Genomic DNA, 72,089 nt, shown 5'->3' with positions numbered 1-72,089 from the left:
CTGTGGTTTCAGGAAAACCAAGGGGCAAGGCTTTGTCTTCGGTGCTGGAAGCCAAGTGAACAGCTTGCATCCGGGCTCTTGGGCGGAGGTGTGGCTAGTGGTGGTGTGGCTCACGGGGGTAGTAACCAGGCACAGGTAATGGCCCAAAGATCACCCATCCACCCCGCCAGGACCCAGGGCATCAAAATTTGTCTTGTTCAAACCCCAAGGAGAAAGGTCAAACTTACCGCAGTATCATACTGCCACTGATAACCAGACACCCCAATCAAAGGATGACAAAAAAAAGCCTCCCAGCGCCAAGAAAACACCCTCACAAAGACATTCCCCCTGATTCAAGTATCACCTAGAATCCTAAGGAGTGCACGGAATGCAGTCCCTGACCAAAAGTCCTTTCTATAGACTCCAACAGTAGGTCTCGTAACTCAATTTTTATACAAACGTCTCCCAAACAACGAAAACTTCCGCACCCCGACTGACCGATCAGGAAGGGCCAAGGCTAGTAATGGAATGATTTAATACAAAACAAATATGGAGAGAAAGGGATTCTGACAATGGAAAACCATTGGAGGGGTACTCCCAGTCCCCTAATCAGTACAATATCAAACAAAGCAAGGGAGTACTCCCAATGGACAGAAAACTGTTTATAGGGTATTGGAACGTGGAGCAAAGGAAGAAATTATCTTTCTTAAGAAGACCCCTCACTCACCAACCTGGTTGGTGACATGCTTCATCATCGGGGTCCCACCTGGATAGCCGAGTGCCATCCAGGTGTGCTGCGACACCTGACTACAGTGGAGCTGGTTTTGAGTGAAGGTGAATAGTGAATTTAGGTTAAAAACTGGCCAAATTAAACCGAATCGAAATATTGCATTCTAGGGCAATTTGGACAATGTTAAAAATGATGAAGATACCATGATAGGTTAAATTGACCTAAGGTATCTTATAGTAAGTTGAAAAGTGAAAAAAAAGGTCTACATGTTTCAACCATCAGTTGCTATTACCGGGTTTTCGTCAGGACCAGTGAACGTGACTCGGGTGGTGTACACTCGCTAAGGTGTACCCTGCCCTTGGTCAGTGTTAAAACCTAACCAGCTACTCACGGTTAGGACTACCTTTCTTCAAGTCGTCGAAAGGCAAAAATCTGTGAAAAATAAAACAAATGAACACAGAACAAACATATAATACATGTAATCGTCATTCTGTTTGCAGAATCAATGCTCATAGTGGTTGCCAATAGAAATAGTGTGCGTAACACGGTCGTACAGCACTCAGTGAACCTCATCGTTAGTGAGGACGTGGACTCACACAATCTTATGCATATCATTAATAGCGATCAGGAGCCACACACATAAAATAGTAGCGATCAGGAGCCACACACATATAATACATACCCACTCCTGTGAAGTTCAAAAAAAGTGGGCGTCAATATACTCTAACAAGAGTACAAGTGTACCAGTGCACCAGTGTAACCTAGAGGTATAACAGGAAATCTCCCGAAATCCCTGGTTAAAATGAACCCACATGCATCCTGAATAGAGTAGTGGGTAATCACACAACCTCATTCAATGTTGTGAGCGTGCCGCTTAGACGAAAAACAAAATCAGAATCGCTAGCGTAATAGAGTTCGCAAATAGTGTATCAGGCCAAAGGTCAAGTGTACGGGAAGAAAGAAAAGGACGCTTACTGAGAGAGCGGTAATTGCGCACCTCTTGGGAGTCGGGATCAAGCGATTTGTTACTTCAAAATCTAAGTTGAGAGAATCAATCACTAGTTAAGTATATATACATGAGCGAAGAAACACGAGCATGGAAGGCCCGTATTCTGCCATCGTACTCACTCAGAGATGCAAATCGGTCAGCGTTTATGCCTAACGTTAAGATCATCCGTATCTCCCGGTGGAATACCGAAGACTGGGCCACAGCGTCTTAGATATGCTTATATTTCCGGGTCACGTGGTTGTAAGATGTGACGAGGAGGTCACGTGATCTACGCAAGCACGCAATAACGCGCTACTCAGAACACGGTCCATTTTAAGGTTAATAAAGGTTCGGCGGCTAAGCAAAAACATAAATAAAGTGGACAGAATAATGAAAAGAATGATCATAGATTGCCAGATGTCAATAGTTGATGGCCATACTGCAGAAAGGATATTATATACTCAGTACCTATAGCTAGTTTTAATGCAGTATCTAGTTATGTGGCTTCAGCATTAAAGTTTCCCAAAATTTAAGCGAAATATAATGGTCAAAATTAAAATTGAAGACAATATTGGTGCATAGCGAGTGTCATTATTAGCGCGCTCGATGTAAGGCAAGTTTGCCGATAAACGGTAATCTTAATAGCACAATCGATATCACCACCAAGATGTCAGGTGAGGTTCTGTCATATGGTATCTCACTCGTGAGAGGTCATTAAGTGCATACAAATAGCAACAAATCCCTCAATTAGAAAAAGAGGGGCATCTCAGCAACAGGCATTCTATTGCTCAAAGAACAATACGTACATGTTTCCATTGAATGTATGGATCAACAATATCTCCCTTTCGTGACATTCTTACCAATAGATTAGAAAGACAAATAAGAAAACTAGATAAACATGAGAAGGGACAGATTAGGTACTAAAGTGAGTGAGTAATTATCTCGACAATACTGAGTTCCAAGGGATATTCTCATTAAGGCCATTGATGTGAGTTGATAGCCTATAAACCCACCTTTGTTCCTTTTCGAAAAGTCTCTGTTGCACATTGAAACCAGATTTTATTTGCTCAATAATAGTCCATCGTATATCATTAGTTGTGTGGTTATTTTCAAGGAAGTGTTCAGTAAGCTTAGTCGTGACCCTTTTACATCTGATGGTACTGCGATGTTCGCATATTCTCTGTTTGATCCTTCTAGTTGTCATTCCCACGTATTTGAGATTGCAAGGGCACTTAATCAAGTAGACCACGTTGGTACTATTTCAATTAGTGTAGGTTCTTTGGGTCCATGTCTTTCCTTGTTCCAATGATAAAGTTTTGGTGTTGCTGGTCAAGTGGCAGACACTGCAGTTGCAACATGGATAGTGGCCTACAATGTCTGGTAATCCCAATGCATTAAGTATAGTGGATGGCTAAACCTTCCCTATTACTTTGGGGCGCGTGTTGACCAAAGAGTCTTTAAGGCTCCTTGCTTTCTTAAAAGAGAACATGGGCTTTTCCCAATGTAGATTGCCAGTATTGATGATTGACCAATGTTTATTGATGGACTTCGTCATTAGATTAGACGCTGTATTATATGTTGTCACACAAGTGAGAGGTATTTCATTTCCCGGGGGATTTTTATCCTCCAGTAGGGCTTCTCTCGGCTGATTCCGTGCTCGTTTTTGACACTTGTAGAGGATTTGTTCAGGGTAGCCTCTCTCAGTAAGTTTATTAGTCAGATCCCTGGCCTGACTACGATAGTCAATGGTTTTACTGCAGTTTCTGCGTAGTCTCAAATATTGACCGTATGGCAAGTTCTCCCTCAGGGCTCTAGGATGAAAACTTTCAAATCTTAAAAGATTATTCTTCGCACTTGGTTTATGATAGGTTTTAGTTTCCAGAAGGCCATTCTCCTTCGTTATAACCACATCTAGGAAGATCATCGTCTGGGGGTTCACATTGTATGTGAACCTGAGGTTATTATCACAGGTGTTGATCCAAAGGATAAATTCACTCAGGATTTCAGCTGGTCCTTGCCAAATGGCAAGGACATCATCTATATATCTCTTCCAAAAAATGATGTGTGAGCGAAAAGGATTTTGATTGGTCAATATGAACTTGGTTTCAAAATCAAAAACATAAAGCCCCGCCACACTAGGAGCAAAGGTGCTTCCCATCGAAGTGCCCCCTGTCTGAAGGAACAGGGTTCCCTCAAACTCAAAAAAGTTTTTCTTCAGGGCCAATCTGGCACATTCTAGTATGAAACTTTTGGGTGTCTTATGTGTCCATGTTGCCATATCCAGAGCTTTTCTCAATACTTTCAGGGTATCATCTTGTGGGATGCTAGTATAAAGACTTTCTATGTCTAAACTAACTAAGATTGTATCTTCATCCACTGTCAGACCCTGAAGCAGTTTCAGTAGGCTCTTAGTATCCTGGAGATATGTGGAAGTCTCCTGTACCAGTTTCTTGAGAAATAAATCACAAAATCGTGACAGGGGTTCTAACAGTGATCCAATCCCTGACACAATAGGTCTCCCGGGTGGTGGATCTTGGGGAGGGTATAGAAGTAAGGAATTCTGCCCTCACTGTCGGTCAGAAAAGTAGCTTCCTGTTTAGAGATGTGGCCCATATTTTCTGCATGTTCTACCAGAATTCTAATTTCTTGTCTCAAATTGTCAGTGGGATCATCTCGAATAGGCTGGTAGTTCCTGTTGTCAGATAGAAGTCTTAGGCACTCTGCTTGATAGGCCTCTTTATTTTGTACTACTATTCCATCCCCTTTGTCTGCCTGTTTTATCACGATGGTGTCACATGATTTCAGGCTTTTCAATGCTTGGTCTTCTTCTTTACTCATATTGGTAAATGGCTGTTTCAAAGTAAGTTGTTCAATGTCTTTGAAAACTGCTTGTTCAAAGGCCGCCAACTCCATGGGAGTGGCATGTGGAGGAGGAGTAAAAGTGGACTTTGTGTGTAATCCAGTTTCATTAGATTCCTCTGTACTGGTTGTCTCATCATGTTTTTCAAAAAAGGCTTTTAATCTCAGCTTCCTAAAGAAGGCGGCCAATTCACAATGAAGATGGAATTTGTCAAAACGTGTTGTTGGAACAAAACCAAGTGGGTATGTATTATATGTGTGTGGCTCCTGATCGCTACTATTTTATGTGTGTGGCTCCTGATCGCTATTAATGATATGCGTATGATCGTGTGAGTCCACGTCCTCACTAACGATGAGGTTCACTGAGTGCTGTACGACCGTGTTACGCACACTACTTCTATCGGCAACCACTATGAGCATTGATTCTGCAAACAGAATGATGATTACATGTATTATATGTTTGTTCTGTGTTCATTTGTTTTATTTTTCACAGATTTTTCCCTTTCAACGACTTGAAGAAAGGTAGTCCTAACCATGAGTAGCTGGTTAGGTTTTAACACTGACCAAGGGCAGGGTACACCTTAGCGAGTGTACACCACCCGGGTCACGTTCACTGGTCCTGACGAAAAACCCGGTAATAGCAACTGATGGTTGAAACATGTACACCTTTTTTTCACTTTTCAACTTACTATAAGATACCTAAAGGTCTATTTAACCTATCATGGTATCTTCATCATTTTTAACATTGTCCAAATTGCACTAGAATAAAATATCTCGATTGGGTTTAACTTGGCCAGTTTTTAACCTAAATTCACTATTCACTTTCACTCAAAAACCAGCTCCACTGTAGTCAGGTGTCACAGCACACCTGGATGGCACTCGGCTATCCAGGTGGGACCCCCGATGATGAAGCATGTCACCAACCAGGTTGGTGAGTGGGGGTCTTCTTAAGAAAGATCATTTCTTCCTTTGCTCCACGTTCCAATGCCCTATAGACAGTTTTCTGTCCATTGGGATATACTCCCTTGCTTTGTTTGATATAGTAATGGAATGAACCACCTTCTAGGGAGCCCTTCAAACACACATCTCCTTGCAAAACAATAACAAAGTTTACACATCGGGAGACGCCGGTCTCAATCCTGCTCTTGGCTGTTTCGCTCCCTAGGAAACAAACATAGACATGCAAGTGATCCACCCGTTGACACCACTCTAGGAAATCACGAGCAGGTTGTCACAGCCCTAATACACTGCCATCAACAATTCACTCTGCAGTCTTCTATCCAGATACCTCCTTTAGAGCCCACAGGACCTAGACCAACTAAGACAAAAGTGTCAGAGTGTCAACAAAACTTTGGGTACTTATCACCGATATTTCTTCAAAATTTGGAATCAAAATATGCAAAGAACCCTGGAGCTCACCCCAAAGCCCTTCAGAATGGCTAACATAACCCGGCTCTCCCCCCACCCAAATTTCTCAAAGCCAAAGTCCTCATAACTGCAGTTTCATTAATGACTCAGGACCAACTTCTACCGGTGAAATAGACCACTCTACGGCAAGGGCATTACACTGGCAATCCAATAAAATGGAGTTGCAAATTAACCTCCTATCCACCATTGCACAACGTTTAGTAGAACTGAGCAACAAGGTGGACTTTATAAAGAACAAGCTTAGTGATAGTCAGAATAACCGGCTCTGCACCTGTTTGTGTGCAGCACTCATCAGTAAATGGGCAACGCTTCCAAAAATTCTAACAGACCTGGTACTCTCATTTAAAGCACAAACAGGAGGCACCACTTGCCCATCGAATAATAGTGGTACTGCAGCTATTACAAACAATGCCGACACTCATGGTAACTCAGCCCTAAACAATTCGGGCAACCCCTTAACAAAGCCCGACACTCAAGGTCTACTTGTATCTACTAAACTCTCCATCAGTCCACCCAGACTCAATTCTAGTTTCCGTACCTTACACTTAGGGAATGACCTTGAGGGTAATACTCCCATTCAGATAAGAAAAGATGAACCTCTTTCGAGGAGGGCCAAGAAAAAACTAAAGGAACAAGAGAAAGAGCCAAAGCATCAAAAAGAGTTTCCCTCTTACTATCAAACCATACTCAAATATCACAAATTAACAATGACAAAACGCGGATCTATCCAATCTTTACCAAAAAGTACATTCCAAGCAACCTAACACCACAGCACCAATTCCCTCGGATGCCAAACAAGTGACTGACAGGTCATTACAGCCAACTACCCGAACTGGGGACTCGCACAGCCCATCAGGCCCGGTAACAAAAATTCAACCACTTCCCTCATCAAACACCACGAAGTTAGAGCACAAAATCAAACTAAGCTCACCCAAGGAACAAGGATCCGATATTGGGGAATATACTATTCAGGGCCTCTTAACCCCGGATCCCTAGAGGCCCCGTGACCCAACCGCTCTGCCACTCCAAAGGCCCATTCTCTGTCCAGAGTCATGTCAACGGGACACTGGTCCAAGCCTCAATTTAAGTAATACACAGACGGGTTTAAGCATCCAGCCTAAAGCAATCCAAGTCAGTAAAACTACCCATGAGGTAATCCTCACCCCCAGATACTTCATTAAAGGTCAACATGACATCCTTAACAGGGGCAACATACTTCCACCATTTAAGCATATCCCGGCTCTCACAGAAACACACTCAGACGACCTAGCCTGGGTTAAGTTCCTGAGCCTCTCCACTGACTTCCACGGGTAATCAACCTCGATAGGGCTGAGTTGTCACACCCATGTGGGGCTATCACCAGAAGAAATAGCTCAAATGGCAGACTGGGGAATTGACATTGCATTCCCCGTACCTGAGAAGTACCCACACGTATCAGCAGCATCACTGTCAATGAAGGAAGTCCACTCTGTTCTAAGAGGGACAGCAAGCAACTAACTAGGGAAAAGTTTAGCCGCAGAGCCAAGACTTTTCAACGCATACAGGATAACAAGCACTCTTGACCACAGGACAGTTCACATCAGGGGGCCAAGGCATACTCCCAGGCATGGTACTTGAACTTGTCCAGAAGGCCAGCTACCACAATGGCATTTCTAACACCATAAAGGCTGCTCGCCATCTGATCAGCACCAGAACTCTGGAAAATAACATACAGCTGTCCATCATATCCTGGACCATCGCTGGGTTAAAAAGAGTGCTTGGGTTGAATTCAGTAAGAAATTACTTTTGAGAAAATTACATCCTGTGCCTACAAGAGACATGGGCCACCGAACCTCTAATTCTCCCAGGTTTTTACGAACTTCACTCTACAGCCATAAAACGTAACATCTTTGGTAGAGCATCTGGCGGGCTTTCAATTTTTATTAATCAAGCTCGCAGAATAGAGACAACCTTATTAAAAACTAACACTTTAGATCTGCAAGCGGTACTCATCAGCGGACTAAAATGTAACAACAATTCAATTTGTCTATTGTTAATTAACTGCTACGTCAAACCCGCCTCTCAGCAAAAAAAACAAGTACTAAAAATACTGACAACAAAAATGGACCACCTCATAAATAAATGTCTCACACTTTCCAATTATTGTCGGGGACTTGAACACCCGGGAGTTAGGGTATTCAAAAATGGACTCCCTACCTCATACTGAAGCTGCCCCTTTGCAGCGGCTCCTCTACATTCAAAAAATGATCTCTGCCCACACCATCAAAAAAGCTGCGGATCCTCTCTTGCTTCCTCTTCACTTTCAGGGATAAATCTACAATAGACTACATCTTTATTTCGGATCACCCGGTACCATGCTTTAATAATTTCGAAGTGGGAAATAGGGATGAGAGCAATCATAGACCATTGAGGGTAACCCTTCAGCTAAACGGGAGAACCGCGAAACAATTGCAAACGCTAGGGGTTTCAACTGGAGAAGAGTACCACGAAGTTCTGAGTAGAATAAAATGGTCTACAAATTTTGGTCCAAAACCCCTGGAGAGGATTACATATAAAAAGTCAAACCCCATAGACACAAGCACTTTCTCTCCCCCTGGAGCTCTGGAACGCATACCTAGCAGAATTAAAAACCATCCTTGGGGAACGAACTGGAATCTCCCAAGCGCAGGATATCTATCCCCAACTTCCACTTTCACGAATCAAACCAAGGGCCCTAACTCATACCAAGCGCAGTCTCTTAAAGGCCTTGAAGGCACGAAGAAAAGGAGCCAAAAATCCCCAAACACAGGCAATAACAGCGCTTCGCATGGAACACAGAAAGAAAGTTTGGAAAGCACGATCAATTAAAATCGAGGCAGAGTGGCTGAAAATATTTATCCTTTTCAAAGATAGGGGACACATCCAACTTTGGAGACATATTAAGCAACATTATCAGACCCGTCAGACTAAAGAAAAAGGAGTGGCAGCCATGGAGTGGGTTAAATATGCAAAGCAGTTGTATCAACACATCAGAACACGATTCACACCTATTACCAACAACCCCCCAGTAACACACAAAGTCATCAAAATACCTATCATCACTGAGGCCGAGATAGCCAACCTGATTAAAAAAATTAGGACAGATGGCACTCCAGGTCCTAACGGAGTCCCCGCATCAGTGTTTAAAGCCTCACACGGATTCTTGGCAGAACAGTTAACACCACTTTACAAGTATGCATTTGCCAATTCTACTGTCCCATAGTCGTGGAAAGGCTCAATACTTTTTCCCATTCATAAAAAAGGGTACAGCACGAAACCTGAAAATTACCGGCTTGTCGCTCTATTAGATATAGAAGCGAAAGCATATGCCAGAATACTGTTGAAACAACTAGAAACCTGGGCAAAAGATCATAACATCCTTCCCTTCTTTCAATCCGGTTTCAGGCCCCAAAGCTCCGGCAAAGATAACATCTTAGTACTGGGACACTTGTCACTCCGTGTGACCCAGCCATCACAATTACCCCTTTTCTGCTGCTTCGTGGACTACAGTGCAGCCTTCGACCGGGTGGATCAAGGGAAGCTGGGGGTAAAACTGGACTCTTGGGGAATTCCACAACAGCTGCTAAAGGCAATAATTGCCCTACATCAGGGGACCTGGGTCCGTATCAAGACCAGACAAATGACTGTAACAGCTAAGGTATCAACTAATAATGGCCTAAAACAAGAGTGTGTCCTAGCCCCTCTACTTTTTAATCTTTACACAGCCGATCTGGGAAAAGCCCTGGAGGGCGCAAATCTACTAACACCAAGGCTGGGGAATGTCAGGCTCCAAATTCTCCAGTACGCTGACAACATAGTTATAATGGATCACCCTAGGACAGGCCTACAGAAAGCTATAGACGCTCTGCATAGGTTTAATCAAAAGAACAACCTCCTGGTGAACCAGGAGAAGACCAGGATGCTTAAGTACCACCAAAAGAAGACAGCACAATGGCGCCAAGGTGACCTGCAAATCACAACATGCATACGTTATAATTATCTGGGTCTCAGGTTATTGGAAGGGGCCAAACCCACAGCCCACCTGAAACATCTAAAAAGCAAGGGGGCCGGCATTGTCTACAGTTTGAGAAGCCTCAATGGGCGACTATATAGTCCGACTGCAGAACCCATTTTGAAAGTTCTAAAAGCAAAACTAGTTCCCTCCCTTAACTACGGCCACCTAGCCTTCCCTGGCACCTTCACCAAGCTCCTCATGAACCATCAAATTTCTGCCTATAAGAAGGTTCTAGCACTCCCACAACAGGCTAGGAGGTCAAGAGTAAGGCTGGAGCTGGAGCTCATCTGTCCGGACATTACTTGCTCAGGGGACATTCTAAAATACTATATCAGCACCCTGCGTGCTCCAGCATCCTCACTAAAAATGCAAATTTAAACACTCTTTGAAGAGGGTGGATCTCCATGGCACGTTCAGTTGGTAGCAGCCACAAGATTATTGGAAATAGAAGTCCAAAACCTGCACAACCCAGACATTCCTGTAATAGCCTGGAAAAGAACAGTGAATATACAGGTCAAGAAAATATCCTATGAAACGGATATGGAAAGCTTAAATCATCAATCCAACCTCTCCTTACTGGATACTTCCTACATCGTGGGAGAACCACAGTGTTATTTTGAGCAAGCCCTGACAGTCCTGGCCCGGAAAAGAATTACTTACATGGGACGTCTTGCATTGCCCACTGCGAAGTTTAACCAATCCTGGGCCCGGCCGGACAATTCAGTCGCATGTCGACTTTGTAGCTACCATTGTGAACCCTGGCTTCATTTGCTGTGCTGCTGCCCAAAGTTAGCTAGCGTGCAGCACCGTCCGGTACTCCCCATCTGTAGGTCTCATGGCCTTGTACGATGCAGAGAAGTTTCAGACCTGTGTTTCTCTACTAATACAGTTCAAACAGTTGCACGGCTAGGTAAATTTATAGATGCAATCCGGGCCGCACCGATACAGAAAATTAAGACACAAAAAGTAACCAGCTGGCCATCAAGCAAGAGAGACTTTGACAAAACGTTTCTCTAAGTTTTACGCACCTGCACTTTATTGCCAGGTTAGACAACAGTTTTTAATGTTTTAATTCTCTTCTAGTTTTAGCAATCTGTGTGAGAATTTATTTTTTATTTTTCTTCTTATAGTACATTGAAATGATAATATATTGTAACGATTTTAAGTAATTGAACAATAAAGCTCAATACACTGGTCAAATGATAGCATACCTTCTATAGGTTATAGGACAGGTAGCTGTGTTCTAAATGATTACTGCATTTTAATGTAGTGGTCTTTAAACAGGTATATTTTCAACTCTTTCCTAAATTAGAGCACATGGTGGCAGTCATGATGGATATGGGATGTTGTTTTATATCTTGGGTATATAGAGGAAAATGTACCACTACTACCTTGTTCTTTCTTTTTTGCACTTCTTAGTCTGCAGTCTGATGGTGTGCAGAGAACCACCAGAGATGATAAACTTGTCTACCAGATAAGGAGGATGCTGGTTGGCATGGCTTTATAAATGATGCAGTTCATTTTGAAAATGGTGCAGGTAGCTAAGTGGATGCAACAGAGTTCCATTAGGATGTGTTGGTTGTGCTCTGATTTCTTTATGCAATAGATGACATATGCTGTAGCGTATGGGAGGCCCTTAAGGGATGCTGGTGTGGAAGCTGGTAGCCCATGTAAAGAGCATTACCACCATCCAGATGCACCTGTATAAGGGCTTGAACAGCAGTTTTTTAAGTCAGTCTCTAAAAGAAATGTTTTCACTATATTTTGAAGCAAGAGCTGGTACCAGGCTATATTTCCATTTTTTGCAATTTTTTCTTTAAGGGCATGGTTGGTGCGCACAGTGAATTCAACTGACTTGGCACACAATGAAGGCTGGGGTTCAAATTTGTCAAGGTTCATGTCATTGATTCAATTTTGTAGTGTGTCTTCCTTGTTGTCCTTGGTAAATAACAGAAATTGTGTCTTGGTTGAGTTGAGCTTCAGGTAGTTACAGGACATCTGGGTCTGGATGCTAAGCAGGCATTGGAGGTCAGAAGTAAACGAGAATTTTACGTCCAGTTGTGTATTATCTGCATATTGATGAATCCTGATACTATCATCACCAAGAGGCTCCATGCAGAGGTTAAAAACATCAGAAATACTATGGCAATCTTGGGGACTCTAGATGATTGGGATCTTTTGGGACCTGAGTTGTCCATGTGAAGAAACAGGTGTTTCCTTGAAAGGTACAAGGAGAACTAGTTAAGGACATGGCAGCTGTATCCCACTTAAGACTTAGGATATGTAAGTGGGTAGGATGGTTGACTATGTCAAAGGCAGCAGAATGGTTCAACAGTATCAGGAGGCAGATGTCATCTTCATCTGTGGTCAAGAGGGCTTATCTATGAAGTGTAAGGTAGAAGGTTACGTGGTTCGGCATGACCTGAAGTCTGACTTGTATTCTTTTAGGAGGTGGTTAGCATTGAAGAAATCTTGGAGTTGAACATAGACTGTTTTCATATATCTTCCCGATGAATGGTAGATGAGTGAGGGGCCGGAAATTCATGAGTTAGAGATTCAGGCATGTCTTGAGAGCTTATGGGAAAATGTCTTGTTTTAGGGAGGCACATTGATACTGGAGAGTACGGGTGAGAAAGCGTCTCTATAGAGAGCTTTGATGAAGGATGAGGTTAGGATACTGTATTTATAAGAAGTGGCTTTGAGGGAGTTGAGTATGTCAGCAAGATCTGCACAAGCTAGGGCTTTGAAGGCAGATCATTGTAGGAATCTGTTGGAAGGGCTGGACATAAGAAATTAGACAGCCTTGGTGTGGTAGATATGCTGTTTTTCACTGAAGAAGGTGTTGATGGAATTGCACTTTCTGTGGAGTGAGGAGTATGAGAGTTTGGCAAGGGGTTTATACAGTGCTTGATTGTCTTTAAAAGGGTTTTGATTCGGATGGCAGCTTAATTGTTGGTATTGGTATACTGCTTTGCTTTGTTTGATGATGAATTGTCTGTGTGTAGTTCAGAGGGGCTACAGTATCATGAGGTAATTGGGAATTTTGTTTTTATTCCAATTTCCATTGTTTATCTGAGGGTGTATTGTTAATTTTCAGAAACTTCTGTTGAGTACCAGCGTACTAAAGACATTGGCTTGAGCTAGCATGTTTTAATTGGGGTATTGATATTCAAATAGTTTTCCAAAAACAAGAGAGGAAATTGTGTTGAAGGGCGTCAGATATTTATTTGGGAGAAGAGATTAAGTATTATGTTGACTGTGGGCAAGTCTTTGAAGGATCTGGAGGTTTGTTTGTCTCTTTAGTGTTGACCTTGGTTTGGATGCAAAGGAGGGAGAAAGGGGTGATAAAGTGGTCAGCCCAATTCAGGAGTATTGGTAAACATTTTTTTTTTTAATTTTCAAAAACCTTTATGGACAAAATTGCATAAATAAATTGCACATTTGCACTGAAACAGAGCACCACATACATGGGCACAATGGAAATTAACGAGGCAGACCAATAACACCGAACATCAGATGGCGATACCATGTCAGATGTTACATAGGCACAACAGGGCAGTGAACTGTGATTGACATGAGGCGCACAGGCTACGGAGATAGGGAGCAGGCCCACCTGAGGAGGAGTAGATACGGGGGGAGGCCATGAACTAACCTACACTGGCAGGCGATGCGGGTGGAGTGCCGGCGGGGAGCGTGGGAGCGTGGGAGAGGTAGCCGGGCTGTGGGAGGTGCGAGCCAGGAGGTAGGTAACTAAGGGCCCCCAAATATCGCGTGGGCGAGATCTAGCTGGCATGAGGTCCCAAAATTCAGACAATAGGGCCTGGCAGCACGATGCATCCTCCAGCCAAATAGCGATTTTAGGTGCAGGTTTGAATCACATGGTGACCCTACGCCGCGCGAGGACAAGTAGCATGGCAATCAGGCGACGAGAAGTGTCAGAGCAAAATTTGACAAAGCCTAAAAGGCAGAGCGGGGGTCTGGCTGAACCGGCGAGGAGGTAATCTCGAGAAAAGGCAGTACAGACCTCACGCCAGTAAGTGGAGACCTTAGTGCATAACCAGGCTAGATGAGAGAAGTCTGCCCAGGAGCTGATCAGCGCAGGCATCTGTCATTGGGGATAAGACCCAGCTTGTACAGCTGTATGGGAGTGCGGTAAAGCCTATGCAGGTATTTAAAATGTATAAGGCGTGAGCGATAATTCGGGGACAGCCGCTTAGTCTGGTTACAGCAATACAGCCAGCAGCTTGGGATATGTCGACGCCGAGATTCTCACCCCACACCACTCAAGCGCGGTCAGTGGAAATAGGGGTGGTCGCCAGCGTGAGAGTGTAAAGTTTAGTTACCAACTTTCAAGGAGAGGGGGACGAATACATAAGGTCTAGAGCAACCATCGAGGGAGGGGCCAGAGGGAACTCAGCGTGTAGCTCCCTGCAAATTGCTTGCAACTGGTAAAAGAGCAGGGTGTCTATGGGACCAGAGTTGTCAGCGAGAGAGTAGAATGTGCTCCCGGGGTAGAGATCTGCGACTGTATTCAACCCTAGATGGGTGGCGTGTTTAGCCATGCCGGAGGGCTGAAGAAGAGGAAAATCCAGGTGCCGAACAATTGGCATCATGTTTGCTGAAAGCATGGGGACACCAGAAAAATGGCAAAGGCCCTCCCAAGCCCAGCGTAGGGTCTTGACCTTGTCAATTTCTGTACGTGGGATTTGGCAGGGACGAACAGGGCAGTGGCAAGCGACCACGGGGCAGCGAGATCTGCCTCAACCACCACGTGTGGTTGGAAAGGAGTGAGGTGAAGCCAAAAATGCAGAAAGCTTGCCTGGGCGCACATTGCATAAAGTTTGAAGTTAGGGGCGACACGACATTGGAAGTGATAGAATGTCATACGCGATCCTAGGCTGCTTGCCTGCCCAGATAAGAGAGATTATCAGCGAGCGGACCCTGCAGACAAAGTGGGCGGTGAGGAGAAGGGGCACGTTCAAGAATAAATATAAAGATTTCAGGTGGACTACCATTTTGGCAATCGCTGTAGGGCAGGCTAGCGACAGTGGCAGTTGGCTCCATAAGGGAATCTTGGACTCGAGCCAGTCCACCGCACGACCGAAGTTAGCCCTCCAGAGTTCGTCCACATCCCTACTCAGCCAGATGCCTAAATAGCGAGTGGGACCCGTCGCCCACACAAAGGGGTAGTCAGGTGTAAAGGGCATGGTGGCATCGGTGAGAAGGAAGAGGACTGATTTATTCCAGTTTACCTGTACGCCCTAATAACCTCTGAACCGTATAATTCACGCACCAGCGGACTAAGACTTTCTTGGAGGTTGCGGACATATAAAGTGATATCATTCGCATACATGGAGACCAAGAGGGCTCGCGCCGCAAACCCAATGCCCTGCTGGGTGTGGTGTTGACGGAGTCTTGCCGCCAGTGGCTCCATCGTGATCGCGAATAGCATGGGTGAGAGTGGGCACCCCTGACAGGTGCCACGTCTGATGGGGATGGGGTCAGATATTAGGCCATTAATTCGAAGATGGGCAGTGGGAAAAGTATACAGGAGGAGAATTTTGCATATAAAGACTGGACTGAAACCGAGACGGGGAAGAAGGTAAAAAAGGAAGGGCATCAAAGGCCTTTGTGGTGTCAAGCAGGGCGGCCACTGTAGGGAGCGCAGGGTTGATTTGGTGGAGGACTGAGAAGATGGTCCAGAGATTATGTGAGGTTGCGTGGCCAGGGATAAAGCCTGGTCCGGACGGGCAATAAGAATCTCGTAGTTCGGGAGGTTTGAGGAGAAGAGTAAGCATGGCCTCACGGAGTGAGAGAGGGAATTGGCCACTCTCGAATAATTCATTATACATGGCAGCTAGATGCGGCACCAGAAGCAGGGCGAAGGCCTTGTAAAACGAGATAGGCAAGCCATCAAGGCCAGGGGCCTTGTCACTCGGCATACCGTTTATGGCAGCAAGTATTTCCTCTTTGCACGTCGAGGAATTCCCGGTGGTAGTTTTCAAGCCACAGAAGCATGAGAGTGTCGAAATACTAGTCGAGAACCTCACACGGGGGGAAGGCCCCGCAGTGTATAATTGCTTGTAAAAATCCATGAAACGCGCCTTGATTTCCTCAGGTAAGGTGGTATGATCTGGGCCGCCATCCTGGAGCGCAGTAATATAAGATGTGGAGGGCAGAGAAGAGTAGCCAATGCCAATCGCCCTCGCCGAAGCGGTGCGCTTTGGCCTCCCTGCCAAGAAACAAGAGCTCTCTGCTGGCCTCCTCGGCAAAATCAGTGTGTTTCTTGCGGAGACATGCAAGCGTATCGGGACCAGGGTCAAGTGAATGAGAAGTGTCCAGAGCTTTAATTTCTGATTCTAGTTTATCAAGAGTGCTGCGGATGGGGCGTAGGACCCCGGATTGTTTAGAGATACATTCACCGTGAATAACGACCTTAAAACCCTCCCAGAGGGTGGAGGGAGAGTCCACAGAACCCTCATTAAGCTCAAAATATTTATTGATTGCAGTCTGAATCTCGTCATGGAAAACAGTATCTTGTAACGCGTTAGAGGGAAGCCGCCAGGAGAAGGCACACCGAGGGGATTGCGGTATCCAGAGCCCAAGCTGAACAGGTGCATGATCTGAGAGAGTGCGCACCATGTGATCAACAAAGGTGAGCCAGGAGAATATATCTGGGGAGGTAATCCAAAGGTCCAGATGAGACCAGCAACCCCGGGTGCTTGTGACGCAAGTACCCTCGTGGGTGACCGGGCGCATGTGTCGCCAAGCGTCATACAGGGAATTGTCAGCGATAATGGAGCTTAGGAGTGCTGCAGCACGTGGGTGGGAGGCCAGAGGAGTGCCGGGGGGCCAAGGGATGAGATACGATGCCACACCTGCACTAAGAAATTCGAGTCATCATTGTTTGGGCGGTAAATAGCAGCGATGGTCAAGGGTTGGGCCTGGAGGAAACCGTGGAGAATAACAAAGCGCCCATCTGGGTCAGTGATTGCTGGGAGGTTTGCCAAGGTAGTCCCCTGCGTATGAGAATAGAAACCCCCCGAGAATAGTTGGAATAGAACGAGGAATGCAGTTCTCCCCAGTGCCATGAGTGGGACCTGGCAGCAGATGCGGCAGCAATTGGTATTCTTGGAGCAGGCAGATGTCCACTTTGTGCCGAAGGAGGTGTGCGTGTACTAGTCAAGCCTTACGGTGGTCATTGAGACCACGGACGTTCCACGTCCAGACTATAGTGTCAGTCATGAAGATGCATAGTGGGGAGTAAGTGCGCGGGTTGTGCTGAGTATAGTCAGGACCCTTGTACGGGTGTGTGTTCTGGTGCGGACCGACTGAGGGGAAGATGAGCAGTGCGTCTATTTGGGAAGTTCAAAACAACAAACAAAAACCCGCCGTGATGGACAACTAGGCTGTGGGTGGGAATCATAGAAGCCGAACCCAGGTAGAAATATGCCAGTAGGTAACATGCCCGGGGGCAGGACTGTGAGAGTGTGCGCAGAGCGAGTTAGCATGGTATGGTGGAACAAACAAGAGACCGCATCTAGAGGCAAGCATTGAAGCAAAGAAAAACTCAATAACAAAATTAAATTTGCCTCAGAAGGAGGCAACAGATCCCCAACGAGCCCCCACCCACACCAACCCCCAAAGCAGGTTGAGAAACCACCCACAACAACCCTAGGGAACCCCAACTTGGATAGGTAGAGAAAGTGTTCGAAGCAGCAGAGCAGGAACGATTGGGCCCCTTCGTGACGGCCGGAACCTCAGCCTCGAGGAGCAGATCTCACCCCAGGAATGGCAGAGGGGGGTCACTGAAGACATCATTGTACGCCCACAGACGAGGTGAGTGCGAAAATGTCGGAGCCGGGCAGCGATGAAGCTATTGTCTGCAGGATTTTGTAGGCTTAAGAGCTTGGCCGGCAGAGCCCACTTAAAGTGCGGCCATCTCACTGCCAGCTAAGCCATGCCTCCGAGTATTGGTAAACATGAATGAGATAAACTATGTAGTCATAGTTAAAGGCTATGAACTTAGTAATTCTTTATTCTGTATTGCTGTACAATGTCTTAGGGAGAAGTGTGGCGCAGCGGTCAGAGCAGCTGACTTCGGAGCGCGGGGCTCACGGTTTGATCCCTGGCGCCGGCGGCTGTTCAGCTCAGCACCATGTGACTCTGGGCAATAGCTCACTTAATCTCCCTTATGGCCCCTAGTGGCTCGAAACCACAAGGGGTGATATGTTTGTGCTTTACAAATATGGACTATATTATGTTATATATTATAAAGTGTGAAATTCTACAACTGTGTTTACAGGCTTTGCATTTACCGTACATAAAAAACCCTATGATTTTTTCAGAATGGTGCTCATGATCCTCCTCAAAAATAAGTGCCACTGACCAAGTTATCTCGAATGAATCTACCATTTCTGAATGCACATTTAGATGCATCTTGTATATGTTGCCCACGTATTTAAAAGTTTTCTGAATTGACTGGTATTTTGTTAATCATGTCTTGATGGTGTATGGCTAGTAAAATTATGTTGTGATCAATTGCATGCTATTAGTTGATTGCTGTTGTGTGATGCTTGTTCTTTGGTATCTCATGTTAGGTTTATATAGAAGATTTTCCCTCTTTAATATGTTTATCCTTTGGACCATTGGCGTCCACATAAATCTTTCCAGGGGGGGGGGCAACATTTTAACTTCATCACGATCCTTCAACATGATTGAGCACATGTATTAAATAAATTTAAAACAAATCTAATAAGTCAAAGAGCTTAAATAAACAAAGAACCCCATAGGGGGGAGAGAATAACCTTGTGAGGCGCCACAGCAGATGACCTGGCAACTACAAAGAAGCAGAGGAAAAAACAAAAAATGGCCGGGAAAAAAATTCTAAATCAGGTTGATATGGTTCTAGAGACTCGATCCACATCAGCAAACCTTTCAATGATGATACAGTGGACGATTGTGTCAAATTCAAGAGCTAGCATGATCAGCCTCGCTAAGATACATCGTCTCGAAAAATATTAATGAAGCAACTCATTAAGTACCAAAGACATGACTGATTCCATCTATCTACTTGGACAGAAACTCACAGAGGAGTGTCTGGAGCATCAGATCCTTCAAGATGGTTGGTAAGTTTTTCAGACATTATTTGCTTTGTCTTTTTTTCCAAAGTGGGTAACAGCACTATGAGCTCAGAATTATAAACATTTGGAACATCCAAACCATCTTTTGAAGGCAAAGGGCTAACAACACTAGACTTCTAAACTTTGGGGACAAGTCCAGTTGTGAACAATGCACTGATAATATTGGCAATTTCCTAGACACTGGAAGTAGAAATGCCTTGAAATATTCTCACACAGAACGAGTCATTGGTAAAGCCAGGTTTCAACATGAACAGAAGAATGCCTACCTTCTCTTTAGAGTCTGTGGAAAAGCAATAGAAGGAGAACTCATTACAGAAGTAAAGGCCAGGTGCAGGGAAACTGAAACAAGGAAAGCAGGGGACTGTTAAATGGGTAGGTTTTAGGTGTAGTCTGCAAGTCATTGAACACGGAAGTGGCAGGGCTACATATCCTCTAATGCACATATATTTAGAACAGAGGCAGAGAAAAAAAGGCAAACAAAAAGGATTGACAGAATAGAGTCCATGGGTTTGATGAGATGGAGTTCTGAGAGACTTTGGAGTTACATCCAGCTAGGGGTAGGGGGGCAAGAAAATGGAGGACAAGCTTGATGCTATATTTTACTTGATTCAGGGACCTTGCCCATTCTAGAGAAGAAACTGTGTTTTGAGGTCACTTAATAAAAAGGTGATGTGGTGAGAGTAAAAAAGTACTGTAAATGGGGGGGGGGGGTATGAGGGAGCCCCAGTTCTTTCTGATGGTGCTAAAACTAGGACACAGATGCCCAGGGCTTACAGATACATTTAGGAGAAAAGTAATCTGCTAAAGTGGCAGGGCCGGAAGCAATAAATCATATCAAGTAAGACTTGCTGGGGATTGATGAGGGATGACTAAAAGGTGGAGATGGACGAATACAGTTGCTTCTTGGTTTAAGAAAGATGGGGTGGGGTAACCAGTCAAGTGAACATTCTACCTCTTAATTTGTCTAGAGGGTCCGGGTCAGACATAATATAACCTGGATTCACTGAGATATGGCAGTGCTGACCTGATACTGGTAAGTTTGAGAAAGGGCTAAAGATCAGTGTGAAGAAGGTGTCTAGTAGGCCTAAGAGGAGACCAATATGCCAATGCAAAGTGGACAGGGCTTAGAGCCCAAAGAACTAGGTAAAGTGGTGAGAAAGATAGTTGAGAGTCAAATACAGGCTAGGCTATTGCATAGTAGATAGTAATGGTATGATGAATTCGTTTTTTGTTGACCATTCTATTAGTTTAAAAACTAAAAGGGGTGGGGAATTATTTTTAGTTTCTTCTTGTCTCAATAATAACATGAACTTTATTCAACTTTACAGTTTGTCTGTTGTGATTTCATTGCTCCTTTTCATCCTTCAACGACAAGCCAATTAGTTTGATCCCAAAGAGATACTTCTCCAGTTGCTAGCCCAAGAGAAGTGGCTTCAAATATATGTTGACACAATTGCATACACACACATACGTAGTGTCCACACGCATTCCTGCCTAAAGAGCTGCACTTCACAACGACAATGCCCCTATGGAGCTTGAGGTTACATTTTGTTCAAAATAATGACACCTCACACAGATCCCATCAGAAGAATAGCACTTTGCAGACACTGCTTCAAAAGAACTGCATCTCTCAAATATACCAAGGAAGAGTTCTTCCTTTCTGAGAGACTGCCTGTTGGTGCTACATATGTAAGGCGACAAGATGCCTGCAAGTTACAGGGAGAATTACTTTTCCAGACCTGGGCTTTGCTTTTAAATTATTACCAATTGGTTGAACTAAATGAACCTAGACTACAGCTCCCAGAATGCACTGGTATGGCAAATCAAAACTGGAAAAGAGATGCCCTGGTGGGACTCATCTGGTCACCCTATACATATGACTGATACTGCCCCAAAAAATGTATATTCACAGACAGTGCCCAACCACCACAATGTCACCAAAGCTCTGCAGTTCACCTAAACAAAGACCCACATACAGGGTGAGCCTCATACCAATACTTATTTCTTCCAAACAACAATTATATCGACCCTGCTAAAAAGGTAAAATAACAATGCCGCGACATGGGGTACCTAATACCAGCGCAGTACTCCCAGGGACATAGCCCACAAAAGTGGCTTTAGCTGCAACTCCTCGAAGAGGCGCTCCTCAGAAATAACACCCAAAGCGCACACAGAAAAGAGCGAAACCCCACAAATATGCCACCACAACGAGCTGTCAATACAGTCATTCTATACTGCCCCCCAAAGGCAAAATGACAATCCTATTTCTGTTCATGAAATGGGGGCTAGCTCACTTTACACTCACCACAGGTACTAAACCAACTTCTAGGTGGAGTTGCATCACAAACACACAATGTGCCTCTTCTCATGTTTCACATAACCAACTGAAACCCTTACCCCTACCCCTAATAATGCACCTTACATAGCATTCCTCTAAGTACCAATATTTCACACAATCCGAGATGTACTTTAACAAAAATCGACATCTTCCCCAAATAAATAAACGATTTATCATGCCGACACTTTGAGGATACCAAAAATAAGCAAAACATGCCATAATCCGACTGCTAACTTAAGCAACATTTTGTATCGAAAAGGTGTCAACCACCTCCAAAAGCAAGAACGTCAATATAGTTTCAGTGATGGTGATGGGTGACTGAAACCTCCCATTACCCCTGTCTCCAGCCGTAAAACAAACTATTGCTCTATTTCTTTAAACTTATCTTTCGGGGGCAGCAGTAGAAACAGTCAAAGAGGGGTCTGGAGGTGGCAGCCATGATGCCTTTGCAGCCCGACGGAGGTCTCCGCAGAGTCTTCCGGGCCCTCTCTCCCCTCTCCACCTTGACCAGCCGCTCACAGGTGCTGCAGCCAATTACTAGGAGAACATTTTTGGTTAGTAAATCAGTTGTTCCCAGTTGGTGAATTTAAAGAGACAGGGCTGCAAGAAAGCATTCCTCGCTGGACGTAGCATCGAAACCCTATGACGAGAGAGGCTACTTTGTGTAGCAAATGTCTGCAGCCAGGGCACGAGTCGGGGGTACACGCAGGTACAAGGTGTCCACCCACTATTTTCACAGGGTGGACGCCGTCCCCACTGCCAGGAAGTTGGGCCCCACAGAAATATGTTGAACTTGCCCACGTGTAAAACACCGGGACAGGTTCAGCAGCGCTGGCACGTTGTCTGCTTAAGCAGCAATGTAAAAAGCTGAAGTGCTGCTGGCATAAGGACTATTGCCCTTCGGCAAAGAAGACACTAAGAGAAGCCCAGAAAATGATTTACTCTGCCATCAGTCAGGCCAAAGGCCTTTATTATACTGAGCTCATAGAGTCAGCTAGCAATAATTCCAGGGAAATCTTTTCTATTGTTCCGAGCTTTCTGGCTCCTAGGGCGGAGGCCACTAAGCTCCGTATGTCAGATGCCTGGTGCAAAAAGCTTTCCAATTTCTTTATTAATAAGATTCGCACCATACAGGCAATGTTTACAGGTCAGAGCTTGACCCCTGTTGGTGCGCTAGCTCCTTCGTTAATTCTTGAGGCTTTTTCTCCCATTGATTTGCCGGAGTCCCTCAAAATTCTTAAGTCCATGAAATCCGGGTCTCCGTCTGACCCTTGCGCGGCCAGGCTTTTGGCCTCCTTTGCAGGGTCTGTCAACCCAGAGGTTAATGCACTTTTCAATCTTTCCTTTTAAGAGGCGCTCGTCCCAGCAGAGTGGAAACAGGCAAAGATCCTGCCGTTGCTAAAAAAAACATCGTTGGATCCATAGGACCCGGGGAGCTACCGTCCTATCTCTCTGCTACCTTGTGTGGCAAAAATCTGTTAGAAGGTGATTAACAAGCAGCTTACTGATTTTGTTGAAGGCTCAAACTTACTCGATCCGGTGCAATCTGGTTTTAGAGCTGCCTACAGCACTGAGTCCACTTTAGTTGAAGTCTCCGAAGCTATTCGGGACTGCTTGGACTCTGGTGGAAGTGCGGCCCTTATAATGCTGGACCTCTTGGCAGCATTTGATACTGTCCCCCATTCGCTGATTCTGGCCCGGCTGGCAGACATAGGTATCTCGGGGGTTGGCTTGGAGGTGGTTGAAATCCTTCTTGGAAGGACGTTCGTAACAGGTCTGGCTCCCGACATTTTCATCTCCGCCTCAATCAGTGACCACAGGAGTGCCGCAGGGGTCCTCTTTGAGTCCTCTGCTCTTTAATATCTCTGTCACTCCTCTGGTCCAGTTAGCGGAAAATCGAGGAGCCAAGATCGTGGAATACGCCGACGATACCCAACTTCTGTTTACTTGGGGTAAATCAGAGTTTTCGACTCTGGAGGCAAAAGAGTGCCTGATAGCTGTTTTTCAGAAGCTCTCTGCTGCTCAGCTCAAATGCAACGAGGATAAGTCAGATATCCCTCTTTATGGGATTTTTCTTTACCGGTTCAGAGAATCTCTTTGGCCATCCAACTATCCCCTGCCATCCTCCTCTGGCCAACCAGCTAAGATCTTGGGTGTTTGGTTCGATGAGCAGTTGTCCTTCTCTACCCAAATAAAAAAACTGTCGGGGGCTGCTTTGGGATACTAAAGTCCTTTAAGAAATTCCTTCTGCTGCTTCCTAGGACAGCGAAGGAAACAGTGACCCGGGCACTGATCCTGTCCTGCATTGACTAAGCCAATGCATTGTACTTTGGCTTCCCAGATTACACTCTCAAAAAACTGCAGGTGGTCCAGAATGCGGCAGGTAGGCTTGTGTTCAACATTCCTATCAGAAACAGTGTCAAGCTACATCTGTGTATGCTGCACTGGCTGCCTATGATTAAACGTGCAAAGTTCAAGGCCTTGGTTATCGCACACCGTGCACTTCATGCGGGGGGGCCTGAATTTCCTAGGAAGCACTTTTCATTTTACACGCCTGCCAGACACGTGAGTTCGGCATCCCAGCTTCTTGCACAGATACCCCGTGCACGCCTACAAAGAATGGGGGGCAGGTCTCTTGCCTTTAGGGCAGCTACAGTCTTGAACTCTCTGCCTTATTCTTTGCGTAGCATTCAGGATCTGGGGCAATTTAAGAAACAGCTCAAAACCTTCCTGTTCTAATTAAGCTTTTATTCTCAGCACCTCAGTGCTCACGCCAGGACACTCCTTGGAGTACCTGTGCGCGTTATAAACTTCGGTAACATAACATTTCCAGCAGCAACATGCAGGCAGCGAAGGGGCTTTTTTTTCACCTCCATCCAGGCCGAAGTTAAGGGGCCATTAGGCCCCTTTGTTTGAATATCCTGACTGGAGGCGTCCTGGAACCTCACACTCAAATTTAAATGCACCGGAGGGTAAACAAAGGCACACAGCTTGCTATCTCTTCACAGGTACTTATGAGAGGCATGCTTTTGCCTTTGTTCTGTCCCTTTATATAAGTGCAGGCACTGTAAGACTGTAAGATGGAGTGGTCTGTCCAAGTATTAACAAAAATAATTTAAATAGCATTATTTCATTTATTTTAAAGCGCTACTTTGTTATGTTATGTTATGTTATCAAAAACTTATAAAAGCGCACGGACATCGAAAGGTTTCATGGCACTAAACTTGGGTCATGTTACGGCACAGGAACTCATGCATAAGTTTGCTCAAATAACCAAGTTTTGAGCGCCTTTCTGAATCCCAACAAATTATCGCACATTCTGATTGCAAGAGGCAAAGCATTCCAAAATTTAGGGGCGAGGTAGGAGAACCTGCACCCTCCTTGACGTTTGAGCTTAAAGGTAGGGATAGTCAATAGATGGAGATAAGCAAAGTGTAAGTTACGCAGTGGGGCATGCTTTACAATCATGCAACTGATGAATTTAGGACTCCTACCATGCAGTGCTTTAAAGATCAAGCAGCCTGTCTTAAAAGCTACACGTTGGGCAATTGGCAGCCAATGAAGTTTAGATAGCCATGGTCTGGCAGATTGCCATTTAGGTTGTTTATGAATTAATCTTGCAGCCTGATTCTGCACTAATTGAGGACGTTTAAGTAAAAACAGGAACAAGCCAAGATAAATGGAGTTAGAGAAGACGAGACGTGAAAGGACCAAGGCGATCACAACTTGCATAAGTGCTGAGTGAGACAGCAGGTGGGCGACCTTACGAATTTTACGCAGTTGAAAGAAACAAGCAGAGACCACTGCCCCGACTTGTCCTTTGAGTGACAGATCAGTATTAATGGTGACCCCCAAGCTTTTCACAGCGGATGAAGAAGTGGGGGGAACACTTAATTCTGTCAGCCAGTAATGATGGCCCCAAAAGATCTCACTCTTCCCAGGCAAAACTAATTCCGTCTTGCCCGGGTTGAGTTTGAGATGATTGAGGTCCATCCAACGCTGGATGTGAAGCATGGTGGCTTGAAATTCAAGAGCAGAGTCAGGGGAATCCAAGGTAAAGACAAGCTGAAGATCGTCAGCATAGTTAAAGGTCGTTATCTTTCTATCCTTTAATGAATGAATCAAGGGCATGAGATGGAGATTGAAAAGGAGTGGGGATAGGGACGAGCCCTGTGGCACCCCGCAAGTGGTGGCGAGCTTAGAGGCAGTAGAAGGACCAAGTAGACCGCTTGTGTCCTGCCTTCAAGAAAGGACTTAATCCAATTATATGCGGAGCCCTGTATGCCGGCATGCGTGACACTGTCCATCAAAATTTTATGATCGACCGTGTCGAATGTGGCCGACAAATCCAGGAGCACCAAGGCCTGGGGGATGCCCTTGTCTGAGTTCGCTCTCAGGGTGTCCAATACTGCAAGGATCACAGACTCCGTAGAATGAGCAGGCCGAAAGCCAGCTTGACATGGCTCTAGGTAGTCTGTTTTTTCGATAAAATTGGAGAGACAGCTTGCCACATAGGCCTCTAGGATCTTAGCCAAGAAAGGAAGGATAGAAATAGGATGATAGTTCGGAAGATGTAGAGGGTCAGCCCCTGGCTTTTTCAATAGAGGGACCACAATAGCGTTCTTAAAGGCTGTGGGAACCATGCCCTGCACAAGAGACTCATTCAAGAAGGGAAGCACATGACAAGAAAGAATGGAATAGGCATCCGGCATAACCTGAGGGGGACAGCAGTCGTTTGGGGACCCGGATTTTACACAGGTCATTAATTCAGATAATATCTGAGAACAAATGACTGGAAAGTGAGCCAGAATGGCAGAGTTATTAGGCATACTGTCCAAAGGTTCCGTGCGAACGCTAGTAGGAATGCTAGCTTTGATGGTGTAAATTTTAACCAAGAAATAGTTATTCAGAGAGTTGCATAGCTCTTGAGTGGGAGTCTGACTAGGGAGTATTCTCTCAGAGTTGCAGAGGTCATTGACTATCAGGAACATTTCTTTTGGCTTATTATGAGCATTCAGAATTCTAGCTGAAAAATAGGCCGCTTTTGTTTCCAGTATTGCTTTCTTATACTCTTTGCGAGCCAATACAAACTGCTGTTTATCTGCTTTGGAGTATCTAGACCTCCATTGTCTCTTTTTTTGACGGAGCTCGAGTTTTTGTTTTTTTAACTCAGCAGTGAACCATTTGAGTGCATCTGAGTGGCGGGCACGGTAAAATTTAGTGAGTGGGGCATGGACATTGGAAGCCAGCAGTAGCCAGACCGATATTTTGTCTTCCATGATATTAACATCAGGGTTAAAGATAGGTGCTGAGCTGGCCAAAGCTTTAACAAATTCTAATTTATCAAGTGTCCTCCACTTTCTTGTCACACCTCCCACTGCCGTAGGAGGTTTGACCGTAGAGTTTATAGTGGCTGTGAATTTTATTAAATAGTGGTCTGACCACATACATGGTGAGATTAAATGACCATGGCGCGTGATGTCATGGCACGCGTCATGATGTCACTTGCAGTGACTTGAGTCCCCCCACTTCTTTTTATAGGACTTATGCCCTGTCTGCAGCAAACAAGATCCTTGTGTAAGTAGCTCTGATAGTTTGCAAGCTTTGTGGGGCACATCATGTGATAAAACGTGCTTATATTTTTTATGCATGATACTTTTGCCTTGGCTTGTCCAAAAGTGAACTCAAAATTATATTGATAGAATAAAATCATTGTAAAGTAACAAATGCACACGTTTAACAACTGATTTCAGTTGCACCGCGGCAAATTAAGCACCGGCACCAGTATGGCCCGCACCTCATGGGCCGGGCGCCATTATTTTTAGGCCTGGGCGGTATATTCCGTTCCGCTCACGGAATTTGCGGAATTTCGGTAATTTCGCGTTCCGCGGAGAACGCGAAATTGCCCAAAATTCTGCTTTCCGCGACTTCGAGAAATTTTTTCTTGTTCGCGTTCTCAAAATGCGTGTTCGCGAGATATTTCTCCCCGAGCACGCAAACAGCAACTGTGAACAGGAAAAAAGCATCGCGAACAAGCAATTCCGCGTGTTCGCGGAATTTCTGCGTGTTCGCGGAGATTTTTTACCGTTTCGCGGAGATTTGTGTAACGCGATTACGCAAATTCCGCCCGCCCCTAATTATTTTTGGTAACATCGCACTCCTGCCGCCCAGTGTGTCATTGGGCTGCTGGAGTGCCAGTGTTACAAAAAACATAATGGCGCCCTGTCACCCGCACCGTGGCTGCCACCAGGCCGTACCTTCCACGTCACCACCAGTACGGCCCACACCAGACGGACCAGCGATTCAGCAGGGGGCAAGCGCCCTTCCTTGCCCCCCCTGCAGACACCCATGGTTTAGACGGCTATCCTTAGCACCCTACCTGGATATGCTCTTGCTCCAAATCATTGTAAAATTTCTTATATTTTTTATGCCTTATACTTTTGCCTTGGCCTGTCCAAAAGTGAACTCAAAATCTTATTGATAGAATAGAATCATTATATAGAAACAAATTCTATATAACAAATGCACACATTTAACAACTGATTTCAGTTGCACCGCGGCAAATTCGGCACCGGCACTAGTATGGCCCGCACCTCATGGGCCGGGCGCCATTATTTTCGGTAACATCGCACTCCTGCCGCCCAGTGTGTCACTGGGCTGCTGGAGTGCCAGCATTACAAAAAACATAATGGCGCCATGCCGCTTGCACCGCGGCTACCACCAGGCCACACCATCCTCGTTACCACCAATACAGCCCACACCAGACAGATCGGCGATCCAGCGGGGGAGGGGGGAAGCGCCCCTCCTTGCCCCCCCTGCAGACGCCCAAGCTGTGAACGGCTATCCTTAGCACCCTACCTGTATATCCTCTTGCTCCAAATCATTGTAAAATTTCTTACTGGGCCTAATTTGATCTTTCAGTGAGTGGTGTTGCAGCTACTATTATGTCTAATCAACTTCCCATAGGGAACATTACATTTAAGAGGGATTGGATGGCTGCTTGTAGCAGGTTGCATTATATTCCCTCCTATATTCTTTCTTAAACGCCAATGTCTGCCCCTCACACCAGACCGTACACAAGTTAGCATAGCTCGAGGTGAAGCAGTGCCTATCACTGCTCCTCTCACCTGTTTATATGGTTGATCAAAAATAAGTATGTTCCCTGTTAAAGAAAACCTAGTAGAAATTACCCAGGCATCTGGCTTTCAGAACATTTTGACTTGCTTCTATTCCTTTCTCATGTTCGATGCTTGTGTGGAGTGAGATCAGATCAAGGTTCCCCATGATATAGTTTGGTTTCCAATTTATGTCATTAATTTTGATGGAAAAATCTACACCAAATGAAACGCCAGGGCAAACATTTAAGACATTTTGAGAAACCATTACTATTGCAAAAATTGCTCAGGAATCACCTTAGATGTGCAATGTGTATTTAAAAAGGAAAAGGTAGTCAATTAATAGACATTAATAAAATTGTCTTAAGAAATGCAGCAAATTGATTTTTCATGAATCTCATTTGCAATTTTTAACTTACAAAAGGAAAGCATTTTTTGCATTTTTGTTATTGTGCAAACACAGCAAACACTTTGAAATATCAATTTCTGTGTATTTGCACTGATGAAAGAAGTGTCCCAAACTAGTTTACTGTCCACAAAACTAGCTGGATTTTTCCGAGTTCCTATAAGATCAAGTCTTTAATTACACACAGATTACCTATTGACTTTGGCTGGTGACCAAGTATCTCAATTGCATAGCAGTTATCTCACTTTTTCATCATTTTCTAAGTATGTGGAAAGGTTTGAAGTATCTGTGGCTTCACTGTACCGACTTGGAAAGAGATGCCAGCAAGCATCTTCTAAAGAAAGTCACAAAGTTAATACACAGGACATGGTCCAATTAACCTCTAGTCTTGCAAGCAGATCATAAATTGAAGTAGGTATGGAACCTATGCTCCCTAAGCCTTCTAGGGTCACATCTGTTAGTAGCTTCTCCCACTAATTCATCATTTATAATTAATAACAATCAATTTTGAAAGAATTGATTCTTTGTGCAATATTTAATTTCTGAAACTTCGGTAGTACTTTGTTTTCAGATCACATATATTGCTTCACTGTTTTACATTTGTATATAAAGCATATTACCCCGCCGTGATCTAAAATTAACAGCAAAAGGTGCAGAATTGCCCTTCACAGTTGCATTTTGGCTTCATTATATGTCACAGGGAGCAGTGTCCTCGTAATTTGGTGGATATACTGGGGAGGATATTGCTCTGGGTGATACTGAATTGCACAGTTTTCCCACACCCAGAATTACTGCATGTGATTTTACCTCACTAGGTGTGTGAACACACGTCCTGGTTTCAATGGGTGCAAACCTACACCCAGTAAAACGGTAGTAGGGGCTGTGGATAGCTGAGCGGTTCTGCCCCCACCTGAGGGCTGGTTTTCATTGCATACGTGAAATTCTCCCCAAAGCCTGGCTACAGCATCCCATTGTGCCGGATGCCCACCCTGCCCGCCGCTGACAGCCCTGCAACTGATACAAGCTAGATCCCTAATTCCATCTACTACCTTTGCAGAGCAGGTAGAAAATGGAATTTAAAAAAGCCCATTATTTAGCTTGAAATGGAGCTCCACATAAGGTTTCTGACCCAGTAAAATGCAATTCCCTTGTAATTTCCCATTCTTAGATGAATAACCTAGAATAGTCATATTTAAGTGTAAGCATGTTGTCCTGAATCATAAATTACAACATCTTTGTATCCCTGTACCTAAAATGTGGACTACTGGTAATAAGGCCATTTATGCACGGACATCATTTAGAGGTCGCCTGGCTGTAACCCCTGTGCAAGAAATTAGGTTGCTGGTTGAGTGGGGTGGAAGCACTGCTCAAGCAACAACCACAATCCCTGTCAGGGTGAACCACTAAAGTCATTAAATAAACCTATGCTTAACCCTCTGGTAGCTTTGCACAAAAGCAGTCAAGATCAACTTAGAGCAATTTGCAAAGTATTTTTGCAGCACTCAAACAGTAATAGAGTGAAAACACAACACAATAACAATCCCACAACAATGATTTATTTGACACAAAAATTACAAAAATTGAATCAGTAGAATTGGAGGTATGATTTTTTGAAGTTTGAGGTAAAGATTAGCACCTACTAGACCAATGTGCCAGCTGCAGAAATCTAGTTGTGTGCGAATGGGTCAAAGTTGTAAATTATAACTGAACGCAATGAAGGGTGCATTGGATGCAAGTGACTTGGACCCGGTCGGTGCTTGCCTTTGGACTTAGAAGAAACTTCATGATAAAGTGTCTGAGAAGGTAGATGTTCAGTGGGGCAAGGCTGCAGGTGTGTCTGAAGAGGAGGCGTTGTCATCAGGGAGCAAAGAAGAACATCTGATGACTAGGCCCAATGCCTGCACATCTATCTATTGTCATTGTCTGAAGTCAATCATTAGTTTACAAGCTTTGTACACTTCATGGTGCTGTCGTGCTTCCCCTCAAGCCACCTTTGGTGCAATTTTGGCCACACTTTGAGAACAAAGTGTGCGCCCCATGTCCAAAACAAAAGGTTGCTCTCTAGCACACACAGTTTCAATCACAGTCTGAAAGTTCCCAGGTCCATGTACCGCCGTATATATGCCATATACGGGGGTACATGGACCAAATTACTACAATTGGGAGAGACCCTAAACCTAATTTGGACATGTCATTATACATATAGCTTGTAAAAAGTCCAAATGGACGAAACACGTGTCGGCTGTGGCATTGTTGACAGCATTGTTTAGAAATCTGCATTTGGAGTAAAGAATCGTGTGGAATATCTTACTTTGTGTGGACTGGAATTCATAACGGACTACAAACAGAAGTCCCATCTTGTGACTGAAACTGTGTGTGATTGAGTGCAACTTTTTGTTTTGGTTGTCAGCAGAGAGCCACTAGATGGAGACGTGGTGAAGATTACCACGTTCAGACTTGGGATTTATATTTCGGCAGATGGGACATCCATCACCATTGTGACGGAGTAACCCGCCTGCTGATCTAAATCGGGCCCTAAGTCTCTTTCTTAGAAGTTGAACATCTCTAGTGGGATGAGGCTCAAGGCTATAGCCAACAAGGGCTCCAAAAGACCAGATAGCCCATATGCAAAGGATCCTGAACAGGATTTTCTTTGGTGGAGAAGAACATAGTTGGGGCTGCCCTGTAGTCATGCCAACTGAGATGCACCTTGGGTGGATCGATGAGCAGGTAGACCCCGGTCTCCTTTTGGTTCTCTAAACAGATTTTAGTCACAAATGCTTGAAGGCCCATGCTTTGACCTTTAGCTATCTGGGGCCTTAAGCACTTCCAATGGCCCAGGACTGGAGAGGCACCACTTGGAGGGTTAGGACTGAGGCTGGGACAGATGCGGGTTCAAGATGGTTGGAGTCTTTTCTGTCCTTGAGACTCTGATCAGGAGCCCAGCCAACTATCCTTTATGGCCACTCTGGTAACCCTGGGTTCAGGAAGTGGATCAGGACTGAAGCAGCAGGGCCAGTAGCAGCTCCTCCATAGGGGCATCGCCCCACTACTTTCTCGCAGTGTGAGAAGCAGAAACATAAAATGGTAACACTACCATATTATGTTTCTGCTTTTTGCACTTTGAGAAAGTGCCTGGTTGTGAACAGGCGGGTGGGCAGTCCTGCTCGAAGGCAGAGGGGGAGTGGCTAGCCCAATGCTTTGGGCCCTGACTGCTTTGGTCGGCCTGGGGCCAGCCAAAGCAGTCATGCGCACCCTCCCTTTTCTCTATGTAGGCTGCATGCAGCCTACATAGAGAAAAGGGCCTCCGGTTAGGCTCCTGGCTGGGGCGCTGTGCGCGTGCACCGCACCAATCACAACGCTGCAATTGCAGCATTGTGGTTGGCGGAGGGGAGGGAGGCTGCTTGTGGGTGACAGCTTTCTGAGGAGTGGAGAGCTGCGGCAGCAGGAAAACGCGGGACCCGGGGGAAGGTACGTTTTCATTTTATTATTATTGTCCCGGGCTGCTCCCCCACCCCTCCCCACAAACCCGCGCTACCCTCCCCCACCTCCCCTTCATGCCAGCCGCGACTGGGTCTCTGTGTATATGATTAACAGTCTCATTGTCTTCTCTTGCAAAGCTTTCCTTCCTTCAAATTGCGTCGCTTGGCAAATGAGCGTTGTTGTGGCTTTTGCTGTGTGTTTTACAATCGCCTCCTCTATCAGCTCTCTCAAATACCTATCGTTTCTTACCCTCAAAATCATTTGTTTTCCAACTTGTTTCGTTTGGCAGTGAGCAGGGTGTGATGAGCAGAGGTACCACTTTGCGCACTCTCGTCCATTAAGTTGACACGTCTGGACATGCTTGGTTGCCAGTATTTTGTCTTGTGAAATGCTGTTTTTGTATAGCACAACTTTAACGGTTGCATTGTCATTTGGTGCTGTTAAATGGCATTGCATGAAGGCGTGTACACGTTTTCTATGGCGCAGGGTATGAAGAGGTTCTACATGAAAGCTCCAGCCACGTGAGTAACATTGGGTGGGTTGCTAGGTGTTGTATTTGAGGATGGTGTGTTGAGCGAGTGAGGATTGCAGATTTGGTTAACTTAACATGCTCTTTGCTGGATTGTTTAGTGCCCGATACCTGCACCCAAAATACTTGCCTACAGTATCTTGTGACCCCACACCTGCCTAAGTGTTACGTTTTCCTTATCCTATGCCAATGTTTTGTGACTCAACAACGAACAAATCGACCTGAAAGTAGACGTGTGCTGCCCTCACTGTTCAGATTTCACCCCATCCTTCGCTTTCCAGGGATTGGAAGGGGTGGGTTAGATGCTCTTGCTGCACCTCTTTTCCGAATGCAGATCGCCTAAGAGTCTTGCAACGCACTGACAGCTGAGAAAGTACAGTGGCTAGCCTTTTATTCAATGTGTAAAAAAAAATGCACACAATGGACACGTTTCAAAGATTACGGCTAGAGTCAAGGCGCTTGCAGGGTATGTATTTTAATTCAAGCAAGAGCTCCGAATGTTCAATTTACATATTTGTTTGTCAAAGCTGCTGTTATTTCCTGTTTCACATAATACCTCTGCTGTCCTTGGGCATTTTGTTTTTCACCTGCATTGCTGTCGCACGCAAGCAATGCCTGGAGAATGGAATGTAAACAAACCAACCCATTCAATCCCAGCTCTCCCACATGCTGTAGATGCCCCCTACAAATGCTGCCTATTCTTGATTACACCTTATGTCTCTCCTTTCTACCACCCAGTCCTTCCTGTTTGTTTAACTCACTCATGGGTTCTTTTGCACCCCTGCTTTATCCCCTTGTCTCTGTTTTCTTACCTTGCTTTACTTCTTTCTCCCTTTTCTGACTTTATCACCCTTGCTCTGGGCTATGCCTGTAGATGAAAAATAAGTTGCAGTCCCCACAAATTATTAAAGCCAGCGCCAACCACCTGCAACCACTGGCACAAATTAAGCACAGCAGGCATTGATCTCATAGTATGGACTCCACATGATACCCCTGGTCTCCAACCAATAAAGCAAGAACATTTGCTTGAAAATGCACCATTTGTCCACTCTTTTTTCAAAGATTTCTAAGGGGGAGAATCCCCCCCAACTCACCGTAGATTGTTCGGGCACGCTCGCTACGCTAGTTTGCCACAGTGCAGTACGCTCACCACTTTCAAATGTCACCAGCTGAAACTGAGCAGGGCAGGCCTCCGAGGGTTCATGCCTGACCTCAGAAGAAGAGCAGTCCTTCCAGATACAGCAAAGCAGTTTTCTCATCAATTTTCACATCAGCAACAGCAGCAGGCAGTCCTCTGAGAGTCCTTCAGAAGGTCATAAAGTGAACTGAAAAGTCAGCCTGAGGGTCTAATTTTTTAACATGCCACTTTCGTTGAAGTAGGGAGAAGATTTTAGAGTTTCTCTTTAAAGGACCTGAGATTTCTAAGTCCACTGGCCTTGTTCCAACCTGGCTGCAGGCACAATGCACTAGTGTGAAGTCCTTTGTGCGAAGGCAGTGACAGCCAATTTATATGCAAGTGGGGCAGTGCTCAACTCTGCCCCCATCCTGCCACTGATGGCTCATCCAGGCACCTAATCCTTGGGAGAAGTTGGCATGGTATATGCTGTCCACTAGTTATAGTGGGCTCCCTGTAATAGTCCAAACAACCCCTTATTGGTTATAGGTTAAAGACAACCTTTATTGAAAGCTATCCTAGTGGTAGCTATGGAGAACAGCCTTCAGGCTAAGTCTTGAAGGAATGTAAACCAGCTTGTTTTACCAGTTTATACTCTCTTGAGTGGCTAAATGAAAGACATCCACACCAGGTATATATATAAAATATATGTATTTATTACCAAACACACCCTCCTAGTCTCTTTATGAGACTAGAGGTCAAAACACATAAGTTACACTTCAAATATCACATTAAAATAGCACAAATACACGTCAGGCCCTAGGGGCGAGCCAAACCATATAATAAAATAGTGGTATAAGAACCAAGACTTAACTAGATACAAGGCCTAGAGCCTGTAGAATCACTGGGACCCCAAGGAACCACCCAAGGTAGTGACACAGGGGACCCACGGGGGCCGTTTGCAGTGTGAGAACACAGCCGCGAGCTCCCGTTAGCTTCTATGGAGAAAGTCACGGTTAGATTTTTAAAGAATAGGGACACTTAGAAATGAGTCAGGACGAAACCCTTTGGGACTTAAGAGGTTCTAGGGCCAACACCCACTGGAGCACCGGAGTACTTGTGTTACCTCACCCAGGGAAGCTGGGTGCATGGGTGTCAAATGGTGTCGGGTCACAGCATCGATTTCAATGGGAGCTGGGAAAGAAGTGCTGCTGCCGGGAAGGTGCGAAGTGTCCAAAGAGATCCAAGCCTGGATCGAAGTCGAGAAGAACCTGAAAGCAGAGGGGACAGAGTCTGGGTCACCAGCCAGTGACCAGGAGGACGATAGGCAGATGCCCACCAATGTCGGGTGATTTCAGGTAAAGAAAGTGAATCTTGACTCTTCAGCCATGAGGACCAGGAGGTGTCGAGGATGACCAGGAGCTGGATTCAAGCTGTCCCATAAAGGATGTCGAGTGCTGCATCGTCGGTGCCCAGATTGGACACAACAAGCCTTGGCAACAGCAACCCACGCAGAAAGAGAAGAAATGCTTCAGTGCAGACCAGCACGGTCTGAGGGACTCACCACTTGGTTGGGAGTCAGGGCACATCTGGAGCAACCAGGGAAGCCCAAGGAAACTCAAAGTTACCCCCTCAGGGACCCAGCAGTCGATGGACCAGGGATCGTGAAGGGACCTCGAGTGGAAACACAAAATGGCAGCCCACAGGTTACTCGGGGTGACTAGGCCAACAATCTTCAGTGGATCTTCTGCTCGAGGTGGGGGCTACAAGTAACCCCAAGCACAACTTCAATAGATGTCGAGAAGTCAATGCACTTGCAAAAGTGCATGGTGACCAGGAGTTCTGGTTCCACACTACTCACGATGGCTGCGTGTCTCAGCTTTGCTGAGGACTCGGGTCGGCCTCTGAGATGTCTGGAAATCCTCTTCCTGGGCTGCAAATAATTTGGAGTCCCGGGGGAGCTGCGGAAATGCAGACCAGCAAATTGCTTCATTGGTGCCTGCCAAGCAGAGGAGTCACTCCTTGACCCCAAGGGAGATTGCTTCCTCTAGTCTTTAGTAGAGCGTCGAAGTTCCAGGATTCAGCTTCAGAGTTTTGCCCAGGGATATCTAAAGTTCTGGTTACAGAGGTTCCTTACTTATACCTAAGGAAGGGGTTGGACTAGCTCTAGGGACCCACCTATGGGAGGGTTTGGAAAGAGGGGTGGCTACACCCATTTCCTTTGTCCAGTTTTGCGCCAGAGCAGGGGCTGGAAGCCCCTGAACCGGTTTGAGCTGGACTATGCACAGGGACACCAAATGAGCCCCCAGTGCAGGACTTCAAAGCACTCTGAGAGTGCTCCCACCCAGCCCCAATACACATAAGCCTGTCTGGGAGGTGGTTACACCTCCCTGTGGTAACAGGAAACCTATTATCCAGGCCTCCCCTGCCGGAGTTTCAGTCAGCAGCAGGAAGCCAGACCCGTGTCTGTGGCTGCAGCATCCATTTTGTGATGCCAGGGCTCTATTAGATTTCTACCGGATATACCAGTACTGCCATGTCTCTCCCTCTAGAAGGGTGGGATCATATCCTCACATCAAGAACTGATGTGGGGGTATGATTCCAAGGTGTTTGACACCAAACACGACATGATTCCGTTCAGCCAGTCCAAAGTTAGCATTAACCGTTTTCGATATAATGCACTTAAGAGTATATGGTCAGGATGCACCACTGACAACCCCGGAGAAGAGATTTCGAAGGCTGCAGAGGGGCTCAGCTCATGCCTGGGCACCCTCTCACATATAACCAAGCACCCTGCCTTCAGGATTGATAAGGCCTGCCATAGGGATGACTGATAGGTTACTATGTGCAGTGATAGGTGAGGTATAGTGAACCTATACATCAATAAGGGGTGCATGCACCACCTTACCCAGGCTGCAGTAGAAGACCTGTGGTGTCATTTTGCATAGCTTTCCAGGGGTGGCACAATACATGCTTCAACCCCTGGTAGGCCTCTGGGGTACCTATGCCCTGGGTACATAATATACCACATACTATGGACTCACAAGGGTACCTCAGAATCCAATCTGGAGTGTACCTAAAGTGCATGCAATCATTTTAGAGAGGAAGCAGCTAGGCTGGGGCCCTGAATAGCAGGGTCCCAGCCAGAGTAAAGTCGACAAACAGTGAAACACCAGCAAAACGTGGGGGTAAATATGTGAAGCAGATCCTACTCTCCTACACAATCCCCCCCCCAAACGCAGGGACATTAAACTAACCTTGACCAGTTGAGTCTTCATGTTCTAAGTGTAAATATCTGGAGAGTCCATCTGCATTGGCATGGTTACTCCCAGGTCTATGTTCTACTGTATAGTCCATCCCCTGTAGGGAAATGGACCACCTGAGAAGTTTGGGGTTTTCACCCTTCATCTGTTTTAGACATAGGAGGGGCTTATGGTCTGTCTGAACAATGAAGTGAGTATCAAACAAGTATGGCCTCAACTTCTTCAGAGCCCAAACCACAGCAAAGGCCTCCCTCTCAATGGCTGACCAATGTTTCTCTCTGGGGGTCAACCTTCTGCTTATGAAAGCTACTGGTTGATCCTTACCTTCATCATTCAATTGTGACAGTAAAACCCCTACCCCCAACTCAGATGCATCTGTTTGGACAACAAACTTTTTGGAGTAGTCAGGGCTTTGCAGAATGAGAGCAGTGCACATGCCCTCCTTCAGGTCATCAAATGCCTTTGACAGCTAACTGTCCACTGAACCTTTGTGGGCATTTTCTTAGAGGTTAAGTCATTCAGGGGTGTCACTATTGATCCATACCCTTTGACAAATCTTCTGTAGTACCTAGTCAGGCCTAAGAAGGCTCTCCCCTGAGTCTGGGTAGTTGGAGCAACCCAGTCCATTATGATCTGGATTTTGCGCTGCAATGGTTGAACCTGGCCTCCACCTACATGGTGGCCCAGGTACACAACCTGATTCTGCCCTATCTGGCATTTAGTAGCCTTGATAGTTAGGCCTGCTTTTTGCAGGGCCTCCAAAACATTCCTTTGGTGGACCAGGTGATCCTCCCAGGTGGAGCTAAAGACAGCAATATCATCTAGATATGCTGCACTATAATCTTCCAGGCCTGTAAGGATTTGATTAGCCAACCTTTGGAAAGTGGCAGGTGCATTCTTCAAACCAAAGGGCATTACCACAAATTGATAGTGCGGGCATTACCACAAATTGCCCACTAGGGGTAGAAAATGCTATCTTTGGCTTTGCATCATCAGCTAGTCTGATCTGCCAGTAGCCAGCTGTCAGATCAAATGTGCTTAAAAACTTGGCTGAGGCCAAAGTATCTATCAGCTCATCTGCCCTGGGGATGGGGTGGGCATCAGTCCTAGTGACTACATTGATACCCCTGTAATCCACAAAAAACCTCATCTCTCTCTTGCCATCTGTGGTGTGAGGTTTAGGTACCAGGACTACTGGACTAGCCCAAGGGCTATCTGAGGTTTCAATGACTCCCAAATCCAGCATCTTTTGGACTTCTGTCCTTATACAGTCCCTGACATGGTCAGGTTCTCTGTAGATCTTATTCTTCACAGGCAGACTGTCCCCAGTGTCCACTTCATGAGTGCACCAGGTGGTCTGACTTGGAGTCAGAGAAAACTTATAACTGTACTGACTGAGAAGCTTTCTGCAGTCAGTTTGCTGCTGGACAGTGAGGATGCCTGCCAAGGCTACACCATCAACTGACCCATCATCAGGGTTCTGAGAAAGCAGGTCAGTGAGTGGGTCACTCTCTTCCTCCTGCCCTTCATCAGTAGCCATGAGCAAGCCCATGTCTACCCTGTCAACATATGGATTCAGTCTGTTGACTTGAAGTACCCTGTGTGGACTCCTAGGGGTTCCAAGGTCTACCAAGTAGGTGACCTCCCCTTTCTGTTCAACAATGGTATGGGGGACACTCCATTTGTCCTGGAGGGCTGCTGGGGCCACAGGCTCCAACACCCACACTTTCTGTCCTGGCTGGTAGACAGTCAGTACAGCCTGTTAGTCATGCCAGGCCTTTTGTTATTCCTGGCTAGCCTCAAGGTTTTTGGTTGCCTTTTTCATGTATTCAGCCATCCTGGAGCGGAGACCAAGTACATAGTCCACTATGTCCTGTTTAGGGGGTTTGAGAGGTAACTCCCATTCCTCCTTCACCAGACACAAAGGACCCCTAACAGGATGGCCAAACAAAAGTTCAAAAGGGCTGTAACCAACCCCCTTTGTGGCACCTCCCTGTAGGCAAACAAAAGGCAGGGCAAAAGGATGTCCCATCTCCGCCTAAGCTTCTCTGGGAGACCTTTAATCATGCCCTTTAAGGTTTTGTTGAATCTTTCAACTAAACCATTGCATTGTGGGTGATAGGGTGTGGTGAACTTGTAGTTCACTACACACTCCTTCCACATTGCAGTTAAGTAACTTGACATACAGTTTGCATCTCTTTCAGATACTACCACCTTAGGAAAGCCTACTCTTGAGAATACACCCAAGAGAGCTCTTGCCACCACAGGTGCTGTAGTGGTCCTGAGGGGAATGGCTTCTGGGTACCTGGTGGCATGGTCCACCACCACCAGTATAAATCTGTGCCCAGATGCTGTCTGAGGATCCATGGGACCAAAAATGTCAATCCCTACCCTCTCAAAGGGAACCCCCACCACAGGTAGTGGTATCAGGGAGCCTTTGTGGTTCCACCTGCCTTGCCACTGGCCTGGCAGGTCACACAGGAGCGACAAAACTCCTTAGTGTCTTCAGCCATGTGGGGCCAGTGAAAGTGAGGGACAATTCTGTCCCAAGTCTTGTTCTGGTCCAGGGGTCCTTCTAGGGGAATATCATGTGCTAGTGTCAATAGGAAGCCCCTAAACTTCAGAGGTATAACAAACCTCCTGTGTGCACCAGGCTTGGGGTCTCTACTCTCTGAGTAAAGGAGTCCATCATCCCAATAAATCTTATGGGTGCCACTAGCATTCCCAGCAGCCTCATCAGCAGCTTTCTTTCTGAGGGGTCAAGAGAGGGACAGGTTTTCTGCTCCTGGCTCAGATCAGACCTGGAAGGGCCCTCTGTCCCCAAAAACTCAACCTGGTCAGGTTCAAGCTCCTCTGGGACAATTCCTTCTTCAGGCTCAAGATCATCTCCCTGAGGAGACTGATCTGCACTCTGAGTCAGGTGGGAAGGCACGGCCTTAACCCTACTGCTCATCCTCTTGGGAGGCACCTTGTCCATTATTCCAGAGTCCAGGGCCTGTCCAGTGTTAGACATTTTGGCCTGTGACCTAGTCACAGCAAAGACATGAGCAAGGATCCCTAACATTTCTGCATGTGTCCTGAGCTCCACTTCAGCCCAAGCTGACGATTCTAGATCATTGCCAAGCAAGCACTGTACTGGTAGGTTTGCACTTACCACAACCTTCTTAAGGCCAGTTACCCCTCCCCAGGAGAAGTTAACAACTGCCAGAGAATGGTCTGTTCTGACATTGCTTGCATTGGTCACTTGGTACATTTCACCAAGTATAATCTGCCCAGGATCCACAAGATCTTTTGTCACCATTGTGACACTTGCTCCTGTGTCCCTAAATGCCAAAGCCTCTTTTCCATTTATTAAAGGCTGTTGTCTGTATTTGCCCAAGTTACTGGGACTCACAAAGGGGGACATATCCATGCCTCCATCACAGACTAGAACAGCCTGAGTTGGAACTCTGACTAGGCCAGAGTCCATCTCAGAACCCAGGGTCAACCCTACTACACCCTTATTCTGAACATTACCACCACCAATTGTAGCTGTACTAGGGGGGGACAGTTGCCTTAGGGGCAATGGTGGCTTGAGTAGATTCTTTGGACTTGGTGCAGTCACTTGTCCAGTGAGTTTTCTGCTTACAGATGTTGCACCATGGTTTCTTTTGGCCTTTTCCCTTGTTAGACTGTGAATCCCCACCTGAAGAAGATTTTGAGGGGCCTTGTGAAGACTTCTCGTCTTCACCCTTCTCCCCACCCATGTCAGAGTTTTTAGGATCTTAGTTCTTGGGTTCACCACCTTGGTTCTGTACCTTCTGCCTCACCCTGGTTCTGACCCACTTGTCTGCCTTCTTTCCCAATTCTTGGGGAGAGGTCAGATCGGAGTCCACCAGGTACTGGTGCAACAGCTGATTTTGACAGTTATTAAGGATCTGCTCCCTCATAATCAAATTGTCAATCCTTGGAAGTCATGCACTTTGCTGCCAAGTAACCAACCCTCCAGAGCCTTAGTAGCACAATCTACAAAGTCTTCCTAGTCTTGATTCTGTGCCTTTTGGGTATCCCTGAACTCTAACCTGTATTTCTCAGTGGTAAGGCCAAACCCTTCAATCAAGGCACTCTTAAGACTGTTGTAATCATCTGCCCCCTCCTCCTCTCTACCTTTGTCTGCAAAGGAGAGCCATAAGATTGCTGCCTACTGCTCCTGGGCGACCCTTTGAACTTTACAGGCCCTTTCCAGTGCAGTTCTCCATTTGTGGATGTCACCCCCACTCTGGTAGGGAGGGGCAGTCTTATTCAGGTTTCTATGGTCATAAGACCTCTCCCTATCTCTACAGATGTTGCTGCCACCATGGGACTCTAGTCCCAACTTTTTTCTAGCTCTGTAGAGCTTTAGGGCCTCCTTATCTAGGGCTATCTGTTTCTTTCTGATTTCAAGCTGAGCTTCCTCATAATTAAGCAGTCTCTCCCGCCTCTCTTGAGAGGTTTCCCTCCTATGAGAAGAGATAGAGGTCCCTATAGATTAACCAGAATGGTTAGACTCCACTGATGGAGATCTAGACCTTCTAGGCCCTCCCCCTAATCTTCCAGGGGAGCTGGATTTTCCAGGTCAAGATCATTGTCATCTTCCTGGTCAGCATTAGAGGTCAGGTCATGGGGCGTTTCACCCCTAGGCCCTTCCTCATGTGCTGTCCCACCCACTCTGCCTGCTCCTTTAGACTCTATAGGTCTTCTGAGATCATCCAGCCTGAGTACCTCTATGAGATGCTGGGTGGCAGGACTTTTGCCTTTCCTCAGTTTCCTGCTGTGCATAATGCTCTCAGTTCCTTGAATGGGAGGTGATCATACTTGGAAACTAGCAGCCCATTGGCTTCTGGCAGGGAACCACTGGTTCCTGGCCTTGAAGACATTACTAGTGAGGTGCGGTGTATTTCACTACCTACTCTAGTGTGGCCTACTAAACTCTCTTGAGTTGTAGAAAGGGTGTGCTAAGACCTTAACACACAACGCTAAGTTCAGTAGAATTTACTGTATTCTAAAGCTTTTGTTATATGTACCTACGGTACCCTTAGTGGTTTTCAGTTAGTCACTCAATTGAGATTATCTGGTAAAACAATAGCAAGCTGGAATCCCACACGCTGCACACCAATGTGAGAAGTTGGCCTGGTATATGCTGTCCACTAGTTATAGTGGGCACCCTGTACCAGTCCAAACAACCCCTTATTGGTTATAGGTTAAAGACAACCTTTATTAAAAGCTATCCTAGTGGTAGCTATGGAGAGCAGCCTTCAGGCTAAGTCTTGAAGGAATGTAAAGCATCTTGTTTTACCAGTCTATACCCTCTTGAATGGCTAAATGAAAGACATCCACACCAGATATATATATATAAAATATATGTATGTATTACTAAACACACCCTTCTAGTCTCTTAATGAGACTAGAGGTCAAAACACATAAGTTACAGTTCAAATATCACAGTAAAATAGCACAAATACACGTCAGGCCCTAGGGGCGAGCCAAACCATACACTAAAATAGTGGTATAAGAACCACAACTTAACTACACACAAGGCCTACAGCCTGTAGAATCACTGGGACCCCAAGGAACCACCCAAGGTAGTGACACAGGGGACCCATGGGGGCCGTGTGAAGTGTGAGAACACAGCCGTGAGCTCCCTTTAGCCTCAATGGGTAAAGTAGCGGTTAGGTTTTTAAAGAATAGGGACACTTAGAAATGAGTCAGGACCAAACGCTTTTGGACTTAGGAAGTTCTAGGGCCAACACCCACGGGAGCACCGGAGTACTCGTATAACCTCACCCAGGGAAGCCGGGGGCATAGGTCTCATATGGTGTCGGGTCGCGGCGTCGATTTATATGGGAGCTGGCAACGAAGTGCTGCTGCCGGGAAGGTGCGAAGTGTCCGAAGAGATCCAAGCCTGGATCAAAGTCGAGAAGAACCTGAAAGCAGAGGGGACAGAGTCTGGGTCACTAGCCAGTGACCAGGAAGACGATAGGCAGTTGCCCACCGATGTCGGGTGATTTCAGGTGAAGAAGGTGAAGCTTGACTCTTCAGCCACGAAGACCAGGAGGCATCGAGGACATCCAGGAGCTGGATTCGAACTGTCCCAGGAAGGATGTCAAGTGCTGCAATGTTGGTGCCCGAATTGGACACAACAAGCCTTGGCAACAGCAACCCACACAGAAAGAGAAGAAATGCCTTGGTGCAGACCAGCAAAGTCTGAGGGACTCACCACTTGGCTGGGAGTCAGGGCACATCTAGAGCAACCAGTGAAGCACAAGAAAATTCAAAGTTACCCCCTCAGGGACCCACCAGTCGACGGAGCAGGGATCGCTAAGGGACCTCGAGAGGAAACACAAAATGGCAGCCCAGGGGTCACTCGGGGTGACTAGGCCGAGAATCTTCAGTGGATCTTCTGCTTGAGGTGGGGGCTACAAGTAACCCAAAGGACACAACTTCAAGAGACGTCGGGAAGTTAATGCACTTGTAAAAGTGCACGGTGACCAGGAGTTCCGGTTCCAAGCTACTCACGAGGGCTGCAGGTTCAAGCTTTGCTGGGGACTCGGGTCAGCCTCTGAGATGTCTGGAAATCCTCTTTCTGGGCTGCAAATACATGGGAGTCCGGAGGGAGCTGCGGAAATGCAGACCGGCAAAATGCCTCATTGGTGCCTGCCAAGCGGGGGAGTCACTCCTTGACCCCAAGGGAGATTTCTTCAGTCCTCTAGTCTTTAGTAGAGCATCGAAGTTCCAGGATTCAGCTTCAGAGTTTTGTCCAGGGATATCTAAAGTTCTGGTTACAGAGGTTGCTTACTTATACATAAGGAAGGGGTTGGACTAGCTCTAGGGACCCACCTATGGGAGGGTTTGGAAAAAAGAGGTGGCTACATCCATTTCCTTTGTCCAGTTTCACGCCAGAGCAGGGGCTGGAAGCCCCTGAACCGGTATGAGCTGGACTATGCACAGGGACACCAAATGTGCCTCTAGTGCAGGACTTCAAAGCACTCTGAGAGTGCTCCCACCCAGCCCCAATACACATAAGCCTGACTGGGAGGTGGTTACACCTCCCTGTGACAGGAAGCCTATTGCACAGGCCTCCCCTGCCGGAGTTTCAGTCAGCAGCAGGAGGCCAGACCCGTGTCTGTGGCTGCAGCATCCATTTTGTGATGCCAGGGCTCGATTAGATTTCTACCGGGAATACCAGTACTGCCAAGTCTCTCCCTCTAGATGGGTGGGATCATATCCTCACATCAAGAACTGATGTGGGGGTATGATTCCAAGGTGTTTGACACCAAATATGACATATTTCCATGCAGCCAGTCCAAAGTTAGCATTAACCGTTTTAGATATAATGCACTTAAGAGTATATGGTCAAGCTGCACCAATGACAACCCTGGAATATAGGTTCTCGAAGGCTTCAGAGGGGCTCTGCTCGTGCAGGAGCACCCTCTCACATAAAACCCAGCACCCTGCCTTCAGGATTTATAAGACCTGCCATAGGAGTGACTGATAGGTTACTATGTGCAGTGATAGGTGAGGTATAGTGAACCTATACCTCAGTAAGGGGTGCATGCACCACCTTACCCAGGCTGCAGTAGCAGACCTGTGGTGTCATTTTGCATGGCTTTCCACGGGTGGCACAATACATGCTTCAGCCCCTGGTAGGCCTCTGGGGTACCTATGCCCTGGGTATATAGTATACCATATACTAGGGACTCACAAGGGTACCCCAGAATCCAATCTGGAGTATACCTAAAGTACTTGCAATCATTTTAGAGAGGAAGCAGCTAGGCTGGGGCCCTGAATAGCAGGGTCCCAGCCAGAATAAAGTCGAAAAACAGTGAAACACCAGCAAAAAGTGGGGGTAACCATGTGAAGCAGATCCTACTCTTCTACAATCCTTATATTGTGTGGCTGTCTTGGAAGAATAAACAAAGTCCAAATGCCAACTACAACCAGTCAGGCTTCTGGCAGCAAATAAGAAGGGCAGAAAAATGTCAGCTTTCTAAAATTGGTCTTTTCAAAGTACACAGATTGGTTTCATGGCGCTGCTCTAAGAGATGCTGGAGCCCTGTTGAATTACTCATATGCTCGTCTAAACAGCCACGTCTTGAGGAGTTTCCTGAAGCTTAAGAGGTCAGAGCAGGATCTTATTTCAGTGGGAAGGGAGTTCCAGAATCTGGGTGGCAGTACAGCGAACCTGCAGCCACCCTGACGTTTCAGTTTGATGGAGGGTATTGTCGGGAGATGCATGTGTCCTGAGCGCAGGTGTATGACTTTTAATAAGGCTGTCAATTAATTTAGGAATCCAGCCATTCAAGGATTTAAAGATGAGGCAGCCTACCTTAAAGGTGCATTGCTGTGGGATGGGGAGCCAGTGCAGCTTCCTCATGAGAGGGGTGACATGTTGCCACCTAGGTTGCTGAAAGATCAATCTATTCGCCTGGTTCTTCACCAGTTGTAGTCGTTTGATTAAATATAGTGGGATGCCAAAGTATAGAGAGTTGGCATAGTGTTTATGAGACATGACCATGACTAAAACAACCTGTATCAGTGCTTCCTGAGTGAGAAGTCTGCTGATCTTTCTTATCTTCCTTAAATGGAAGAAGCAAGTTGAAATTACTGAACCAATTTGAGTCTTCATTGTGAGGTCACAATTAATTGTTACACCAAGACTTTTAGCAGAAGGGGATGGGGTGGGGGAGGACACCAGTAAAGTTTGCCAGAAGTGTGGGCTCCAAGGATTATGGGTGCCCCCATTAGGACCGGTTAAGTCTTATTCTGGTGGAGTTTTAAATGATTGCTCTTCATCCAATTGTGGATGTGCAGCATAGTAGTCTGAAATTCGAGGACTGATTCAGAAGAGTTGCTAATGGTGAACATTAGTTGAAGGTCATCTGCATAGTTGAAGGTGCACACCTTTCTCTCTTTCAAGGACCGGACCAATGGGAGGAGATAGAGGTTTCACAAATGAGGGGATAGTGAGGAACCCTGAGGGACTCCACATGTGGTCCTCATCTTTGGTGCAGTAAACTGGGCTATGCAGACTGACTGGGAGCGGTCTTCCAGAAATGAACTAATCCAGCTAAGATCTGATCCCTGGATACCTGCATCCCTGACACGGTTGACCAAAATGCCGTGGTTAACCGTGTGAAAAGCCGCAGAGAGATCCAGCAGAACCAGGGCCTGGTGTCCAACACCGTTAATATCAGAACCTCTGTTGAATGTGCTGGGCGGAACCCTGATTGGTGAGGGTCAAGATATTCAGACTGTTCAATGAAAGCAGAGGCATTTGGCCACGTGAGCTTCCAATACCTTGGCCAAGTATGGGAGCAAGGAGATCGAAAAATAGTTGGTCAGAATCTGGGGTTCAGCCCCTGGTTTCTTCAGGAGGGGGATGACAATTGCCTCTTTAAAGGTCCTGGGGACATAACCCTGAAATAGTGACTCATTCTAGAGGGAGAGGGCTGGCCCAGGGAGAGCAGTGAAAGCTTCCTTTAAAATGTGGAGCGAACAGCAGTCCCTGGGTGAACCAGATTTTGCTTTGGACAATAGGTCCAGGAATACCTGGTTACTTATTTCTGGGAATTGTTCGAGATAACAAGAGTTTTTCAGCATTATAGGAGATACCTCGGGTGGGGCATGTAGGGATGCTAGCTTTGATTGTAGTAATTAAGCCTGGGCAAAGCACTACGCTACGCTCACGTAGTTTGCGAAGTTCGCGCTACTTCGCTCTACGCGAACTGCACGTAGCACAGTGCGAACACAAGTAGCGTAGTGTTGCGTAGTGCTGCGGTCATTTTTTGCTTGCTCGCGGTCCTCAACGTCAAGTTGGCGACCGCGAGCAAGCAAAATGACATCCCGGCGAGACTTTTTCCTTGTTCGCGATCAGCAACATCAAGTTGGCGATCGCGAGCATGGAAAATAAACCTCCCGGCGAGATTCCCAACGCGAGGAGGTCAGGTTTCTCATTGCGAGTGGTCGCGTATGCTCGCGACCGCTCGCGATGAGAAACTACCAGTTCGCGTTGAGAAAGCTGCCGCTCGAGTAAAAATCTACTCGAGCAGCAGAAAATTACAGCTCGCACTGTGCAAGATGCCATTTTCAATGATTGCACAGTGCCGGTTGCTTGTCCGCACTGTGCAATCATTGAAAATGACATCTGGCACAGTGCGAACAAGGTACTACGCAGTTCGCGAAGTGCTACGCGTAGCTCGCGTAGTGCGAACTGCACTTTGCGTAGCTTCGCGAAGTGCTACTTCGCGAACTACGCCCAGGCCTAGTAGTAATCTTGTCAGTTGAAAAAGGTATTCAAGGAATTGCATAGTGTTTGAGAGAGCATAGGTTTTATTGTGACTTTGTTCATTAACAATCAAGAAGATTTCATTTGATCTGTTAGTGGAAGTCAGAATTTTTCAAGAGAAATAGGTGGCTTTGGAGGACAAAATAGCTTTTTTGAAATCTTTCATGACAGCTAAGTAAATGCATTTTTCCTCAGGCGAGTAATTGCATCTCCACTTCCGTTTAGATTGACGAAGGGCTAGTTTGTGAGCTTTTAGGTCAGTGGAGAACCATCTCTGTGCTTCGTGGCACCGGGCTAGGTTTATTTTCCTAAGGGGTGCATGTTTATTGCTAGCTGCTAATAGCCAAGCTGTTAGATTGTCCTCTCTGAGATTAATGGATGATTGTTGGGCAGTGTGTCGTGGAAAAGGTTTTTTTATGTATGCCATTCCAACTCCCTGCCATCCCTCTTTCAATAGTGGGGATTTTGGCCATAGTGACGTTATTGATGGTGAACTTTATTAGATAGTGGTCAGACCATGTGCAGGGAGAGACCGTAAGTGCGGACACAACAAGATTGGCTGTCCACACCTGATCAAGTGTGTGCCCTTTGATATGTGTGGCAGAGGATACCTGCTGAGCAAAGTTTAACCCTGTGAGTAGGTCGGTTAACTCAGTGGAGTGGGGCCCACCCAGTGTGTCATTCGCCCAGTAGTTAGAATCGCCAATCAGCAGGATTTTAGAGTGGTTGGTTATTAGGTGGGCTACCTGTTCACCCAGGGATTGTGGTAACAGGGACATGCTCGGGGGGGGGACTGTAGAGCAGTACACAAATTAGGGGGGGGCTGAGTCCGACTCCAGTTTGATTACAAGATTGTCCACTGAAGTTAGACCTAACAGAGTTAGTGGGGCAAATTTCAGGTCATGGCATAAAATGGCGGCTACTCCTCCAACCACTTTTCCCGGTGGGCGATTCACTTGGAGGATGTATTAGTCATTAGGTAGTGCGGCCAAGATATCAGGGGTGAATTCCTGTGAGAGCCAGGTTTCTGTTAGCAAGAGGTTGTCTGGTCGCTCAATCCAGTAAAAGAAATATGAGTATTTCGGTAAAGGATAGATTGCACGGGGCCTGTATCTATCTGTGTTTGGGTTTTTTCTGTATCATAGGGAAAGTTTGTGAGTTCAGGGAAGGAGTCTCTGGTTCCCATAATCCCATTCCTAATCAAACTAAGGCCAGTGGAAGGATTAAGTGGGTATTTACTGGTATAAAGCTGTTTGAGTACCAATGATGAGTAAGTTACAATTTGAGCAAAATAACTGGCCCCTGGCCCCAGACGTCCGCAGGAGTGCGCAGAAGGGCTGAGGAACTTCGATTTTCGATCGCGATTATAACGACCCGCCATTTTGTGCTCCGCCGCCATTTTGTGTTGCCCTCACTCAGGCAGCACGACAATCGAAGTCTTTTTCTGCTTTTCCTGCAATAGTGTAACGAAATAACCTTGTGCCTCTGTTTACAAAAAGCTGGTGTCGGAGACTGGCCGAGTACACTAATCCCTGTCTGGTTTTCCTAATCCCTGTCTCAACTATCTGTTGGTTCACACTATTCTCTTCTGATTTTATCTTATCGTCTGGCCTTCGCTGTCCTCTGCTCGTATTCTCTTGTTTCACAACTATCCTTCAAAACACACAAACGTATCTCGTCACCTGCAAGACAGCTACAAGTCAGTTAATAAATTAGCTCGTGGGGAGGGGTGGCAAACACAGTTAGAGGAGAGGCTTCTTCGAGTTACTTGATACTTTATTTTCAAACCTTTCCTATTGGTTCTGTTCTGTTTTCCAACTTTCCTTATTGGCTCCCTTTTATATGTTTTAGGCGTGTTCTTAGTTAATGTATATGTCACATATATACTATATAAGATTGTGCGCCACGGAGTGAAGTGGCAGTCTCCTGAGAACATACCGTGTGTACTTCTAGGACAACTGTACTAGCTGCAGCTAATAAATCTAATTTTTTACGCCGACAGAGTGTCCCCGTGTCTCTGTGTAGCTAAGCAGGAGAACCCAGGAGATTAAGGCGTACCCTGCGCCGCCAGGTCCAAAAGGTTCTGGTTCTTCAACTGGCGCCCAACGTCGGGCGGCTTCAGTGGTACCGGTTCTGCCCGAAGGTCGTGAGGAACCCCGCAAGAAAATTCTGGAGGAATCGCCAGCCACGTCAAGCGACCCCTGTATGTCGAAAGTGGTCCGAAGGTCTTTTTCAGCGCGGTTACTCCTTCCTGACGGCTACTAACGACTGCTGCCCTGACTGCCACCCTGCCTTGGCCCTTCCTTTGGTGATGTATGGTAAGGCGAGACGATAGACGGGCCTCTGTTGGCGTAAGAAGACATCCTTATTTAAGTATTTCGTGGGTCGCGCCCACAATTTTTTGTCCTTTGTTCCTTAGTTTCTTTGGTCCTTAGATTCGACTATTGCAATAGCCGAAGCCGAGGGTAAGTGCATTTGTGCTGCGTAAACTGAGTTTTACCCCCTTGAAGTTTGTGAACAGTCAGGTGAAATCACGAGATGCCTGGTCTGACTAAGTTTAGAAAACTTTGTTGCTTTGGTTGTAATAGGGATTCCCGGCTTGAGGACTCTTGTCCGATTCCTTCGGTTGGAACTCCCACATATGAGCTCTATTCTAAACATGGTGTTGGCCCCATTGCCTTTAACGAGGCATGGACCCGATACACGAAGAAAGATGGTGTTTTAAAATGGCCAGAAAATGGTAGTTTCGATTCTGATGTGCTAGATAATTTGGAAGCAGTTCTATTCAAAAGAAAAGCCCGGCCGGCAATGTTTGACTCTTTCCGCCTTTGGCGTGAGGAAGCCAAACAGAGAGAAATAAAACAAGCAAAACGAGATAGAAAAGCACAGGGTATGACAATTATACAGGCTGCCCAACAATTCAAAGATGATGAAATTAATAATGCACTGGAAATCTCAGAAAGACAGCATCGTATGGCGATAGATAAATGTTATCCGGTGTTGCCTGTTTCCCCTTCCGATAACAAGAAAGATTTAGAAGAAGATCCCCTAATGTCCCATTTATTGAGGTTGCCTCCGCCCTATGCACAAGGTACTAATGCACCCCAGTTGTTACAGCCTGTTCAGCTGCCAGCAGTACCTCTGCCTGTTCCGGCTCTTCCGCCTTTGCCCCTTTTAGTATCTCCGCCTCTACCATTTTTGCCTTTAACTTCAACTTCCTTGCCCTCATCTCCTGATCTTCGATCTCCTTTGCCTTCTGCTCCTCCTGCAATTACCGGTTCTCCTTTCTTATGTCTAATTCTCCGTCTGTGCATAAGCGTCTCACGGACACCGTCACTGGTATTCTATCTCCTTTCTTTGAAGCTTTAAATGTGTCTCCAGCTTTTGCTCGAAGACAATCTCGTAGTCAGTTCCCAGATTCTGAAGAACGAGAAAGGTTGGACTCTCTCGCACGTAAATGGATCAAGAGGGGTCCCCAGTATAGTGTGCCTGATACTCTGTCTACCTTCTCACAATGGAATGCGCCTACGCAAAGATATGTTTTTAATGTAATGTGTGATACTCTCATTAAAGAATGGGAGGATGTGAATTCAAGTTCGATTCCACAGGATCTGTTAGATGTTCAGACTGATTTCGACAAAGGACTTGTTGTGGGTTCTAGGGTTGAGAAAGCTGTAAGGACAATTATTTCCTTTAGATCCTTGTTGTCCTCACAGACTTTCCTTGATTCCGATCCGTCGGTTAGACTGACACTGGAAAATTATCCCATGAGAGAGGTTCCTCCAGTTTGGAAGGAGGAAGTTGCGGCTCAAGGTAATGTTCCAGCTATTCCTGCTCATTTTCAACATATATGGGTATATGTCCCTTGGAAACGATCTGAAATTTTAGCTCTTAAACAGACTCTACCGGATCCTGGTAAGAACCCTGCAGGTTATCATAAAGAATTATCACAGACGGTTGATGCTTGCATCATGAATCTAGCTGATATCGATATGTTGATGGGAAATGTCGTTCCGCAAGCATTATGGGCTAAAATTCGTAGAGAAGATCATGCTCAAGCATTAGGTGGTAATTGGGCTGCTATAATTGCCGCGGATGCAGCTCAAGTGGGTGGTGCTAAGCCTGATGCTTCAATTTCAGAACTCCCTGATAGGATTATTACATTAATGAAAACGATGATGCCTGCCTTGAGAGTTAACTGGGATACATTAGCAGCATGCAAACAGAAGCAAGATGAGAGTGTCTCTGATTTCTTTACTCGTTTTTAGGAGACATTTATTGATCACAGTGGTCAAGATATGGCTACAGAGGGTGGTCAGCGATTATTTGTGGACAAATTTGTATTTAATTTGCTTCCTGAGTTGTCACACAAATTGAAAGATTCTGAAAGTTCATGGGCTGTTCCTTCTTCTGCCCAGATATTGGCTACTGCACAATATTATGAAAATAGAGATAAAGAAGAAAGAGAAAAGCAAGAGAAAAAGACGAAAGAATTGAAAACAAAGGTCCTCTTGCAACAATCTTATCCTCCTCGCTATGTTCAGCCTCAGTTTCAACAGCCTCCGCAGTTTCAGAGGTTGTATCAAAAACCTGAGCCATATATTCCGCGACCTTTGTTAGGACCTAATCAATGTGCCTATTGTAGAGAAGAAGGTCATTTTAAAAGTAGTTGTCCGGTTTTATTGCAGCGCAGCGGAGCATTATCTTCTCCACGAGGTCGTGGTGGCCTCCAGTCAGCAAACAGAGGTAGAGGTCGAGGTATGTCGACTCAAGAACAGCATTCACTTCCTCCTCCTATTTCCGTGAATTATTTTGATCAGCAAAATGTTAGGTCTACACAGTATTACAATGAGGATTGTTATGTTGAAGGCGAGAATGAAAGTCTTCACACTAACTAGGACAGCCATGGACAAAGTAAGGGAGTTGTGTCGATTCCAGTAGATCAGAATGGACCCTATGTTAATGTCACTACAATGGGTGTTTCAGAGCCATTTCTCCTAGATACTGGTGCGATGAGAAGTTCTATCATTCATTCCAAACTCCCTGGGGCACCTTTGTCTGGCTTAACGAATGTTTCTGTGGGATTTTCTGGCGCCCCTGTTCGTAATCCGGTTTCTTGCCCTTTGCCTATTTCAGTTGGCCCCTATGATTTGTAAGCTCCGCTTCTTTTGACGAATGGTTGAGGTGAAAATCTGTTGGGTTTGGACTTATTGAAAAGAATGCATGCTACGATATATTGCTCTCCTTCTGTTGTACATCTTACTTTAGGACAGAAATTTATTTCTCCAATGTATTTGTCCAAAGATCAGTTTCCACCTGAATTGCTTTCTCTTCCGGCAACGCTTTGGGCCACGGGTCCGAACGATGTGGGTTGTCTGGAGATTCCACCTTATGTTGTCACTCTTAAGCCTACTGTTGAACTGCCACGTATTCCGCAGTAGAGAATTTCTACTGAACGTGAAAAAGCGCTTTTGGAAATCATTATTGATTTGATTCAGAAGGGTGTGGTTGAGGAAACGGGAGGTAACATATGCAATAGTCCTATTCTTCCTGTTCTTAAACGCACTGATCCTTCTCAGCCTCCTGTATATCGTTTCGTAATTGATCTTCGGGAGGTAAACAAAATTGTTGTACCACAATTTCCTGTAGTCCCAGATATCACTGCTTTGTTGACGATGATACCTTCCACAGCGACTTGGTTTTCTGTTATCGATCTAAAGAATGCCTTCTTTAGTATTCCCATTGCTGAAGAGAGTAGGGATATTTTTGGCTTCTCTCTTGGAGGCCGAAGCATTCGGTTTAAGCGCGCACCTCAGGGCTATTGTGAAAGTCCTTCTATTTACAGTCAAGCTTTAAAATGTAATCTTGATGCTTTTCATTTGCCGTCTGGTGCTGCTCTTATTCAATATATGGACGACTTGTTGATTGCTGCTGATTCAGAAGATATTTGCAAAGATGTGACAGTTGCATTGTTACGTCATCTGTTTAATCTGAATCATAAGGTTTCACCTTCAAAACTACAATATGTTCGTCGAGAGGTTACCTACTTGGGTCATCTCCTATCAAAGGAGGGACGACGATTAACCCCAGAACGAATTCAGGCGATTGCACAAATGTCTGTGCCATCCACACAAAGGGAGGTACGTGCCTTTCTGGGTATTACTTCCTATTGTAGGCAGTGGATCCTTAACTTCTCTCTGTTGGCCAAGCCTTTGTTGGCACTCACTTTGAAAGATACGCCTCAGCCCCTTCCATGGACTGACGAATGTCAGAAGAGTTTCACTGACTTGCGTACTGCGCTATGTTCTGCTCCTGTATTCGTTACTCCCGATTAAAGTAAGCCTTTCACGCTCTACGTTTATGAAAGAGAAGGGTGTGCGTTGTCAGTTTTAACACAACGATTTGGAGACAAACAGCGGCCATGTGCATATTTTTCGGCTATGTTAGATCCGTTAGCTAAGGCGTTACCTAGTTGTCTTAAAGCAAAAGCAGCAATTTCTATTCGACAGTCTGCTGGAGTAGTGTTAGATAACACACTTATTGTTATGGTACCGCATGCAGTGGATACCTTATTAAACCGAACAAAAACACAACATCTTACGAGTGCTCATTTGTCTGGATATGAGTTGACACTTTTGGCTAGTCACGTGCACATCAAACGATGTAATACTTTAAATCCAGCTACTTTATTGCCTCTTCCAGTAGACATAGATAACCAAGAACAACATGATTGTTTCCTCCGTACAGAGGAAGAGACAAAGGGAAGAATTGACTTGAAAGATACGCCGCTAGAAAATCCGGATGGAATTCTATGGGTGGATGGTTCTTGTTTCAGCCTATGCTGTTACTACTTTACATACAGTTGTGGAAACCGCACGTATCAGAAACATTTCAGCTCAAGCAGCAGAACTGATAGCTTTGACGAGAGCATGTGTGTTGTCCAAAGGAAAAAGAGTGAATGTGTACACTGACAGTCAATACGCTTTTGGTGTGGCGTTCAATTTTGGGTGTCTTTGGAAAGAAAGGGGATTCCTTACTTCCCATGGCACTAAAATACAACATGGTCAATTAGTGACTGAACTTGTTGAGTCACTTTCTTTGCCTACCCAAATAGCAATTGTGAAGTGTAGTGCGCACAAGAAGATTACTGACGATGTTGGTCGAGGAAATGCATTTGCAGATGAAGTAGCGAAAAAGACAGCGAGAGATGCTACAAATCGAATGTATGTTGCGGGTCCTGCGAATTGGGTTAGAGAGAGAGGAATGTATGAGGATACAGTGGAAAGTGTAAGATCGATTCAGAAAGAGGCTACAGGGAAAGAATTGAGCAAGTGGAAAGAAAGTATAGGAACGTTGGATGAGATGGGATGTTGGGTGGAATTGTCTGAGCACCAACGTTGGCTGTTACCAGACGCCTATGTACTGCCAGTAGTCACTATGGCGCATGGTCCAGCCCACTTAAGTACGAAAGGTATATGCAAGCTTCTGGCTCCAGTGTGGCAGAATGAAGGAATCCCAAAGTGTGCAGACAATGTGTTGAAACATTGTATTGTTTGTTTGATGTACAATCCGGGAAAGGGAACCCCAACTCCAGCAGGTCACTTTGCTCCTCCGACATATCCATTTGAGGTGTTACAGATCGATTACATTCAGATAGAGCGATGCAACAACCTCAAATATGTTCTGGTGGTAGTATGCGCCTTTTCTAGATGGATAGAAGCATACCCTCTAAAAGACAACACAGCCTTATCCACAGCTAAAGTTCTACTAAAAGAATTTTTGCCCAGGTTTGGTTTGCCGCGCATTGTCTGGAGTGACAATGGGGGTGAATTTGTGGGTCAAGTTATGCAAAAATTTGTGCGGGTCTTGGTATCAAGCAAAAGTTCCATGCGGCAAATCATCCACAGTCAGCGGGTTTAGTGGAGTGCTACAATGGAACTTTAAAGCTAAAACTAGCAAAAGTTCAGGCTAGTACAGGACTTAGTTGGCCTGATGCTTTACCATTGGCTCTTCTGTCCACCAGAACTGCAGTACACTCTCGTTTGGGACTTAGCCCTTACGAAGTGGTTTTTGGACGCCCAGCTAATGTATGGGGAGTCCCTCGCCCTAAGAAATATTCAGACTTACCATATCCAATGTTAATTGACTACTTACATGACCTAACGACTAAATTGCGTGTTCTCCATCAACAGGTTCAGAGTGCTTTGCCGGAGGTTTCCACAGACCCAGGTCATTCCATTCGGCCAGGTGACTGGGTCTGCACAAAGAACTTCCAAAGTACGAAAAATTTGGAACCCAGGTGGAGAGAGCCCCGAATGGTTTTGCTCACCACGAGAACAGCAGTAAAAGTCGAAGGAAAGAAAAATTGGATTCACGGTGTGCATTGCAAGAAAGTGCCTTTGCCTCTTCCGTTCGATCAGTGGGTACGTAAGGGCATTAGAGACTCTGAGAGCAAAAAGGTTCCACGATTTGTACCTTTCAGTGATGCACGCCTGAATGGAACATTGTCTGAGACAGAGGACAACGACATTCTTCAGGAAGCAATACCACCACATCGTCGCTTGAATACGACCAATCCGCGAACATTGTTCCGAGACCAAACTATACCTGATAAAGAACACTATAACCTAAGGTCTAGACTAAAGAACACTTAAGATTTCTCTCTCCTATGTAGTTTTCTGTCCCGGTTGCAGGGTCACGGTAGGAGTCTTGGTTGCGACCTGAGTAGTGGCAATAGGCCTGCAGGACTTGCAGTGTCATAGGACGGCAGACAATCGTGATTAAGTGATTAAGGAAGATTGCCGTGAGCATCCACTTAGAAAGATGGAGACTACATTAGGCAAAAGAGAAAGTAAAGGTAAAATGAATCATTGTAAAGAAATGTATAGTCGTTGTGGTATTGCTTTATGTATTATTATATTATTGTGTATTCTTTTGGCAGGTATAAATTGGATTGTTATTGCTCTGCAGCGAAAAGTTGTCTCTCCTTCTGCCTCTTCGTCATCTTCTACTGTCTCTCCACATCTATTTCATACACTTCCTCAACATGAACTCATTAGAAGAACCGAATATTACAACAATTCATTTGTCCAGTTATTACATCAACATCAATTAGTGATAAATACAACAAACTGTTGGGTGTGTGGACTTATGCCACATACCGTAGAAAAAGGAATGCCATATTTAGTTCTTCCGTTCTCCTATGAAGGTTCTGCTTGGGCTTATTTTGTTATCTTCTCCAATGCCTATCAAAGCAAATTCAGACGATCCGTTAGTTCACATATTGGTGATCCAGATTTTAGTCATAGTTCATTGATAAAGGGAATGGTAGCTATGGCTAAAATCCTGGAAAATTGTAAGATCTCCGTTGACGAAAGAAAAGCATACACTAACTGGAACGTCACCCATTATGTCACTAGCCTTAGTGATAAAGGTAAAAAAGGAAAATCTTCACCAATTTGGACTATGCCACATCAGGGAAATTTCTGTCTACAGATAAATGGTCAGTCTGCTGACACCGTACAAAGAAATAGCTGTTCCCACACATATGTCTACTCCTCTCAGAATTCACCGCCTTTAGTACCATCTCAGGGTACATATTTCATCCGTTATAATAGGGCTTACACATGGTTGCCAACTGGTTTTTCTGGTACCTGCTATATAGCTTTCCTTCTTCCCCCTACATACACCGCTTCTGCAAATCATCATCGAAACAGATATGGCAGAGGGATTATTAATTCCAAGGACACAGCAGGACAAGAGGGAGGAGATTTCCTCAAAGGATTTCTTCCTTTTTGGGGTCCAATGGCCAACAGCAGAAATATAAGGCAACTGGTTCGTGTCGTAGAAACCACCATAGACATCACTGTAGGAGACTTAAGTAATATCACGGCAGAACTACAGGCAGATCGTTTTATGACTTTACAAAACCGAGTTGCCTTAGACTTTGTTCTTGCAGACCGTGGTGGAGTGTGCAAATTGATCGGGTCAAGTTGCTGTATTTTCATACCTAATGACGCTCCGACAGTATACCAAGCTATCTCTAAGTTACATATAATCTCTGAGTCGATTCATCAGGACGAAGGCGATTGGTCACTATTGGAGTGGTTTTGGGGACTACTGTCCAAATGGGGTTGGAAGATACTGACGTTCCTTGGAGTAGTTTTAGCCATCGTATTCTCTTGTTGCCTTTGTATGCACTGTGGCCCCGCCATCTGCGACCTCTGTGCTACTATGTGCATCCCTAAACCCAAGTCACAAAGAGCAGGGAATATCAGAATGATGCTACAGCAACAGCTCGATGACCTCATGGCCATCGACATTGACTCAGATTAATGTGAGTCTGTGTATCTTGCCTGAGTTCTGGCAAAAGGAGGGTCTGAGGAACTTTGATTTTCGATCGCGATTATATCGACCCGCCATTTTGTGCTCCGCCGCCATTTTGTGTTGCCCTCACTCAGGCAGCACGACAATCGAAGTCTTTTTCTGCTTTTCCTGCAATAGTGTAACGAAATAACCTTGTGCCTCTGTTTACAAAAAGCTGGTGTCGGAGACTGGCCGAGTACACTAATCCCTGTCTGGTTTTCCTAATCCCTGTCTCAACTATCTGTTGGTTCACACTATTCTCTTCTGATTTTATCTTATCGTCTGGCCTTCGCTGTCCTCTGCTCGTATTCTCTTGTTTCACAACTATCCTTCAAAACACACAAACGTATCTCGTCACCTGCAAGACAGCTACAAGTCAGTTAATAAATTAGCTCGTGGGGAGGGGTGGCAAACACAGTTAGAGGAGAGGCTTCTTCGAGTTACTCGATACTTTATTTTCAAACCTTTCCTATTGGTTGTGTTCTGTTTTCCAACTTTTCTTATTGGCTCCTTTTATATGTTTTAGGTGTGTTCTTAGTTAATGTATATGTCACCTATGTACTATATAAGATTGTGCGCCACGGAGTGAAGTGGCAGTCTCCTGAGAACATACCGTGTGTACTTCTAGGACAACTGTACTAGCTGCAGCTAATAAATCTAATCGTTTACGCCGACAGAGTGTCCCCGTGTCTCTGTGTAGCTAAGCAGGAGAACCCAGGAGATTGAGGCGTACCCTGCGCCGCCAGGTCCAAAAGGTTCTGGTTCTTCAGGGCTTGCCTTTGGTGTGCTGCTGGCACGCCCACTGCGCGCCAGCTGCACGCGTCTTCTGCGTGACCGTGCTGCAGCCAGCATTAAATGTCCGGTTGTCACCTTAGCTCCTCCTCCTGCCCTCATTGATTGGACGCCCCTGATGGGCGTAAACAGGAAGTATCTGACCGGCTGACCAGAGTCAGGCAGCCATCAGGCACGTACAAGCAGAAATCAGTGCCAAATTCAGTGCAAATTCAACATCAGTGCATTAGGTAAGTAAAAGCAGTCTTTTCGATACCAATCAATTTAATATACAAACGGACAGCAGCGCAGTCTTAGAGCTCCTGCTTCCGCGCTGCAGCCGACATTAAATGCCCGGTTGCTGCCTTAGCCCCTCCTCCCACCCTCATTGATTGGACGCATATGATGGGCATAATCAGGAAGTATAGGACCGGCTGACTGGAGTCAGGCAGCCGACCAGGCAGGTACAAGCAAAAATCAGTGCCAAATTCAGTGCAAATTCAACATCAGTGCCTTAGGTAAGTAAAAGCAGTCTTTTCAAAACCAATCAATTTAAAATAAAAATGGGCAGCAGCACGGTCTTCTTAAATGTAATAAGTCAACCTAATGTTTTCCTATATGAGAGGTAGTCCTCACAGTAGTGAAAAAGGCAACTGTGAGCTTTTTATTATCAGGACATGTAAAATGTAAACGTACGTGTCTAGCATTTAAATTACTATCCATCCTGCATTATAGGCTACCTCAAGCCTACCTTAGGGGTGACTAATATGTAATAAAAAGGGGAGTTTAAGGCTTGTCAAGGTTTATTTTTTTGGCAAGTTGAAATGGCAGCTTAAAACTGCATGACATTCAGGCTGCAATGTCGGACAGGGCATACTTTAAAGGGCTACTTAAGTGGGGGCAGAATAAGTGCTGCAGGCTCACTATTAGCATGTAAGTTACTTGCCAATTACAGATGGTATACCACCTTAATATGCACTTATAGGTAAAACTAATATGCCAATCCAGTGTAAGCCAATGTGACTAAAGAGTGAGCACAAGCACTTTAGGACTGGTTAGCAAAACAAGTTCAGAAAATTAGGAGGCTTAAGGCAAACAGTTTGGGGGAAAGCTACCCTAAGGCTGACAGGTCTAACACCCTGGCTTGTCCCTTTTGACCCATAGCACTGCCTTTGCAACCCCTGTACCTCAGAAATGACAAATGCAATACCAAGAACAAAAGGTAAACATTGCTGTGATTTTCAATGTTTAGTTTCTGCAGAATTTTGACACAGGTAGGAGTTTAGTTTAGTTTCTGCAGATCTAACTCAGTAAAACAAATACAACTAAATATCAGTGGTTGGTGCTTTGATCTTTGAGTCACATTGCTTAACAAATACAATTTTTGTGATTAGATATTTTACAGAGGGGTCTTCATCCTACATAAGAGTCTTTCTGTCCTGGAGATGGTCTACTAGATATGTCACATGACAAGACCCAAACGTCGACCAGTTTAACCCATTTTCATGAACACAATAATATAGTTATGTAGGAATGTTTTACTGAATGTTAAAGAAACATTTCTATTTGCAAATAGGTTTTAGAAATGGGTGTTCTACATAAGTGACTAGTAGATATTTCTATTTTGAAGACTGTTAATCTCTGTTACTTGTGTATATGTGAATATTTTGTACCCTTCAAATTAATTTATTTGATCATATAGATCTGCAAAAAAAGAATATACCCGTTATTTATTCCGTTTTTTGATTCACTCACTTTTGATCATATAAATTAATTTAGAAAATTCATATGGTTGAGGCCATTAATTTGGGCACTTATAAATGACAATGTCAAATTTTGATTCACTTTTAGAAAGCTGGTATTTTCTTTCATTAGCTATCTGGTGCCTGTTGCCTGTCTCGATTCAGTCTGATTTGGGTGAAACCTGGGCTTTGTGTATTCCCTCTAGACAGCCAGACACAAAGGGAGTTTAGGTGTGACTTGATAGGTCATCCTGGGAGATGGGAGGGAGATCTGGGCAGCATACCCCATGCAGTGAGTCTGGAGCAAGAATGGGAAGGCAGGACCTCTGTGAACTTCAAAGTCCTGTCTTTAAAGTCTCCTCCACTTAAAAAGGCTCAACTGGGTTAAGTGTCGGACCTCAGACACCTTCACCTCAGTACACTTCTGCACATGTAAAGACTCTGCCAGGAAGAGGGGCTGCTGAGCTTCAGACGGACTGCATTCTGCTGAACTGCCACTTTGCTGGACTCCTACCCTGCTGTGCACTGATGCCTGCTATTCCTCTCTCTGGGCCTGCATCACTCTAACCCATAGTGACAGCTAGGGGTTGCTGGGTTGCCTCCTGATCGCAGGGATATAAAAACCTTCCAACATTTCTGCTGCTGCACCTGGACTCTGCCGCCTGTGAACCTGCCCTTCCAAGTGGTGCCACCGCAGTCCTGGACCTTTGGAAGTGAGGCCTAATGTGCTTTCTTCAACCAAACCCATGCATCTGAGGCAGGGTTTTTTTTTATCGTAGGGTACCCCAGGCCCGTTCTGCCCACACCTGAAGTATGAAACCCTTGCATGGGCCCTGCCAGCCTAATTTGTAGGCTGTGTTAAATTGACCAGAGGGTCCGGTTCTACTATATAAAAAATGCCCTGGGCCATCCTTGTCAGTCAGCCAGCATGAAGCCCTTATGTAGGCCCTGCCAGCCTAATCTGTAGGCCTTTTGTTAAATTGACCAGAGTTCTGCACCTATTGTTCTGAACAGCAGGCTCTGAGCCTGTCTGACTAAAAATCACAGACCGCTTCTCTCTGCGAGGCCTCCTGCTCCAAACTATAGAGCCCCCACCCTACCCGTGTGCGCAGAGTTCACTGGCGCAAGGTTCACTGTCTCTCTCTATCCTGTCAAAATAGAGCCCACTACATCCTGGGTACATCTGGATATGAGAATAGAGAAGTTCCCACTGCAAGAACATCAGACTAGGGTGATGGATGTGGCAACCAAGACATTGCTATATATTTTATTCCTTACATTACATATTTTCTGCTTGCCCTATGCAATTTATGACGAGCGCTTGGTCTGAGAATATAACCTTACACCTGGTCTATATTCCGCATTTGGCAGTATAGACACGACACTTCTGATAAATGTGCAAACCGCGGTGTAATTGACGTAGGTAGGACTGGCGTGAGATGACGTTGCTGTAGGCACTTCCCACTGCATTAAAGAGTATAAAAAGGAAGCCCACGGGGTTCTTGTCAGACTGCCCCACCCGTCTGTTGGTAGATGGCAGGCGGGTGTGGGTGCTCCCCAAGAGCTCTTGTTTTTTGTTTTTAAGATGTAATTTAACTTGCCAATATATTTGCTGTATAGACTATGTATACTATTTTGTCTCTAAATTGGGGTTTTCTTATTGAGAGTTTAATACTTATATTATAATTGCAAGGCTGCTTTCTTTTAGGTTTAAACGTGAGTATTCATAGCATTTTAGATCAAATGTGTTTTGCATTCTGGGAACATTTTCCTTGATTCAAATTATGTTTTTCATAATGCATTTATAAATGTGTCTTTGAGGTTTTTACCCTGCACATCTTATGTCGCATTTTCTGATGTGTCTCTCCTCTAACGATTTCAATGCTTCAATGTAGAAATGCCTTCTAATTTATATTACTCTCTGAGAATGCGAGGTCACTATATTTAGTATTTTGTATTTTTAATGCCCTTTTCTTGAAGCTGCGCCTTCTAAATAAATCTGTTAAACCTTTTGGCTTAATTTCCATGGCTCACATATTTGTTTCCTTCATTTTAGTGTGAGCGTTGCACCCCCCGCCTCAAGTTAAGGTGCCCCCTTGTCCCCTAAATTGCTCCCTCGAACATTTGGCGAAGGGGCCCCCTAGCCCCCCTAGCCCCCAGAATGCTCCCTGTAACATTTGGTGACCCCGACGTGATTTGCAGCTCCGGCTGACAGGAGACCACCACTGGGACCCCGGACGCAGAGTATCCTTCGTGCCTCTTTCCTGACTGAACTACAGAGAACAGTGCTCGGGTAAGTTACTGAGGCCTGCCTGATGTGCTGTGTCTGTGAGCAGTTTCTGAAAGCACTCGTGGGACATCTGTGTCCGATGTCCGATGTCCGATGTCTCAGTTTCCTGTCTAACTGGTCTCGCATGAAAAAGAACATTCCCGAGCTAAGGAAATGTGTGCGTAGTGGACTCTGAGCCAAAAAGTGACGTTAGGAGATTGTACGAATTATGTGCTTTTTATAAATAGATTTACATTGTTACTGCGCCTCTCTGAAAGCAGGGAGGGGCCAAGTGATTATTTTTGTTTTATCTTTGTTATAAGTGGTTATCGTGCCTCTCTGAAAGCAGGGAGGGGCCTCTGTCTAGTTACATGGACTGACAGGGAAGGGAAGATTGCATCCGGCATCTGTCAGTCTTCATTTGTGGGTTTGTTGTAAATAGATATAAGGTATACCTCTGTCCACTTGTAAGGATGGACAGGGAGGAGAAGATTACTCTCAGTCAATAGTCCTGCGAAAGAAGACGAATCCCGTATCTGTCTAGCTAACAGGTTTTATGATTTCCTCTTGTGTTACGGTTTCCTCTTGTATAAGAAGAGAAGAAAGTTGTTTCCCAGGGATGTATCAGTTATTATATTTTCGCTAGCTTAAGCATTGTTTTTTCCTTTTTTTAGAGCTTACATTATGCATTTTTTATCATTATATAGATATATTTTGTGTTATGGAGAGGAGATAGAGTTTTCACACAATTTAGCCTGTCCAAGAGGGACAGGACGCCTGTGCAGGAAGGCAAGGAGTTTGCATGATGCAAATCTTAGCTATTTGCGGGCTCAGGAGCGGTTCCGAGTCCCGGATAAGATGTGCCGCTCTACGTCTTGTGACTGGCATGTGAGGATTTATGATAAACAGTTATCAGACTTCCTCGGCTTTTGCGAGGGACTGTCAGTATATATTTTTATAGACAGTCAACATGAGTATTGTGTGATTATGATTTGTGAACAAAACACCATCCAATGTGGTTTTCTGTTCTCTTCCTGTTTTAAAATGAAACGTAAAGACGTTTATTTTTTTGCTATGTTATTTAAAGACAGCCTTCTGTATGTATTTAGGCCAGCAGAGGAGAATGCGCAAATAGTTCTGTGGGTTTATATATATAAATAGACGTGTACATAATATGCTTCACAGACAACTAAAGACCCATTTATTTCACTCAATCTAGCTAATCTCATTCCTAATTTTCCTTCTAAGCCTGCTGTAGGTATTCGGTTTTCCTAGCGCTTGGACGCCTCCGGGCAGCAATTCGCACTATACAAATGTACATCCTATCCTATCCTATCCTATAATTCAAGTGCGATTATTTTATGGTCAAATCTCTTTTTATTGTGGTCTTTTTTTTAGCATGCATTGTGGTTGTCTTTTTAAGCATCTGTGCATGGCGCACCAACCTTTTATGTATTTAGTGAGACCAATAATAACTAGAATTGTAACTGTAATTGTAACTGTTTTTATATATGAAAGCTGTTGCCTTTTTGTGAATAAATAGTATATAGTTTCCCCTTGACCCCCAGCCCCTGTCTGACCCATGTGGCTCAGCACCACATTTAATTAGCACAAGTAACTTTCAGATAACTGACCACGTAATGCACAACAACCAACACCAATTTGTTGAATTTGTTCTTCACATTTATATTTTGGAGAATGTACTTGGTGACGGGGGTTGCGTCTGGCTTCTCCCACTTTGTGCTGCAAATACGTGTCGATGGGACTGCATCAGGCAGCTCACATTTGTTTTGAATTTTGATTACCTATTTAGTGTAAATTGGATTGTTTGATTGTTTATTTCTGCAAGGAATGGGAGGCATCTTATCGCATTGAGATTAGCAGTGTCTTTTTTCAACTGCGTGCTTCCAAAAGGGGAACTATTTTCCTTCATCACTTCGCCTTGTGGGTTCCTCGCTCAGGCCTGGCAGCAGCCAGCGCCTTTCAACCTCTTTCTCTTCATTGTAAAAAGTGTCCTTTGTTCTCTGCCTTTTTTAGTTACATGCAGTGTACTTTAATAGCTATACTCAATTTCCTTCTTTTGGTCTGCATTTTGCGTCTCTCCCTCTCTTATCTGGCTTATGGGTCTTTCTCATCTCTTTCTCTCACAGTGGTATCACAGGATTTCACTACTGATTAGCAAGATCTTATATATGGGTGTACTTCTCTCTTGTGCACTGCAGTGAGAAATGATCAGCAGGAACATCTGGGTAAGTGCCAAGCACACCCACTTTAACTGAGACAGGTTCAATTTGAGACCACACAACTGGTTCGCGGTGCATCCAGTGGATACTGTGTCTAGCTTCCAAGTAGCTGTCTTCACAATTATTAATTACGCCTTTTTTAAAAAACAAATTGGCACGGTTTTAAATAGGTTACCCTATTTCACTCATTACACCATGAATAAAGTACATTCAGTTCCTTGACGGTCACACCTCATGCTTCTCATCTCACCTTTCTGGCATGCTTGCACCCATAGTAAAGGATCCTCCCACTTGAATATTGAGACAAGTGGTAGAAAGAGGGGGAGGAAGGATTTCACAGGCATTAATTGACCACGTCACAGAGCAACCATTTTACATTTTCTGGTTGCTATTACGCCCTAGACTTGGCCCAGCATCAAATCATAGACCAGCCACACAAAAGAAAAAAGTGACATAAAAAGGTGAGGTCAAGGACTGCCATCCTTTACCACCCAGAGCCCAATGACAGAAGATGTAATACCAGGGCAAATGAAGCTATTCCCTTTGATATTTTTGGATTATAGGCTTAACATAACACATACAATCTTCTATGGACCACAATGTTAAAAGACTAAAAATACCATCAATATAAGTAATATAGTTTCCTGGCAGAAAAGAAAATACTTTCAGTTTCGAATGCATATGAATATCTCTATATTTAGATGACAATTATAATTCATAAAATAATTTTTCATTATAGGCCGGATTAATATCTTAAGGCATCCATATTTCAATGCACAAAATGCAAAGGCCAACCTGGTAAGCTAGATTCACACTGAAGATTACACCAAATATTGCAGTACTAAGCAACTAAGTACGAAATAATTAACTCCTATCTGTGTCTAAATTCAGCAGCAGCCGAGGCAGACACAAGCGGTAGCCCGAATGCTAGGGCAGATATAGGAAGTACTGCCACGGAGCGCACACAGTTGGAGTTAGCTAATAGAAAAGATTTTGAAATTGTGTCTCGTGCCCAAGGAAGTCAGTGATACTAGACTTAGAGCAACGTAAATGTCAGAGCAGATGGTGAACATTAGACAGAAGATTGGACTTAGCAAGTTAAGACTGTTCTCTTCCGATTTCCTGTGCACAGAAGAGGGGAGATAAAATGATGGAGTGGAATGCACTCTAGCTACACCCAATTTTCGTTTTGGATTTATCTATAAGTCACAAGCATTATTGTAGGCCCTTAAGCACTAGAACAAACAGCGTTTACACAACGTGCATGACACATAATGAACGTGGCTTGGGGTTGTGGGAGCCTGTATTTGACTTGATGGTAACAGGTTCATGTACGACTGGGTCTATTGAGCATTTCATCATTCTAAGGTGGATGAAATGAGTACCATTGAGTTGAGGGAACAATAAGGATCTGATATCCAGTGCCAAAATGCCATTCTAAGTGAACCTGCACTTTACAAAAACGCCATATTATTTTAAAAACGACAACCCATGTGTCTAGATATTACGTGGTGTTGAAGGGTTAATAGATTTTTTTCTTGTGCTGCCTTCAGATGTAACATTCCTGGCTGATCACAGATTCTGGGCATTGAGCCAGGCAGGAAAGAGACTTCCTGCGGTTGTCAACGAACATGAGATTGAGAGGAAGAATATGTATGTGTAGAAATATATTTTTGTATACAGTTAAAAGAATACGTTGAGCTGTGAAAGTGAACAAGAGAAATAAGTTGCCTAGAATCACACAATTTGTTAACAGGGGAAGCCGAGATTGAATACAGTGTTTCAGGTTTCACGTTGTGCAGTTTAGTGACGGAATATGTATGTGTCTATGTATGTGTGTATATATATATTATCTACTGGCGGTCGCCAGTAGATAGTTATAGTTAGGACCGTGTTTCCATAGTAAATCTCAAAATTCTATTTTGAATAACTTTGGCGCCACTTGACGAATCTTTGCGAAATTTTCAAAACTTATGGGGCGCTCCGCTCAGCTCCTACCCTGAAAGTGTCAGGGGGATTCGTCAAGCGTGGGCCGAGAAAAAGGGGGGTCCCAAAACACATTTTCCCCATGCATTTTCCCATAGGACCTTTAGTCGAAGGTACAGCCCGAACGGCTGAACAGAATTACTTGAAAGTTGGCAGAGAGGTAGTCCTCAGGTCAGGGATGTGCCTTTTGCATATATGGAGTCAATCTGTTCAGTAGTTCCTGAGAAAATTGCAGTAAAAGCACATACATATCTATAGCCACGCACAGTGCGTGCACGGTGCGCGCACCCTAACGTGCGCGAGCGTAATTCTGATTGGTGGTTACATGTCAGTCAACTTTCGAATCGGTCGAAATCAGGAAGTGTCGGCCGCCATTTTGTTTGTTTTCAGTGTGAGAGTGAAAAAGGAAGGTTGGAAACGTGAAAAGGGGGCAGGGTAAAGAGTTCCTGACCCCCTAGCCTTTGTCAGGGGGTCTCTGAAGGACCCCGAAGGCAGAATTTTTTTTATTATTTTTTTTTAAATTCAAATCGCGGGGTGCGCGCAAAACCATAAAAAAATTAATACGTAGTTTATTGTAAAATAAATATATAAAAAAAATAATAATACATACATAACTTAGCATTAAAAAAAACGTACAAATTCACTGAAAAAACCATAGGTTTCACACACGTTATAGTTAGGAATTAGCATTTAAAAAACTTTGCAAATTCACTTAAAAAACCATAGGTTTCACACATGTTATAGTTAGGTGGATATTTCACTCGTAAAAAAACAATGAAATTCCCCCGTTATAGTTAGTTTAGATAACTATAACTCGCGCGACTGCCACTCTATCACAAGCATGATGTCATCAGTGATGTCATGAGTGATGCCACTGACCATGTCATGAGTGATGTAATATGTGACGTCATGAGCAGGATTGCGGGCGTGCGAGTTATAGTTATCTTGAGGAACTTCGATTTTCGATCATGATCGTATCAACCCGCCATTTTGTGCTCCGCCGCCATTTTGTGTTGCCCTCACTCAGGCAGCACGACGATCAAAGTCTTTTTCTGCTTTTCCTGCAATAGTGTGTCGAAATAACCTTGTGCCTCTGTTTACAAAAGCTGGTGTTAGAGACTGGCCGAGTACACTAATCCCTGTCTGGTTTTCCTAACCCCTGTCTCAACTATCTGTTGGTTCACACTATTCTCTTCTGATTTTATCTTATCGTCTGGCCTTCGCTGTCCTCTGCTCGTATTCTCTTGTTTCACAACTATCCTCCAAAACACACAAACCTATCTCGTCACCTGCAAGACAGCTACAAGTGAGTTAATGAATTAGCTCGTGGGGAGGGGTGACAAACACAGTTAGAGGAGAGGCTTCTTCGAGTTACTCGATACTTTATTTTCAAACCTTTCCTATTGGTTGTGTTCTGTTTTCCAACTTTTCTTATTGGCTCCTTTTATATGTTTTAGGTGTGTTCTTAGTTAATGTATATGTCACCTATGTACTATATAAGATTGTGCGCCACGGAGTGAAGTGGCAGTCTCCTGAGAACATACCGTGTGTACTTCTAGGACAACTGTATTAGCTGCAGCTAATAAATCTGATCTTTTACGCCGACAGAGTGTCCCCGTGTCTCTGTGTAGCTAAGCAGGAGAACCCAGGAGATTAAGGCGTACCCTGCGCCGCCAGGTCCAAAAGGTTCTGGTTCTTCAACCTGAACTAACTATAACAGGGGAATTTCATTGGTTTTTCACGAGTGAAATATCCACCTAACTATAACATGTGTGAAACCTATGGTTTTTTGAGTGAATATATATATATATATACTGAGGCAGGTAGTTGAAATAAAAAAGTGCGCAATCTACGTGACTTTCATCCCTTCTGCACTGCCACTGAAGAAAGGAGTACAACTCCTGAAACGCGTCTGGCCAAGAATTTACGATGCCTGTATCCTGACGAGGTGCTAGCTGGCAGGGTGTCGATTAATAAAAGATTGACCTCACAAGCCTCCTGTGGACTCCCTCCTTTGGTGCTACCTGGTATGTTGGAATATTACGGCTTTGCACAGCCGCGGAGTGAGGCCCACTGCTGCAAACAGCGGGTCCGTTCTGGCTCCAATCTGGAGCTGAAATTTTCGGGAGGAAGCGATGTTCAGCTGCGGTCCAGGGCTGCAGCTCACATAACGGTCATATCGACTCCTACAAAGCAGGGCTGACACCATGGCAGAACAGTGCACCAACCCACATGGGTAATATTTTAGCGTAATTTTGGAGGAATGAAAGCGCACCCACCTGGGAACACTTGATTAGCGGACTACAGCAACCATGAGGCTGTGCTGACAGCCACGCCCACTGAGGCAGGTAGTTGTAATAAAAAAGTGCGCAATCTACGTGACTTTCATCCCTTCTGCACTGCCACTGAAGAAAGGAGTACAACTCCTGAAACGCGTCTGGCCAAGAATTTACGATGCCTGTATCCTGACGAGGTGCTAGCTGGCAGGGTGTCGATTAATAAAAGATTGACCTCACAAGCCTCCTGTGGACTCCCTCCTTTGGTGCTACCTGGTATGTTGGAATATTACGGCTTTGCACAGCCGCGGAGTGAGGCCCACTGCTGCAAACAGCGGGTCCGTTCTGGCTCCAATCTGGAGCTGAAATTTTCGGGAGGAAGCGATGTTCAGCTGCGGTCCAGGGCTGCAGCTCACATAACGGTCATATCGACTCCTACAAAGCAGGGCTGACACCATGGCAGAACAGTGCACCAACCCACATGGGTAATATTTTAGCGTAATTTTGGAGGAATGAAAGCGCACCCACCTGGGAACACTTGATTAGCGGACTACAGCAACCATGAGGCTGTGCTGACAGCCACGCCCACTGAGGCAGGTAGTTGAAATAAAAAAGTGCGCAATCTACATGACTTTCATCCCTTCTGCACTGCCACTGAAGAAAGGAGTACAACTCCTGAAACGCGTCTGGCCAAGAATTTATGATGCCTGTATCCTGACGAGGTGCTAGCTGGCAGGGTGTCGATTAATAAAAGATTGACCTCACAAGCCTCCTGTGGACTCCCTCCTTTGGTGCTACCTGGTATGTTGGAATATTACGGCTTTGCACAGCCGCGGAGTGAGGCCCACTGCTGCAAACAGCGGGTCCGTTCTGGCTCCAATCTGGAGCTGAAATTTTCGGGAGGAAGCGATGTTCAGCTGCGGTCCAGGGCTGCAGCTCACATAACGGTCATATCGACTCCTACAAAGCAGGGCTGACACCATGGCAGAACAGTGCACCAACCCACATGGGTAATATTTTAGCGTAATTTTGGAGGAATGAAAGCGCACCCACCTGGGAACACTTGATTAGCGGACTACAGCAACCATGAGGCTGTGCTGACAGCCACGCCCACTGAGGCAGGTAGTTGAAATAAAAAAGTGCGCAATCTACGTGACTTTCATCCCTTCTGCACTGCCACTGAAGAAAGGAGTACAACTCCTGAAACGCGTCTGGCCAAGAATTTACGATGCCTGTATCCTGACGAGGTGCTAGCTGGCAGGGTGTCGATTAATAAAAGATTGACCTCACAAGCCTCCTGTGGACTCCCTCCTTTGGTGCTACCTGGTATGTTGGAATATTACGGCTTTGCACAGCCGCGGAGTGAGGCCCACTGCTGCAAACAGCGGGTCCGTTCTGGCTCCAATCTGGAGCTGAAATTTTCGGGAGGAAGCGATGTTCAGCTGCGGTCCAGGGCTGCAGCTCACATAACGGTCATATCGACTCCTACAAAGCAGGGCTGACACCATGGCAGAACAGTGCACCAACCCACATGGGTAATATTTTAGCGTAATTTTGGAGGAATGAAAGCGCACCCACCTGGGAACACTTGATTAGCGGACTACAGCAACCATGAGGCTGTGCTGACAGCCACGCCCACTGAGGCAGGTAGTTGAAATAAAAAAGTGCGCAATCTACGTGACTTTCATCCCTTCTGCACTGCCACTGAAGAAAGGAGTACAACTCCTGAAACGCGTCTGGCCAAGAATTTACGATGCCTGTATCCTGACGAGGTGCTAGCTGGCAGGGTGTCGATTAATAAAAGATTGACCTCACAAGCCTCCTGTGGACTCCCTCCTTTGGTGCTACCTGGTATGTTGGAATATTACGGCTTTGCACAGCCGCGGAGTGAGGCCCACTGCTGCAAACAGCGGGTCCGTTCTGGCTCCAATCTGGAGCTGAAATTTTCGGGAGGAAGCGATGTTCAGCTGCGGTCCAGGGCTGCAGCTCACATAACGGTCATATCGACTCCTACAAAGCAGGGCTGACACCATGGCAGAACAGTGCACCAACCCACATGGGTAATATTTTAGCGTAATTTTGGAGGAATGAAAGCGCACCCACCTGGGAACACTTGATTAGCGGACTACAGCAACCATGAGGCTGTGCTGACAGCCACGCCCACTGAGGCAGGTAGTTGAAATAAAAAAGTGCGCAATCTACGTGACTTTCATCCCTTCTGCACTGCCACTGAAGAAAGGAGTACAACTCCTGAAACGCGTCTGGCCAAGAATTTACGATGCCTGTATCCTGACGAGGTGCTAGCTGGCAGGGTGTCGATTAATAAAAGATTGACCTCACAAGCCTCCTGTGGACTCCCTCCTTTGGTGCTACCTGGTATGTTGGAATATTACGGCTTTGCACAGCCGCGGAGTGAGGCCCACTGCTGCAAACAGCGGGTCCGTTCTGGCTCCAATCTGGAGCTGAAATTTTCGGGAGGAAGCGATGTTCAGCTGCGGTCCAGGGCTGCAGCTCACATAACGGTCATATCGACTCCTACAAAGCAGGGCTGACACCATGGCAGAACAGTGCACCAACCCACATGGGTAATATTTTAGCGTAATTTTGGAGGAATGAAAGCGCACCCACCTGGGAACACTTGATTAGCGGACTACAGCAACCATGAGGCTGTGCTGACAGCCACGCCCACTGAGGCAGGTAGTTGAAATAAAAAAGTGCGCAATCTA

Source organism: Triturus cristatus, chromosome 5_2, assembly GCF_964204655.1.
Source record: "Triturus cristatus chromosome 5_2, aTriCri1.1, whole genome shotgun sequence".
Taxonomy (NCBI): Eukaryota; Metazoa; Chordata; class Amphibia; order Caudata; family Salamandridae; genus Triturus; species Triturus cristatus.
Note: the sequence above shows the minus strand (reverse complement) of the source record.